The following is a 71,673-nucleotide window of genomic DNA, read 5'->3' on the forward strand; positions in this document are numbered from 1 at the left end:
TTTTCCTCTATTTTATTGCAGAAAAGTTCAGAACTTTGGTTCATATTTGTCTTGATTTTAATGCACTTAATTAGTCATAATCTTGCAGAAAATATGCTCCATAGTCTGTGCTTGGGTCAGTGCGATGTTCAAGGCAGACATGTTTGTGACAGGGGCATAATTTTTCTGTTGTTTTATGCGTGACAGATTTAGCGTACTACTAGCTTTCGTGGTAATGCTTCGCGTTAATTTCAGGTTTCGCCTCAGTAGCAACTCCTTTATTATTAAGTGGTCGGACGATAACCATAAGAGCCTTGCAGGTAAATCGTTTCCTCCACCTTTCCTTCTTTTACAGGCTCCTTGCTTGTCTTTTAGATCTTGAACAATTTCTAGGGCTTAAATTTACGTTTTACGCTTAATTGCTCCGGAGTTATATAGGTATTGACATTTCTGACGATGGGCATAGACCTTTAGATTGTGGGTTAATACATCACTTATTGATGGTGTTATTAGAATTGTTTGTATTATGCCACTGATTTAATCATTGCTTTCAAGCCTTTGTTTATGGCATTACTTAGTGTTTGTGTTAATATTTGGGGTTTTACGGAGCTTGTAGTTATTCATCTACAACCCTTAGAAGTGGTCGTGGCGCTATTAGCTAGATTCACTAAAGGTTCTCGTGATATCCGCATGCAGCGCCCCTGATGCGACACATGCATTAGCAACTTTACGGATCATATTTTGCTGCTAAAAAATGTTTATCCCTCTGTACAGGGTTTCTCGGCTACTTGCATTAAATTTTACTTTGTATCCCGCTCCCTCTTATTCTCCTCGGCGTTATCACCGTGCCCACGTGAATTAATGCACTAATTTACTATTGATTGTCGCAATCGCAGTCCCTCGCTCCTTGTCGTTGTCGGTCTTCTATATTAGTACAACCCCTACCTTATTTTGTTTTGTTTCGCTTTTATTGATTAATTGCTATGAAACTGATATCATCTCAACTATTTCAATTGAATTGCGGTTTTGGTTTCTATTGAAATGAAACTGATCAATTTGTGATTTAGGGTTTCTACGAAAATTTGGACCATTGTGTCTTAAGTTCGAATTTTAGGTTCAAAGGAAACTGATATTATAACTAAAGAAGTATGAAAGCGTCAATGGGATAGCTATATTGTGTGAAACACTAGTGAAACTCCATATGAATCATTCCAGGTTGGAAATGTTAGGGAGTACAAATTTAATAGTCTTGTATATGATTTTGGTGGGTCTTGAGATACCTGATTCATCATTACCTTACCACTTGTAATAATTTTCGGCAGATATAAGTTCCTGTGTTCGTGGTCTCTTAAGTCAAAATGGCATTCATCTATCATAATTTGTATATGAAGAATTGCAGGTATGTATCCATAAGTGTGTTTAATTTCCCCTAATTTAACGACTTTGCCTAGTATTGTAGTTATATGTTTGGATCCGTTTCACACTATCTTTGTGTAAAACCACCTTACACGAGGCTAATCACACTATTTTGTCGTAATTTTTTTTTAACTGATACATAACTCTATGTCTATTACAGAAACCTCAAACCATATCTCATTGTTGGAGTTCTTATAATATTGATGAATACTTAGATGGTGTTCACTGCTATTATAATCTTAATGTTCCTAGAAATGTTCTTAAGCACCAATCATGAGTGTATTGATTTATAGAAAGTGTCAATTGTTTTTATAATCTAGCTCATTTGATGTTGTCATGATAATTATGTTTACCATGGGATTATCTTACACAATATCAACTTTTGTTTAGTCATCTATTGTTTCTGATGCTCAACCCTCAACTAATGAGATAATTAGCCTTCTTTACCCTTCTTGGCCTTAATAATATTGTGTTTTATAATCTGAGTTTTCAAGAACCATTTTGTTCCTACCAATTCCCTTCTTGTCCAAGATGAAGATTTGTGACTCCTATTGATAAGATTACATAGGCCATACATATATGTAAGCAACCTGCTAATATAAGTATCCAAGTTAAGTGAGAAAACGCATATGCTGTTATACAAAAGCCAAGAGTTGTTTGTTATGGTCATTCTGAATTTATGGCACTCGATTAGCTCTTCTATTTCAAACTCTTCTATTTTAATGGTATTCGTGCGTTTCATTAGTGTAACATGTTAGGTTATTGTATACGTGTATTTTACTTAAGTGATTGAGAATTGCATACTATTTTGTATTTTCTTGTTGGATTCTTACTACTGTTTTTTCCTCTCATGTGATTTACGGTAGATGAATTATGATTATAACAAGTAAGAGTATTATATTGTCGGATTTATCAAGTATTGGGTAAGACGGACTTGCTTTTCTCTCCTCATAGCCTTTTGATGTTCTTTATATGTTCGTGATGTGTTTGATTCAAGTTGTTAGCTTGATTGTTGTTGGAGGCCGAGGTGATGTATGACACAATGCGTTTTTACTCTCTCGCTCTCCCACCTCCATCTTTACCACATCAATTCTACAGGTATGCATTTTTTCTCATTTACGAATTGGATGTTTTTTCTTTGTTATTTGAATATATTCACATAAATAAGATATAATTTAAAATTTGTTGTTTTGCGGTGTCATCTATAACAGATTCATAGGTTTAAAGTCACGGAATGCAAGTGAAGAGAAGAGTAAAGATTCGTAATTGTCATGTACGCAAAGTTGGGGGGGCGCGAACCAATGTTAACTTATTTTTTTAACATATTTGAGATGTATTTTTGAACTACTATTACGCGATGTAACAAACATACTTATTTTGTGAACTAATTTCTAATAAAGATATGATTTATCAAGTTATGGTTGTATCTACTTTATTTGCATTATTTAATTTTAACTTTCGCAAAGCCAAAAAAAAATGACCTGAAAATAAGGTTCACCCATTGTAGTTGGAGAATTGTTGCATTACATCTTGGAAGTGTTGCAAATCCTTCTTTTACAATAGAAAGACTGTGTTGCTTCTGCACGTTTAAAGTGTTGCTTCTTAGCATAAAAATGTTGCTTCTTATTCTTAAAAGTGTTGCATTAGCTCCTGAAAAAAAGTGTTGCATAAGAAAATTAGGTGCAACACTTTCAAAAAGTGTTGCTTTTGATAAGAAAGTGGTGCTCAAAGTGTTGCATTGGGCTATTGCAACGAGACTTTAAGCAGCACTCTTAAAAGTGTTGCCTAGGAGCATGTGCATCGGTGGGATTCTAGTTCCCCAAATGCTACCTCTCTCCTATTATGGGGAGCCCCATGAATGCTTCTAGTGTCCCAACTATTGGGGCTGCCCACTATATAGGGTAGGTTCCCAAAGGCAAAAGCCATGCATATGAACAAACAATTACGTATTTTAATCATCGAATATTGTAGTCGAAATTTTTTTGTGGGCCATGAAAAGGTAGAAAAATGACTTTGGGGAACCCCATTGATGTAGGGTGTAATTGTGAAATGGGAAGGGTATATTAAATAGTTAGTGGAAAATGATGTGGAAAAGAGAGAGAAGATTTGGGGCACCCCATGAGTGCACATGCTCTAAACCCTATGGCAACATTATTAACACATTTTGCAACACATTGATGATGTTGCAAGAGATTCATTTTGTAGTAGTGCCAATTAAATCATTGTGCATGCAGAACAACATAGTAAAGCGTGCAGAACGATCCTTTTTGAACCACTCATCATGTGCTTTCAAGTTTTCATTATACTTAGCCAAATCCTCAGTTTTCTCAGTTTCTTGAGGCTTAGCCACAGTAGTTGTCAAGGTTTCAAGTACCTCGCGTTCATTAAGAAGATACTGAATCTTCCTACGCCAGATATCATAGTTCGTACCAGAGTAAACAACAATAGAAGGACCTAAATTATTGAGTTTTGAAGGTTCAAGGACCTCAAATTTTTTTAGGAAGCTTTAAGGACCTAAAATAGATGTCCGTTAAAAACTCCGTTAAAACCTAAAACATCACTCACTCACTCACATATAACAATATGCCACGTGGAACCTGCCAGAAAAAATGTACGGAGTATATGACTATATGAGCCCAAAATTCCCTATTTTTTTTTCTTCCTCTTGAGTCTTTGTCTGCCCTCATGTTCATCTCCAACCTTTCACACTCAGATTTTCACACTTAATCTCTCACCACTTTCTATATAATCTTATCTATATAAATTCAGAAGACAATACTCATTGTACAGCACGCCACGTCATAAATGCATTTTTTTTTCTTTTTTTTTTTTTTTTAAATTCAGGTTATGGTGGGACCCATGAGTGTGCAACGTATTTAATTATTAAGATATTCGTCTTTTCAAACATGCGATAAATTCCGTCTCGCAACAAATTATATAAAATCATCTTATAATTTATGGAATACTTCTTCGAATTAATATTATGATAAAATTTTATACATTCCGTGTAAAGAAAATGCATAACATTTACGCAGAATTAATTACAAATGCGAGTAAATGTGATTAAATTACATAATTTTTAAAACAAAATTACACAATAAAATTACATAATTTCAGGAAGGAATTACAGTTATATACGGGATCGAACATACAACGGAAATGAATTACAAAAATAAATTACATGTATTTTTGTTAATATTATTGTACCACAAAATCATAACATAATTTTTTAAAAGTACAAGGTACAAATTTTTTTTTCAAAAAACAATAATAACGGCATATGTACTTGGAATATAAACCTCGGCATCTGAACTATCAGCCGCGCACACCGAAATTGGTAGGTGACATTGTGACAATGATAGGTACAATAGAAATGCAAAAACAAATATAGATAAAAAAACATTAATTTTGGCCCAAATACATACCCGTGCAATTTTGCACGGGTTTAAAACTAGTTTCAAGCTTGTAATTCAAGAAATGTGTTAGTATAATAGTATTACTGCGTAGTTATTAAGATATCATCTTTAGAAATTGAGCTTTGACTGAAAAATGGATGGCTACTTTTTTGTTCCTTAAAAAAAGTTATTTTCCTCTTTGTAAAATAAATATAAAAAAAATATCATTAGCGTTATGTAGGACTGAGTAAAATAAACCGATGCGAATTTTTTTTATCAAAATACGATCCGAAATCGGAACTAAAAAATTCGAATATCTGGATACCGATATAGTTTTTCCCGGTTATATTGAATTGGGTGTGCATTGGAAAATTTAAAACCCGAATATTTCAAATTTTAAAAAAATTAAATAAATAAACTAGGCAAAGTCAATGTAAGGACGCCTATAATAAATAACCGTAAATATTTTAACACTTTAAAATCCGGATACTTAAACGTCAGAAGTTTAAAACTGAATATCTGATCCAGTTTTGCTCAGCCCTTGTCGCTATGCTTTTGTGTCCATTAAATAATTTACAAATTCTCATTTAAAACGTATATCGTCTTAAGTTTAAGACGGATTAAGTAGTTAAAATAAAACAAAAGCAGAATGCATAGCATAAGGTGACTTACGGTAAATAATTTACATAGTGATATTATATATACTTTGCCCGTTTTAATATTAAGACGGAAATATCCGTTTAAGAGTGACTTACGGTAAATAATGTACATTCATTGTTCAACTACCTCTAAGCATGAAAAAAATGGCTCGGATCATACGTAGATCTATTTTATGTCGATTCCTTTTCAATAAGTGTTGTTAATGATCTTTTGAGATTACATTAAAAAATTGTTCTACATTCATTGTTCAAAAGGAAAAAAAAGGCAAACAACGTCTTCTTTAGTCATGTATCTCAAATGAATGCAACTTAAAATGTGACACGTAAAAGAGTGTGCAATGGGAAATATTAGCTAAATGGGTTAATGAATTAACTTATTTGTCATGACTTTTGAGTGCTATGCATTATGCAATTTAACGCAGAGAAAGAAGCAAGCAGGACAATACCATATCAATCCTCACTCCTCAGTTACATTTAACGGAAAAGATAACCTTAGGGACTTATTCCTATCCTTTAGAATGCTAGGTCCTTAAAGCCATATGTTGTCATTATTGAGGTCCTTAGTGTGTGGTTAACTCGTTGATACCATCTAGCTTTTCAGTCGTGGACAAGTCACCAACCATATTTTTAGCCATCTTAAAGTATATATTAACAAATGGACATTAGGCACGTTTGAAAAAATTAAATTACCCCAAGATTTTTATTATTAATGTCATATGTTCGAAAATTTCGCTATGCTAGTAATCATCACAAAAAGACATAAACAATAAAACTCTATAAACTTAATTTTTTCTTTATGATATTATTACAAAACTAATTCGTATAAATAAAAATAAGCTAAACAAATTAGCATTATATATGATGTCACTTAGACATTAATTTAGTTCATAAGAGCTGTGTAAAACATAGTTACACAATCTATCTATTATAAAATTTAGCAAAAACTTATCCTGCAAAAAAATTATAACAGAACTTATACAAAACACATTTGTACTTTTAAGTCAACTATATATTGTATAACATATCTAATTGGAATATATGTCAAATCGATATACTCAATTCAATTGCATAAAAGAAAATTCCAACTGTTGTACCAATGGACAAAGAAGTCCTACAGAGTAGTACTCCCTCTGTCCCAGTCATTTGTTGTCCTTTTCCATATTGGGGTGTCTCAGTCATTTGTTGTCCTTTCTATTTTAAGAATGAACTTGAAGAGTAATTTGATCATTCTCATTCAATTTGTTCTACTTGTCATTTAATTATTGGTCATCTCCTCTTTCCTTGGTCTTTGTGCCAAAACGAAAAGACAACAATTGACCGGGACGGAGGGAGTATACAATAAGTAAGATAAAAGGACAAAAAAAAACACATGCTTATGAGAAACTTTGCAGAGAAAATTTTTGGTATTATAAAAGAAAGGACACCACATATTTTACTCATAAAACCCCACCAACCCTTCTTCTTATTAAAACAAACAAAAAAATCCTTCCCTGTAAAAACAAGAAGAACAAAAACAGGGAACACAGTTAACAACATGCATAATGTATGATTGTATGTGTTGGAATGATAATTCGTAACAATGGAAACCAGACAGAAACTATAAAGAAACAAGAGACAGAAAAGGACTTATCGAAAAGGAAATGCAGCGCCGTGGTATGGAGGCCACTGACTTGAAAACTATATCGACATGACCGTGGTGGTAATCGTCTCTCGCCGGTAGTTCCCCAAGATTAACACTGCGACACCCGTACACAACCACTCGTGTATGAGAGCCTTGGAACAGACAGAAACGAACCCAGAAAAACTCAGAAGCAGTAAAAAATCATATTTGAGAGAGATAGAAGAGATGTGTGAATTGTGTGTTGAAGTGATGAGAGAACAACTCTATTTATAGTCGAAAATAGAGCTGTTACAGGCAAAAAAACGGAGGAAATAAAGGAGACAATAATTCTCCTTAATGACAGTCAAACGGGATTAATGGAGAATAAATCTCCTTAATCACAGAGATTTTGTTTGACTAAGATCCGTTACTGGACTCCAAATACACACACAAGCCAAGCCCAAAAAGAAAGATAAAAGGGGGCCTTTGGCCCGCACCGCAGGTGCTCTACCCGAGCCCGAGCCCGAGCTCGAGCCGGGCCAGGCCGGCCCGCGCGCGCGCGTGTGTGTTTGGACCCAAACCCACAGGCCCAACAATCACCACAAAAGCCTCCTTGGTCCAATCTCTTACCCAACATTGGACCAAAGGCAATATAAACACAAGACAAACTCTTCTCCTCACCGATGTGGGAGAGAGTATGAACCAAAAAAACAAAAACTTGGTTTTTCTTGGCATCACACTAACAATCCCCCACTGATGATAAGAAAAAGCTAAAGAGAAGTTTCTGGGCAAGGAAGGACTGGATACTTAAACGTTCAATGTCTTTCGACTTGAATTGACGTATTAGTGAAATGAGGCAACAACTTACTTTCAACAAGAGAATATCTTCCGATTTGAATTCCTTGTCGGTCTTCGGTCATTGATTCCCCCACAACACATATCATACCTTCAAAGACTGTTTTGTTCCGCGATTTCAAGTGCAACGCTTTTAAAGCCATGCGTTTACCCTGGTTTAGGTGAGTGCTCTAGTGAGAATTTTATATTCTCACATAGATGGTGGCTGAACCATCACACCCCCAAAGGTAGCTCAAGTGCTTCTCAGTAGCACTTCTCATAAGAGCTATTAAGGACAAAGTTCAACCTCATATAAAAACACAATCCATCAAGTGCGTCTCAAAGCACCACCAAAATTGGCTATGGATATCAAATGCCATAGGAATGAGCTATAGAGTCCATCAAGTGTATCACACTCAAACTTGATTTAAGGACTTAAGCCCCATTCCTCTCGACATGTCAAGGACTACTCTCCTTGTTAACCCCTTAGTAAAGGGATCGGCAAGATTACGTTCGGACTTCACATAGTCCAAAGCAATTACTCCATTTTTCAGAAGTTGTTTTACCACACCGTGCCTGATTCGAATATGTTGTCTCTTACCATTATAGACATTATTCTTAGCAACACCGATAGTGCTTTACTATCGAGTAGGGAGACGGTGCAACCTGTCCCCCCCCCCCCCCCACATGGGCACGTCCGCTAGTAAGTTCCTCAACCAATCGCTTCTTGACCGCCAACTCAAGAGCAACGAACTCGATTCCATGGTAGAGCTAGCTATACAAGTCCTGTTTTGCGAGACTTCCACGATATAGCTCCTCCACCCAAGGTGAACACATAACCACTAGTGGAATGAATTTCATCATTACCTGCAACCCAATTTGCATCACAATATCCTTCTAACACAACAGGAAATTTACCATAATGCAAACATAAATCAACTGTTCCTTTCAGGTATTTAAGTAAACGACGAAGTGCATTCCAATGCTCAAGATCTTTGGGGTTATGTGTATATCGACTCGTCTACTAACAAAGATAAGCAATGTCGGTCGAGTACAGTTCATGAGGAACATCACACTTCCTATAATTCTAGCATATTCTTCTTGTGAGACACTATCACCCAAGTTCTTACACAAAGATATACTAGCATCATAAGGAGTTCTAGCAGGTGTAACATCAAAACTGTTAAACTTCTTCAACACTTTTTCAACATAATGTGATTGACTAAGGGATATACCACTTGGGGTTTTCACAACTCTAACTCCAAGGATAACATCAGCTTCTCCTAAGTCTTTCATCTCAAACCGTGATGACAAAAATTGTTTGGTTTATTTACAACGAGATAAATTATTACCAAGAATTAACATGTCATCAACATATAAGCATATAATCACACAATCTGATCCAAAAATTTTAGAATAGACACACGAATCAGAATTGTTAGTTATATAGCCATCGTCAGTCAAAGTGTTGTGAAATTTCTCATACCATTGTTTAGGTGCTTGTTTAAGACCATATAGTGATTTTCTCAGTTTACACACCTTACTCTCTTGACCCTTTACCACAAACCCCTCAGGTTGCAACATATAGATCTCTTCATTTAGGTCACCATTCAAAAAAGCAGTTTTTACATCCATCTGATGTACTACAAGGTCATGAATAGCAGCCAAAGCAACAAGAGTTCTAATGGTGGAAATTTTAGTCACAGGTGAGTAGGTATCAAAATAGTCAATATCTTTCTTTTGTGTAAACCCCCTCACCACAAGTCTGGCCTTGAACCTTTCTATTGTTCCATCAGGTCTCATTTTCTTTTTAAAGATCCATTTGCTACTAATGGGTTTACTACCTTTAGGCAAATCAGTTAACTCCCAAGTCTGATTAGAAACAATAGAATCTAGTTCATTTTTAAAAGCTTCTTTCCAAAAAACAACATCTATAGATCTCATAGCCTCATCATATGTTTTTGGATCATCTTCTATTAAAAAGCGAAACAAGCTCATCAAAAGCACAAATATCACTGCGATTTCGGATAAGTGAAGTCGATAGCATCGATTACGATGAAATCACTCCCGTAGCTCTTTTCATTCTGGGCCTTTTGCTCCTTCTTGGTTCAACTGCATGATCCACAGAAGTACTAGTACTCGCATGCATAGAACGTCGTAGGGTTAACAGCACAGTAGAAACAACAGGGCATCGGGTAGTGATAATTGTTTTCTTCTTCAAAGGAAATACCGCTCAAAAACTCAAAGCATCTCTAGCCTCGAGATATAGACTGTCACTTAAAGACATGAACCTATAAGCAGAACTGTTTTGAGCATAACCAATGAAAACACAGTCATAAGTCTTAGGTCCAATGGTTGGCCTCTTAAAGCTAGGTAAGCCTACTTTAGCCAAACACCCCCACACTTTAAGGTAACTTAAGTTTGGAGCATAACCTTTCCACATCTCATAGGGTGTCTTGTCTAGTTTATTATGAGGTACCCTGTTAAGAATATGACAAGTTGAAAGCACTGCTTCCCCCCACATATCGTCTGAAAGACCAGAACTTAAAAGCATAGCATTCATCATTTCTTTCAAAGTTCTATTTTTACGTTCAGCTACTCCATTCGATTGAGGTAAGTATGGTGGGCTCTTTTCATGTATTAAACCATTTTTCTCACAAAAATCTACTAAATAACCAGAGCCATACTCTCCTCCTCGATCGGACCTGACTCTTTTAATCTTCCTATCAAGCTGATTTTCTACCTCAGTTTTGAACTTTATAAACATGTCCTCAGCTTCACTTTTATTTCTAAGCAAATATACTTTGGTATATCTATAAAAATCATCAATAAAAGTGACATAATAATGTTTACCACCTCTGCTCATAGTGTTTTTGAAGTCAGTTAGGTCGGTGTGAATTAACTCAAGAAGACTCGTTTGTCTAGTTGTAACAGGTCTACTAGGTTTCTTAGCAAATTTGGCCTCGACACAACTAGGACACTTCTCATGAGTTTCTGAAGATAACGAAGGAATAAGCGACATAGATTTGAGCTTTTTAATCGAATCAACATTCACATGACCTAATCTACCATGCCAAACATCAATAGACTCAAAGAATATAAGCGAAGTAGAAGTATTATTATTAATGATAGGAGAATCAACATTCAAAATAAATAAACCCCCACAGAGATAACCCTTGCCCACAAAATCCCCATTGCGCGACATTACAACCTTGTCAGCCTCAAAAACAAGTTTCACTTTTGACTTTGTTTAGCAAGGCACCGGACACGAGGTTTCGACGCAAAGTAGGAACATACAAAACATTATTTAAAGCAAGAGTTTTCCCTGAGGTTAGTTTGAGAAAGATCTTGCCTTTGCTTGGGTGATAACAAGAAGAAGAGTTACCCATGTAGACACATTCACCATCAAGCAACATCTTCAAATTCAAAGAAAGAGATCCTTGTTAGCACAAAGATGCCTTGAAGCCCCCGTATCCGTAATCCAATCACTAGCATTTGCAACCAGATTAGCCTCAACCACTACAAAGAACAATAATATCATCCTTTTCAAAGAACATTAGCTTCAAAGAAGACAACTTTCTTTTGAGGACACCGATAAGCTTTGTGACTGTTTTCCCACAAACATAGCAAACCGATTTGGTTTCGGATCTTTGAGGCGAGTTTGGTGAATTTCCCTTGACCGACTTTCTTGGCATTCGACCCTTGGATTGACCGACCCGGTTTTAGCCTTTCCCTTACCCTTGAACCTATCTTCTTTTGAAGACCCACCAGTTTCAACGAGATTGGCTTTGTGATAGTAAGAGACAATTGACCGACTTATCTTTCGGATGATTAGCTTCTTCGATCCTCATGTGGCCTACTAGCTCTTGAAGGGACAAATCTTTTTTCTTATGTTTCAAATGGTTCCTATACTCATTCCAGGAAGGGGGAAATTTTTCTAGCAAAACATTAGCCAAGAAAATTTCATCTAGTTTCATTCCCTCATTAGTGACATCAGCACACAAGTTCTCATAAACATGAACTTGCTCCATAATTGGTTTGTCATCTACCATTTGAAACCCAAGCCACTGCCCGACAACATATTTTTTCTTACCCGCATCGTCAGCCCCATATTTTTTCTCTAACAATTCCCATATAGTCTTAGCAGATTTATGGACCGAGAATAAATCAAAGAGGGTATTCGACATATGAGTAAGGAGATGGAACTTAGCAGTTTTGTTATCCTTATCATGTTTCTTAATAGTCTCCTCATTCGACTTAACAGCATTAGACGAAGGTGGGGTAGATTCTACACTAGTAGCGGTAACAGCGGCAGGAGGGTCAGAAAATAAAACATAGTCGATTTCTAATTGTTCAAAATACATAAGCAGTTTCTGAGACCATCTTTTGTAGTTCATACCGTGTAAGGGTTCCAATTTCGACAATTCAGACAGGATTTTGTTTGAGACGACAGCCATTGTTACGACAGAAATAATATAGTTTTCAAATTGTCGGAATGATAATTCGTAACAATGGAAACCAGACAGAAACTATAAAGAAACAAGAGACAGAAAAGGACTTATCGAAAAGGAAATGCAGCGCCGTGGTATGGAGGCCACTGACTTGAAAACTATATCGGCACGACCGTGGTGGTAATCGTCTCTCGCCGGTAGTTCCCCAAGGTTAACACTGCGACACCCGTACACAACCACTCGTGTATGAGAGCCTTGGAACAGACAGAAACGAACCCAGAAAAACTCAGAAGCAGTAGAAAACCATATTTGAGAGAGATAGAAGAGATGTGTGAATTGTGTGTTGAAGTGATGAGAGAACAACTCTATTTATAGTCGAAAATAGAGCTGTTACAGGCAAAAAAACGGAGGAAATAAAGGAGACAATAATTCTCCTTAATGACAGTCAAACGGGATTAATGGAAAATAAATCTCCTTAATCACAGAGATTTTGTTTGACTAAGATCCGTTACTGGACTCCAAATACACACACAAGCCAAGCCCAAAAAGAAAGATAAAAAGGGGCCTTTGGCCCGCGGTACTCTACCCAAACCCGAGCCCGAGCCGCGCCGTGCTGCCGCGCGCGCGTGTTTGGACCCAAACCCACAGGCCCAACAATCACCACAAAAGCCTCCTTGGTCCAATCTCTTACCCAACATTGGACCAAAGGCAATATAAACACAAGACAAACTCTTCTCCTCACCGATGTGGGAGAGAGTATGAACCAAAAAAACAAAAACTTGGTTTTTCTTGGCATCACACTAACAGTATGCATAACAACCTTTGCACGCAACATTTGCTTCGAGGAGGAGAGTGTGTTAAGTAACGTAATATTAGGAGTCAGTTTGCTTAATTAGAGGCTTAATTGTAGTTGTAATTTAGCATAAATACCCATGCAAAGTTATGATGATTACTTCACTGCAAATACAATTCTAAAACTTCATTCTCTTATTGTTTATATGGTATCGAGCTAATTTTTTCGATCCTTGGCTTTTCATCTTTTTTTCCTTCTTTTCCTCAATCATGGCAAACAATGCCGAACCAAACACCACCATCATCTTTGTTAACCTCTCCCAATGCAAAACCTTAACATCAACCAACTATGCCCAATGGTCTTTCCAGATTCGATCGTTTCTCGAAGGACTCGATCTTTACCAATTCCTGGATGGAACCCACCCTTGTCCAGCTGCTACTGTCACTGCTAACGGCCAAACCTTAACCTCAACCAACTATGCCCAATGCTTCTGGCATTGTCGTTTTTGAAGTATGTATACCATCCTTTGCAATGGCTAGCTGTTACTGCTGTTGTAGTTGGTGTTCGGCCTATTTTAACAAGGGGAGTAGTTGCACTTCGTAATTTCACTCTTGATGTTAACATTCTTATGATCATAGCAGGTAAATAATAATAGTGATATATATGGTGGCTATCATGAACAATAGCTCCTCTAGTTGTGTTTGACCTGTTAAACATTTTCTTTCAGTGATATGTACAATAATTATGAGGGATTATACAGAGGCCGGCACTATCGTTTTCCTTTTCACAATTGCAGAATGGCTTGAATCGAGGGCCAGTCATAAGGTTTTCAGTCTCTCTCATACACTTGTCAGTTCATTAGGCTTTCTTGTAGGATTTATCGGAGGGTTAGGGAATATAAACTCGGGACTATTTGAGTATCTAACAATTCAGTTTCTAGTGTTTAGGTTATTACTTCTGACTTCAGTCCTCACTCGAGCTCTAGTATAACCAACTCCTGCTCAATAGTTGTTGGGAAGCGGTTTTTGTTTTGTGCATTACACATGATCGACTGATCTCTAGCCTAAATTTCAGCTATTAAAACATGATATAAAATAAGTCTCTGTACCAAGACCTGCCAAAGGGATTGAGTTTGGGTTGCCTAACGACCTGTTTGGTCAAAGTGGGGAAGTGATTTTGGATTTAGGCTAAATAAAGGCACATTCATTACATAATCTAAACTCTTATTTTTGGCTGCAGGCAACAGCAGTGATGTCATCACTTTTGAGCATGGCACCACAGAAAGCCACTATAGCAGAAACAGGAGAAGTAGTAAACGTAGAAGATGTTAAGTTGAATACCGTTGTAGCCGTCAAATCTGGTGATATGATACCCGTTGATGGGTTGGTTATGGATGGAACCTGTGAAGTAGATGAGAAGACATTAACCGGGGAATCCTATCCTGATCCCAAGCAAAAGGATTCTATTGTTTGGGCTGGAACTGTCAATGTAAATGGTATTTTTCTGCACTTTTCTCATCATCTCAAATTTTATCGTTTTATTTTCTGTTTTAAGGACTTTTTTTTTTATTATATATACAGGTTACATCAGTGTAAAGACGACTGCCCTTGCTGAAGATAGTGCAGTTGTGGAATTGCTATGGCATGCAGCTGTTGCATTGATCTCTCTTGGCGTCGTTCCTATCCTATTAAAAGCTCATAACCTAAGACATTGGTTTTACCTGGCATTGGTGGTTTTAGTTAGCGCATGGGCATGCGCTAACTAAAAAGTAGCCACTGGAGTTGAAAGGATCAGCCCACATGGGCATGCGCTAACTAAAACCACCAATGCCAGGTAAAACCAATGTCTTAGGTTATGAGCTTTTAATAGGATAGGAACGACGGCCACGCCAAGAGAGATCAATACAACAGCTGCAACCCATAGCAAAGAAAGAGGATGTCATGGAAATGATTTGAGACTATACAAAAGTACTTAAAGTTGGGGAAGATGTACTCAAAATTTGTTGAATATGGTCATGAAGAAGAAATGGCGATTTAAACAAAAAAAGAAAAACAATAAGGAGATGCAGCTATTAACCATATCTCTACAATATCAGCTTATGTGTCTTTCCCTTCCCAGCTTATATCCTGCTAAGCCTTATTGTTATATTTGTTCCAAAAGCTTTTGTTCCAAATTTATTTTATGAATGAAGTCTTGTAATCATCAAAACAATTCTCATCTTGGCAAAAGAGGGAAGTATTGAAATGGTCGAGTGGCATTTCTCTGGGATCTGCATCTCTCTCTGAATAAGTTTTACAGTTTGGTAATTTTTACTTTATTATGGAACATGGTCTCTATCCGTAGATGTGTTTGAAGGCGTAGTTCTGACTTCTTAGTGTTACTTGGTCAAGTGATTTACTTCCATATTCGTGTGATTTGTGATTCTTTACTCTGTACATTTCATGTAATTTCTGATGGAACTTGTGTCCCCCTAAAAAACTTGATAAATGTTTACTGGATAATTGGGTTTTCTATGGTTTTATTTTCATAGAAGTTCTCCGGCGAACTTTTCTAATTCTGATATGGGTGAGCATCCGCAAAGGTGGGATTTTACCTCCCCATTTGCCTTCTCTCTCTTCAAACGGGCCTCCTCATTGTTGCACCAAGCTCCCGAAATGTTGGGGTTGCTCTACTTTTGGAGGAGGTTCCCCAAAGAAAAAGTAAGGCAAATTGGTGTGCCTTTTGGAGAGGTTCACATAGTTTGTATGTAAATTTATGTTGTTAGGGAACCTCATTATTGCAAAGATGTAGTTATGAAATGGGGACGATAGATGAAAAAGTTTGTGGAAAATGAGGTGGACAAATGAGAAAAGAAGATATAAAATATGGGGTGGCACCTCACCTTTGCGGATGCTGATGCCTGTTTACTGTGATTATCACAACTACAGACTGTTTAGGCAATTATTTTTTCATGGTGTTTGTAGATATGTAGGATGAAATGGGCATGACTTATATGATGTGATTCACTGGTTTAATGACTATATACAGTCATATTCCTCAATCTGCTATCTCTTCGAAATTTCAGGTACAAAAAGGCAGTTCGGTGGTTTGAGAAAACATTGTTAATCATCCCAACATCTATTAACGAATTATGGGAATCCACCGTGGTTAACCTCGCGCATGCTTACAGAAAATTAAGGTATCCCCTCGTCTTAGTCATTTTATTTGTGATGCAGGAGACTTGGTTCTTAGCTTCCAGACTTGGTGTGCTTATTCTGCTTCTTGATGGTGTAAACTGTAAGTCTGTAAAGAGATACTTGGCTTCAGTGCTTAGTTCTGCTTCCGTGTTTCAGGATGTATGGTGAGGCTATCAAACAATATGAAAAAGCACTTACACTTTCAACCAAGAGTCTAAGCACTTATTCAGGCCTTGCATACACTTATCACCTGCAGGTAACCGTGTTTTTAGTATTTCATTTTTGCAAGTGTCTAGGATTCGTCTCCAGTTTGGACTTAGTCATGGTTAATCTTCCACATACTTTATTCATTAGAAAGTGCTTCTTTTAAAAGTTTAAAACTGTAGATTAGGAGGAAATATTAGGGTTTACACTTTTTTTTGTTTGCTAAATTTATGGATAATTTAAAACGTGTTGGTTATTAGTATTACTAACTAATATGGGAATGAACTTGGGGAGAATTTCCTACTAACTAGACAAATCTCTTTTTTTTTTCCCCAATTCTTACGAATTCAAATCTGATGTGAATCAAAGTGGCTATTGGAAAGATTCAATTACTGTAGTAGTGGTGAATGTTGACAAATTAATTCTAAAAAAATTCTACGAGACTATTTTGCATGTGAGGCATAGTCACCTGTCACTCACCTCTTGAACTTTGTATGATGCAGGGAGATTGCAACGCCGCGATCACAAATTATCACAAGGTAGAATTTCGTGGATTTCTTTTTCATTATGATATCATTGTCTTGTTAATTTTGTTCCTATTAATCGATCTAATAAAGAAAGTTAAATTGTTTCAAACAGGCATTATGGCTAAAGCCTGATGATCAGTTCTGCACAGAGATGTTAACTCTGGCACTTGCCGAGGAGAGCCATCGTGATCCCGATTCCATACCTGGATTGTTAGCTTAATCTGAAATTCACATTCCCCTAGAGTACATTAGTTGTTCAAAACAGCTATTTTTTCGATAGAATTATTATCTACTCATTTACAACTGTATCATTATTGGCTTCGACCAAAAAAAACTGTATCATTATTGGCTTATTGCAATGTTAATATTTGTTAGTATGTCTTCTTCGTAGTAATTCCACTTCAATCTGAGTTTTGATTAGTTATTGCAATGGATTTATTTTAGGCTGTTTCTGACTTGCTTTAGTTCGCGAAAGTAGTCCAGATCACAGATTTTTTCTGCCTGTAATATGCTTGCATTAAGCCTTTTTTCACAACAAAAAAAACACGGAAACCTTGCCAGAGTGAGTCGTCACCAATGTACACACTAAAGGTGAAAGACTGAACAAGTGTTGAAGAAACCAAACACCCATAGTTTGTTTATTAAGGAATTATGGAATAGTACAGTTTACACACAATGAGTACATGAAAAAATCCGAATATAATTTCAGGCTATCGAAAGAATACGCAGGTAATTCCGAAAAAATTGCAGAAATTTCCAGCTAACATCCAGATAAACACTAAAGCACAGCAACTCTTAGTCTCTTACACATCTTCCCCTCTAGGCTACTAAACCTTGGAAAATCTCATCTGTTGAAACTCAACCGGGACGCCAGGATACGTGCATCGTCTTGGCTACAACTTTCAAACCTCTGCAGAATGAAATACCACAAATATAATGCAGAAAAAACTGACTTATTAAAAATGCAGACATGGTAACTTCAAAAACCATGATAACTCAATCAAGAGTCGGTGTCGTGAACAGTAATTAAAACCCTACTTTCAAACACAAAATCTCATTATAGACGACATATATCCGTCTATAATTAAAAATGGGCCAAATACAATACCACATTCCTAATAGGACAAACAACAAGTGGGGTGGTGGGGGCTAAAAATGTCACCACTTTCAAGCTATTTGACCCGTCTTTAGCTATAGACGGATATATCGGTCTATAGCAAGACTAGCTGACTTTCAAAATACATTTAAGTAGTTAATTAATCAAAATACTAGCTAGCTGATGAATACATTGGAAATTCATCAGTAGTGGTAAGCTAGCTAGTGTTATTCCAATGTAAAGATTCCTCCCATCAATTATTCCAAAAACACCTTCCCCCGGGAAATTATGAAACACCAGTACAATAGTTAGTTCAATCTAACATCATCAGCTAGCTAGTGTTACGAAGCTCATCAGTGTGGATTCGCCTCTAGTTATAGTCCCAGTCTTATCAAATCCGATCGTTTTTATCTTTGCCAGAGTTTCGAGATGATCGCCTCCTTTAATCAACAGTCCCGAGGTAGCTGCTCTTGAAAGTGCACAAAAAGTAGCCACTGGAGTTGAAAGGATCAGCCCACATGGGCATGCGCTAACTAAAACCACCAATGCCAGGTAACAAGAGACTTACTCAATAATTAAAGTGTCATTTTCTCATTTATAAAACTAGTATTAATATCCAAGCCCATGTAAAAACAGTTTTAATATCTCGGAATTTCTAATTCCCATGTAATTTATGTCAATAAAATAACTTTTTTGATGAAATTCCTAGGTTATTAAATCTAGGCCTGAAATTTGATCTATCTTAGAATAACATATGGCTAAGGCCTAAGGTTGCGTATATCCGATAACTCACTGTATATGGCAGCTGCTAGCCACTCATTGATGATTTTAACCCATGTACTTGCCCATCCGACATCAATACTCCACCTATTTGACACACAAAGAATTGCAGTTAAAGAAGGTAAATGGTTGGGAAACGTAAGGAGCCGAATAGAGCTATCAAAAGAATGCCTTACTTTCTGGTAGAGCTGTTGAGGTTCCAATTAATGAATAACATTGCAAAATACATAGCACCCAACGAAAATACCAGGTGGAAGAAGCCATAGTTGTAAGGAATATCATCCTCTTCTTGTACTATATCTTTGCGGAACTGCATAAAAATGGCGGTCATAGAAAGTTAGCATATAGTGCACATTAAATGACAACAGAAGGAAAGTTCAATCTTTTTGAGTCTCATTGTTCAGAAGAAAGGAATGTATGATTCACCTGAAAAGACTCAGAATCGATCCCTGTTGAAAAAGTAGCCATCACAATTGCGCAAAGTCCAAAGAAGAAACTCTGAAAAAAATCGCTGAAATGTTAATACACAAAGCTAACAGAAATCTCACGACATTAGTACAGGAATAACCCAACGAGTTTAAAACTATGAAGTGTGTCTTCTGCAGTTCAAATAACCTGAATATAGTGAAAATCTATCAGTTTCACTGACGGTAGAGAGGCTGAAGAAATCTAATCCATTTAGTTTTCTCGTAAAAAAATGGTAGAGAAGCTGAAGAAATCTTACAATTATAGTAATCCAATCATAATGTCCGTTCATTTCCTTCTGCGGACTGCATTTATCCTCAGCTGGCTCACTGAAAACAATACTCGGATTTTTCAGTCTCTAGCAATCAGTTTTTATCACCAAAACGTTTGTCTCAGAGATAAATGCAAACTTTCTCCGAAACAGCCTCGCCTATCCGTGTTTTCTAAACACACGGGCAAAGCTACGTACATCTAACCCCCTAACTTGCTTTAGGCAAGAGCTCTTGAGAAACTAGGGTAATATTGTAGTTGTATAAATGCTGACCTCCCAATCAACAAAAGAAAAAAACCAGAAGCATTCTCCGACTTTATTCAGTTAAGCTTATCATAGTAACAATGCTGCCAAAATTCACATTTTCTATATATACTATTCAATGGTAGAATTAACGTAAAGCATCTTACCTTCGGATGGCAGACCAAGAAAGGAAGACGACATAAGAGGCCATGAGACCAGAAGATAAAAGACCTCTGTTCACCTGTTTCAATGATATATGCATGTTTCAAGAAATTATGAGTTCATTCCGGGTCAAAAGTACCTTGAAATAGAAATATGTAATTTCACAACATTTGTGGTATGGAAACAATACCTTTGAATCTAACGATACAAGCATCATTACAAGAAGCAAAACTCCTGTCCAGACAATGAAAAATATATTGAGGGTGCAGGAGGATCTCGGGACATACAGGATGTACAACATCCCGACTCCACACACAGACGCTGCATAGAGCACTGTCGACATTAATAATCCAAGGGAGCAGCTGCATCAACGAATTGCCATTAGTATCCACAAATTATTTGATATTTTGTGAAAACCTAAATTTTTTGGACCTATAATGGAAGTATGTAGTTATGAGCTTATTTTGTTCAACTATGGAAATCGACATGACAGTTAAATGTGAAAACGGATGTTTCTCAAGAAAAACCGATGTTTCTTGTACTCTACGGAGATTTAGAGGTGATACATTTGAGCTTATGAACTGGTGCCTCAAAGAAAAAAAAAACAACACTACTTAATAATTAGGGAACTTCAAGAAGATACACCTTTGCTTAGTTTTCTCATCCGGCATCCAGTACTTGTTCCACCACGCTATAAACTCAATCACGCTAATAAGTTGGAGAGCAAGAAAAACCCTGCAACATGATTAACCATTCTGAATTGTGCGGCCCATGAAACAAAATTACGAAGTAATATAAGATGAATAACTTAAAGTTAAATTTTACTTCCTCAAAACCGATGCATGTAAAAGAACTTTCCGTACAATAAAAGGTAAGATCACTATTTCATAATTAAGATGGATATAAGAATCAGAAAATTACCCTGCACCTATACGAGCAAATTCACCTGGAAACATATGGTAAGGTCACTATTAATATGATATAATCACCTAGGGATGCACGCAGCCCATTAAAACGAGAAAAATTGTGTGTTAAATTTGTCATAAGCATTGTTAAATATCTTCTACAGGAAACAATCTAGACTTACCATATAAATGAATGAATTCGGAAGGGATGAAGAAGGAAGATGTCATGGCTATAACTAAAAGGACAACTTTTACCGGCCACCATCCAGATTGCCAAGCATTGCGAATGTCATGTAGCTTGCTTGTTCTGACTGTTGTCAGAAACATTAAGAAGAAAAACATCTGAAGTATCTGTCAAGGGTACTAACAAAGACGCGGCTTTAAACCATGTTACAGCGTCATGAACAAATGGCCATAAACATTTAAAACAGCTTTGAGTACAGTATATTTATACAGTGCAGCTTTAAAAAAGGATATGAAGCATCCAAAGCTGATCCGGAGAACACCAATTGTTTGAATGCAGTCACGACCACTTTCTCCACAAGCTCTGAGAACTGCATGGAAACAAGTATCAGCCTATTCCTAAACAATAAATTTTCTTGTCGATTACTTAGAAAACTTCTCTAATGCACTAAAGGACACGGTTCAGCAAAACAACAACAAAGGGGGAAAAAGAAGGATGCTCAATCGTGAAAACAAAGAAAAGGGCAAAAACGAGATTCAAACAACATCGTGGTCTGGGAGCCGGTCCACCGGCCGCCGGTCATGGCGCCGGCTGGGAACCTCCTGGAAATTTGGTGAATATTTGATTGTTCTCCCAGCCGGTGGGGGTGTCGACGGTCGGTGACCCGGCTGGGAATGCAATTTGCTTGTTGCGAGTTGGGGGCCGGTTGGCCGGCAGACGGGTGGCCGGCTGGGGATGCATTTGTGATGCATCAAAAATCTGTTTTGGTGTTTGGTGGTTGTCGAAGCAGGTCTTGATTGTTGCTGCTGTGACGACGGGTTGAGCAGCTGGAGATGGTGACGGAGGTGATTGTGGATGATGTGCGGACAAGTAGCGCGAATTGGTGATGATGGAGACGAGCTGTACTCAGATGGTGGCAGACCGGAGCTGGTGGTTGTTGATGACGGTGTGGGTCGAATTGGTGAATTGTAATAGAATCCAATATATCATCATCATCCTCAAAACGGCAACATCAAGCCGTTGCCCAGAAAATCCGATCGAGAGCTCTTAATCAAACCGTTGCACAGAATATGGTGAATCATTCCCATGATTCACTCTTCCTTATTTAGCACAATCAATTATATTCTATCCTAATTTACTCTACATTTACCTTGTATAAATTAGCTATGTTTCTATCATTTGCAAACACAATTATCAATATCAATATCAATATTAATATACTCCAATGTTTATACGATCCCCAATTTCTATATGGTATCAGGTTAGGTTTTCTTAACAAAACTGCCTCTTTCATCTTCTTCTTTGATACAAATTCGATCTACACAAATTTGATCTATCAAAATGACCGGTGAAATTGTTAACACCGATTCAACTCCCAATCAAACGTACTCGGTAATTCAATTTGAAAATCCGAGTCAAAACATTACCCAAATCCTCTTCAATGGTTCCAATTATGATGAATGGTCCCGATCTTTTCTATTGGCTCTTCTGGCCAAAGGAAAAGACGGCTATCTTGACGGTTCAAAAAAAACCCGAAAGCGCGCCACCTTTAAACAATGGCGTTCCACCAACGCTCTTGTTACGGCCTGGATTTCGCCCATCAATCCGGTCCGTAATCAGATTTCGTCTCGCCCCGAAGCAAAATTACTTTGGCAGGACATCAAGAATCGTTTCTGTCAAGGAAACGATCCCAGAATTTATCAACTTCAAGCGGATCTTGTGGCATGTCGTCAAGGTCCTACCGAATCTCTGATGGCATACTATGGCCGTATGATCAAGCTCTGGGACGATTTAGTGACTCTTGATCCTCTTCCTCAATGCTCTTGTGATCCTTGTGGTTGCGATTGGGTCACCCTCATGGATGCCAGGCGCGAAAAAAAGCGGACAAGGGATTTTCTGATCGGGTTGGATGCTAAATTCGACAATATTCGATCACAAATTCTTGGTATTTCTCCTTTACCTGAACTTAATTTAATTTATAATCGTCTTTTACAAGACGAAAGCTTGCATTCTATGTCTGTATTATCTGCTACTCCTGCGCCTGACATCATGGCTCATGTCGTGCATTCTTCACATCCTGCTCATCGTTTCTCCAATGGAGGCCGCGAATCTCGAGGTAATAAAAGCACTACTGACACAACTCGACCTTACTGTATTGCTTGCAAACGCCCCGGTCATCTTTATAAAATTTGTTATCGCGTCACTGGTAATTTCCCCGAATGGTGGGGAGACCGTCCTCGTGATCGTATTTATGTTAATGACTCCGATCCAAACAATATTATTGTGACTCATGAGGGGCGAAACCGACCCCCACAAGACCGTTCTAAACAGGGGACTCCTAGAGCACACATGGTAGCTGGTGCATCCGTCACTGCCGGACACGGCTCCAGTTCCGCTTCTACCCCATCTTTGGACAAAATAGATCTGAATTCTATGAATCAAACCCAACTGGCCGAACTGTCCCAGAAATTGCAGGCTCTTCAAGCTAGCTCCGCTTAACCCGTCCATGGTAATGTATCTAACCCTTCTTTACCAACTTGGATTATTGATACGGGAGCTTCACGTCATATGTCATGTTTTCTGTCACACTTTTCGAATTTACGTACCATTCGACCGCTTTCCCTTGGGCTGCCTAATGGCGATATTGCTTATGCTACTAAATGTGGCGATATTAAACTTTCAAACCGTCTTATTTTAAAAGACGTTTTATATGCAGAAAATTTGACTTGTCATCTTATATCCGTCTCCAATTTATTGCTAGATAAATCACTTACGATACAATTTTCGCACCAATTTTGTTTAATACAGGACCGTTTGACGAAGATGTTGATTGGTGCGGGTGAGCAACGTGAGGGATTATACTATTTGACGGGTGTAGGAAATGACACGGTCCAAGCTTGTGCCGTGGGGTCAATAAGCTCGTCCGAACTTTGACACCGAAGGTTGGGTCACCCCTCCTCCCAAGTGTCTCGTTTTTTACCTTTTATTAATAAACATTCAAACAATTATTTTAATTCCCGTTCTTGTGACATTTGCTTACGCGCCAAACAAACGCGCGAACGATTTACTTTAAGTTCTAATAATGCTACATCTATTTTCGATCTTATCCATTGTGATTTATGGGGAAAATACTCGCCTAATGGCTCGTGTGGTTCTCAATTTTTTCTTACCATTGTTGACGATTTTTCTAGATCAACATGGGTTTATCTTTTACGTCATAAAAATGATACACAACAAACCTTATTAAATTTTTTTGCAATGATTGAACGACAATTTAATAAGAAAATTAAAATTTTGCGTAGCGACAATGGAGGAGAATTTACGTCTTTAACTAATTTTTTTAATACCCATGGTATCTTGTTTCAAACCTCTAATGTTGGCACACCCCAATTGATAAAATGGTCGGGTAGAACGAAAACATCGTCATATTTTAAATGTCGCCCGTGCCCTTTTATTTCAAGCTAGCTTACCCATTTTTTTCTGGGGCGAATGTGTGATGAGTGCAGTTCATCTCATTAATCGCACTCCCACTCCCCTTCTTCAAGGAAAAATACCCTACGAAATGCTCTTTAATAAACCTCCTCCTATGGAGAACATTCGAGTCTTCGGGTGCCTCTGCTACGCCAAAACTTTAAATCGTAACAAAGACAAATTTGCCCCGCGTAGTCAAAAATGTGTTTTTATTGGATACCCTTTTGGTAAGAAAGGATGGCGTCTCTATAATTTAGACACCGGATCTTACTTTGATTCCCGAGATGACATTTTTCTCGAAAATGAATTTCCGTATAATAGCTTGGGCCTCCAAGAAGATGACCCCACTTCTTTTTTACGTGATACAATTACCCCAATTGAAGAAATTGTTTTAATTGGCCAACCATCCATAGACACGGCCCAATCCCCCTCTAATTCTCCTAAGGACACGGCCCAATCCCCCTCTAATTCTGCTAAGGACACAGCCCAATCCCCTAAACAGACTATTCAACAGTCCAATTCCACGGAATCAGACTCGGCCCACAACACCTCTCCAGATCCTAATACAACTCAGGCCCAGCCTCACCCTCAGTCTGAACAACAAAAGGTTGTGGGCTCAGTTAGTCAGTCCACCTCACAAGGACACACGGCCCAAAAGAAAAATAAGCTCAAAAAGGTTTCTCAAAAGGGTTCGGCCATTCCTGAACGCGTTCCAACACCGTCTCACAATGAGTTGGGCCGTGGCCAGCGCTTGAAAATCCCGAACTCCAATTTAAAAGACTTTGTCCGACCACCCGTCCATCCATCGACTCACTTGCTATCCGCATCATCATCATCACCAGGTACAAGATTTCCGATTTCGCATTTTATTAGCTATAATAAGTTTTCTCCTAATCATCAAGTTTTTTTGACGGCCGTGACCAACAATTATGAGCCTAGCTCTTTTAAACATGCCGTGCAGGTTCCCGAGTGGCAAGAAGCCATGAAACTTGAGCTCGACGCCCTTGAAAGGAATCAAACTTGGACAATTGAAGACCTTCCACCCAACAAAAAGGCAATTGGATCCAAATGGGTTTATAAAATCAAGTACAACGCCAATGGCACTATCGAACGCTACAAAGCCCGATTAGTTGTCATGGGCAATCGCCAAGTCGAGGGAGTCGACTACAACGAAACTTTTGCCCCCACGGTGAAACTGGTAACTGTCCGAACACTTCTTGCCATAGCCGCAGCAAAGAGTTGGACACTCCATCAAATGGATGTTCACAATGCGTTCCTTCACGGTGATCTTCACGAAGAAGTTTACATGAAACCACCACCCGGTTCCCATAACATAGAGGACGGGAAAGTATGCAAACTTCAAAAGTCCCTTTATGGACTCCGCCAAGCGCCAAGATGCTGGTATGCCAAACTCGCTTCCGCCTTATTTAAATACGGTTTTAAACAAAATCCGTATGATCATTCCCTCTTCTCATATACACACAAGGACACCAAAATTCACATTCTTGTGTACGTTGACGATTTGGTTATTTGCGGGAATATGGACACAAAAATTGCCGAGTTTAAACATTATTTAACCACGTGCTTTCACATGAAGGATCTCGGGACCCTTAAATATTTTCTTGGGTTAGAAATTGCACGCAATAAAACCGGTATTTTTGTCTCACAAAGGAAATACGCTCTTGATATCTTAACCGAAGCCGGCCTTCTCGGTGCAAAACCCGCAAATATACCAATGGAGCCGAATCACCAACTTGCCTTATCAAAAACACCGCTCCTACATGATCCTCAGCCTTATCGACGACTTGTTGGCCGGTTAGTTTACCTCTCCATCACTCGGCCCGAATTAATATACTCGGTTCACATCTTGGCTCAATTTATGAATGCACCCCGAAAAGAACACTGGGATACCGCCCTCCAAGTGGTCCGATATTTGAAGAAATCCCCAGGACAGGGTATACTCCTTCGATCCGTAAGCAATCTCAGCTTACAAGCTTATTGCGACTCAGATTATGACAGTTGCCCCGTAAGTCGCCGGTCCGTCTCAGCATATATTGTCTACCTTGGGTCCTCGCCTATATCCTGGAAAACAAAGAAACAAAATATAGTTTTTCGTTCATCATCCGAAGCCGAATATCGAGCCATGGCCCAAGCTACATGCGAACTCAAATGGTTAAAGGGTCTTCTCGAGTCTCTCGGCATCAAACAGGCCGCCCCCATACCATTGCACTGCGACAATCAATCGGCAATCCACATTGCACAAAATCCCGTCTTCCACGAACGAACCAAACATATTGAGATCGATTGTCACTTTATCCGTGATGAAATCCTCAAAAAGGTTATCGCTACCCCTTATGTTCACACGAGACGTCAGCTCGCCGATATTTTTACCGAAGCTCTTGGACGTCCCTCATTTGACGAGTTGCTCTCCAAGTTGGGCGTCTCAAACTTACACGCTCCAACTTGAGGGAGGGTAATAGAATCCAATATATCATCATCATCCTCAAAACGGCAACATCAAGCCGTTGCCCAGAAAATCCGATCGAGAGCTCTCAATCAAACCGTTGCACAGAATATGGTGAATCATTCCCATGATTCACTCTTCCTTATTTAGCACAATCAATTATATTCTATCCTAATTTACTCTACATTTACCTTGTATAAATTAGCTATGTTTCTATCATTTGCAAACACAATTATCAATATCAATATTAATATACTCCAATGTTTATACGATCCCCAATTTCTATAAATTGAACTCGGATTAATGGTGGTGATTGGGTTTATGGTGGTGTAAGGCTGCTGATTTGGGGTCGTGGTTGTGGAGGTTGAACGAAGGGACAGCGGAAGGAAAACGGAGGGTGAGATTGAAGATGATGAAGCTGTTAATGGTGAAGAAAATGGTTGAGTTGGTGCAGTTGGTTAAGTGAAGAAGGTCAACTTTGACCATTGAGATTTGTTGACTTCCTCTAACTTGATTTATATCAACCCGTCTTAATTCCGTCTCATTTCACTCTCCCTTGAATCTCCGTTCTATTATAATGCCTCACCTACAAATTATAAACAATAAAATAATATTAATACTAATGTTATTGAAAACCCGAGTAATTATTAAATATAACTAATATGACTAATAATTATAAATTAGTAAATTAATAGAAATGCGAGTATTATAATAAAAATACGATTAAATATTAAATATGACTAAGACACCTAATTATTGTAAACTAGTTAATAAGTGAGCTTTTTAACCGTATAAGCACACAAAATCGAGTTGAAATAAGATATAAATGCGGGGTAAAAAGTGACTAAAATACTATTTATCATTGGGCTCACCACAATTTAATGGTTGGGCTCACCTTGTCACATGTATTGGATTTGTGTGCTTTCCGTAAATTTTCACATAACATAAATTATTCATTATCGCTTGTTATATTTTATTTAACCGGCATGTTAAATTATGAAGTGGAATGTTTATTAATATAATACATGTATTAAATATTTATTATATATAGTTACCTGTACGGAGTCGTATTCTAGATAATGTCTAGTATTGTTCAGTTGTGAGAGTCTTGGTCCTACCGGATACTAGAGGTGAGCTATAGGCCCTCTAGTTGCGGTATGATCGTCGGGATTGATGTTCATATCCATACTTATGGTGAGATGCAAGCCATAAGTATGAATGTGACATTAGTAATCCCGTCCCAGATACTTGTATGTTGTGCCTCGGACATGTTTTAAAGGTAACCTCCGAGTCGGGCACTTGTTTGTAGTATTTGGACATGTTTTAAAGGTAACCGCTGAGCCAGATACTTTATATGTTGTGTCTCGGACATGTTTTAAAGGTAACCTCTGAGTCGGACACTTGTTTGTAGTATCTGGACATGTTTTGAAGGTAACCGCTGAGCCAAATATTGTATGTGTTGTGCCTCGGCCATGTTTTAAAGGTAACCGCTAAGTCGGGCACTTGTTTGTAGTATTTGGACATGTTTTAAAGGTAACCGCTTAGCCCAAGGTACATAAGGATTTGTGTCTCGGACATGCTTTAAAGGTAGCCTCTGAGCCGGATGCTTTGTTTTATGTGTGATGTTAGTAGTCCCATTTCGTGTATTGTATGTTATTTGGCTTTCAAAGTTCATGGCTAAGGTTTCCATTCACATGTTTTATGATGTTAATCTTGTGTATCCGTGACATATGATATTCTATCGTGTTTATAGTTGTATTACCATTTATGACGTTTTCGTTGGATTGTCTCATATGTATGTATCATATGTCTTATCTACGATTGACTACGCATGTTTTGAATGTTAGTCTCACGTCAGAGTGCTTGCATCAGATGGTTATATTTATGATGTTCTAAATATGTTCCTGTTTATCTGTGTTTCGACATTTTGTAGTTGGGAGAACCTTGAGTTACTCCCCGTTGACTGTGGCGTTCATATTTACATGAATGACAGGTTGTGAAGATGCTTACGTGGGGAAGACGTGTGGGCTAGCGAGAACTAAACCTTGGACTAATGGTCGGTTTATTAGAATTGTTTAGACTCACCATTTATCATTTTGTCATTCGAGGGATATATTTTCCTCATCTTTGACTATCACGTTTGTATAAACTTAACTCTTTTTCCGCATTCTTTATTTATGGTTTAGGTTTTAATGAACCCGCGATTTAAACTTTAAAAGTTTCAAAAATTTCCTAAAATTCCGCATTTTATTGTTGTATTTTTCTTACCGTTATTCCGGGGGTTCACATTGTATGTCGACATACTTAGATCGTTGGCTTGATAAATTACAAAATATATCATCCTCATCAATGCTAATAATAAGCTGAATTTTATGGCCAATACTTTGTTTAGTGTATATAATAACGACATATCTAAATTAATGACTGCTTTTTCTATAATAATTAGCAATTCTATATAGAGTAAAAATTGAAATAATCTATGTTCATCTCAAAATCAGATTAGAAATCGAAGAAATCATATATTTCTATAACGAGTAGAAATTGAAGTAATTTTATTTGGGAAGTGCTAGGGCGACACCGGGTGTTACTGAGTTTGAGTAACACCCTAATTAAAAATTAAAAAAATAATTGATATCAAACTAAGCATTTTGGTTTTACCGCCAAAATCACAAGGGTAAAAATGTCACAAAGTTTGAAATGAAAGGGGGAAATCCTTAATTCTCTGAACGATTTAGATTATCAAACCTCAATGCACATTAAACCATCAGCCATAAACTCATGATGATGAAAGAAAATACGGAGTATATGATTATGGTGATTATTAGTGGTAAACAATGAACTAATGCTTCAAAGATTGTACCGTAAGCCCGTAATATTTTGCATACCTAGCGGCTAACGATCTAGAGCGTGTTCGCTTAATTGGATGAACAAAAACCAAAACATTGACAACAAAACAATTTATGTTCATCCACATGATTGAAAAGATCGTACCCTGACTAATGAAGATTAATTAAATTGTAAACCAGAAATTAAATTAGAGATCATTTGATTTATTTGTTGCCTTTGAATTCTCCAAAACTAAATAATGGATTTCCAAAAATACCCTTTTTCAATGAAGTGATTTAAATCTGAAAAATATGAACAGAGTTGAAATTTGATGGAAAATTTACCAAAATGCCATGGATGTTACCGAAATTTAGTTACACCGGGTGTCGCTATCTCATTTTCCATTTTATTTTTATATTGATCTCAAACTCCATTAAATCTCTCTCTCTATATCCTAATCAAAATCAATATATTTTCATAGTTATTGAAAACACTATGACGACATATTTGACCACTTCTACGTCAATATCCCCTATCTATAAAAGCTGAAGCCAATAGATGATTCTCATTGGCTCCATGATTTCAGGAAAAAAATTCACCCACATTTAATCTACACACTTAATTTCCCTCTCTCCTCAGTTTTGTATTTAATTCCCCTCTCTCCTCATTTCAACATTGCATAATTAAATGTTTTCCTGTGATTATATACTGTGATTATATTATATTATACAAATTTCCATGATCACTTAATTTCCAGACTTTAACAAATGTTATTTAACCTCCAAAATAATCTGTACCAAATAAACAAAATGAACATTAATTACAGTCCAAAAAAATTACATACCCATAAAATAACAATTGCAGGCCAAAATAACATACCCAAAAAATTAAATTAAATTACCTAACCAAAAATACATACTCAAAAAATATAAATGACGGTCCAATATTACATACCCAAAAAAAGAATGTAAATTACAGTCCAATTACAATTAAATTAAAAATATAAAGGTGTCAATCTCTCGGGTTGGTGTAACAAAGCATTCAACACATGAACTAGGTAACGTTATAATTAATATTATAATTAATAATACAGAATAATTAACTTGAGTAAATAGGGCATATAAATTTGAAAATCCGTTTTATTTAATAATAAAGGTACTAATACAAGAAAATTAATGTAGTTAACTATAATATATAAGAAATTTGAGAAAATACACTTTCTAATCAAACAATAATAGCTAATCAAACTTTTAATTGATAAACAAACAAATAAGACATTGATCACAAAACCCAGAATTTAGATTGAAAAGCCAATCTTATTTATATTCGACCAAAACGATAAACATGAGTATTTAATCTTCTATATTATATATTGATGTTATACGAGATTTTCAAAAAAAAAAAAAAAAATCAGATAAAAATGATAAACAATGAAACATTTATCAAAATTTCAATCAACCACATTGTATGTTATGTGTTGAGATGAATGGATCAAATATTCATCAAAATGAGTACTTTTTGTGATCTTTTGGTCTTATATTCACTAGATCTAAGAGTAGTAGATCAAATGAATATAAAAACCCACCTAAATCTCTAAAAAAACCATTATTTTTTCAAAAATATACGAAAAACTAGAGTAAAACTTATCAAAATCTCATTCAACGAGATACAACATACAAATGGTATATCATCATCGAGATGACCTTTCAAATACTCATCAAAATTGGGTCAATTTTTGTTTTCTATTGATTTATATTCACTAGATCTAAGGGTTAAAGATCAAATGAATATAAAAACATATGTAGTAATGATCAAAAATATTACTTTTACAAAACAAATTAATGAAATACTCGAAAAAATACACCAAAAATAAGGAACCTAATTTGTTTTGAGATGAATACATATGTAATCCAACGAAAAATGACTACTTATTCTATGTAATCAAATAGATTAACACCATTAAATATAAATCACTTAATTTGCGATGATTAAAACGCAAAAGATACAAAAGACTCATCGATTTCAAAAGTTGAGTTATGATTTATGATTTATGAGGAAATTAACCAGAAGATGGTAAAAAGACGAAAAATGGTGAACAAAGACGGAAAATGGTGATCGGAAATGGTGAGTGTGACGGAGATTGGTGAGTATGACTGAGATCGGTGAGTATGAGAGTAGATTTAGTGAGAGCGGCGGTGAGGATGAGTGTAGCTTGAGAGTGATGAAAGTGTGAGACATGCAATAGAATTAGGTTTAGTAACTATGTTTATATACTATAGGTTTAGTTAGGTTTTATAGAATTGTTTGGGCTGTGTTTTGAGCCGTCTTTTTTATATTAATGGGTCATTCATTTGGGTCCATCGTGTATCTAATCCATTTGCAACAAAGCAAGATTCCAGATACAGTCATCGCGTCCCATTGTCCGATATTACCAACGGTAATTTTCCTTTATACCTTAATTGTATATTACTTTTTGTATTTAATAGCACAATTTAAGATAATATTGATTTAATTTTCATGTGTATATTTTTATTCAATATTATATAGTAATTTTCAATAATAAATGGTAATTTTCTAAGTAACTTTACCATATATGTTATTTCCGTATTTATTAGAAATGTCGTTACTTAACCCGTCGCAAGCTTGCATCGGATATGTCCGTCACAAATGAGAATCTGTGTTAATTAATAGCTTTAATTATATATTATACATTGACCTATTATTTTATGATGTTTTATTTGTAATTTTTGCGACCGATTTGCCCATCACAAATGGGAATTTGTGTTAGTTATATTATACATTGACCTATTATTTTATGATCTATTATTTGTAATTTTTGCGACGGATATACCCACCACAAATGAGAGTTTGTGTTAATTATATTATACATTGACCCAATATATTATGGTGTTTTATTTGTACTTTTTGGTAATTGATGAAAATTGGGCATAATCAATTACATGTGAAAGCGCAAGAGCGAAAAGTTAAACGCGTTCAACTAAAATACGTTCCACTAATATTAGAAATTCGTTACTTAAGTGAGCACATATCTTCAAATAAGATCGGTTTTAAGTCATGGTCAGCTTTATGTACCGATTTCTAGGGTCATAGGAAAACAAGGTTTTTTTTTGGCAAGGTTGAAAAATTTAATTTTGTAATTGTAATAAATGTACTTCTAATACCACAACTAATGCAGTTTATCATGAAGTTTCCAATATTTGTAATGTTAGCCTTTTTTTAACTATTCATATATTTGTGTTTGTTGAATCGTATTGTAGACAATTTTAATTTTAACGATTCTTTCTTTTTCATAGCAGTATTTACATATTTGATTATTTTCCAACCTTTGCATTAGTAGCATATACCAAGTGTAAATATCACCGTGCATTTTGTGCACGGGTGTAAAACTAGTTATCTTCTATTCCTTCATCAAGTCAATAGAGTTACTTTCGTTATTCATGCCGTACATATAGCTAAAACATTTCATGCACTAGCGTAAAATTTGTCACACGCTCTTTATCATTTGTTTTTAGTTGTAACAAACCCTATGTATTAGTATATATTAGGGTATTTTAAGAACATGACATAACATGACACCTTTTCACAATTGCAGAATGGCTTGAATCGAGGGCCAGTCATAAGGTTTTCAGTCTCTCTCATACACTTGTCAGTTCATTAGGCTTTCTTGTAGGATTTATCGGAGGGTTAGGGAATATAAACTCGGGACTATTTGAGTATCTAACAATTCAGTTTCTAGTGTTTAGGTTATTACTTCTGACTTCAGTCCTCACTCGAGCTCTAGTATAACCAACTCCTGCTCAATAGTTGTTGGGAAGCGGTTTTTGTTTTGTGCATTACACATGATCGACTGATCTCTAGCCTAAATTTCAGCTATTAAAACATGATATAAAATAAGTCTCTGTACCAAGACCTGCCAAAGGGATTGAGTTTGGGTTGCCTAACGACCTGTTTGGTCAAAGTGGGGAAGTGATTTTGGATTTAGGCTAAATAAAGGCACATTCATTACATAATCTAAACTCTTATTTTTGGCTGCAGGCAACAGCAGTGATGTCATCACTTTTGAGCATGGCACCACAGAAAGCCACTATAGCAGAAACAGGAGAAGTAGTAAACGTAGAAGATGTTAAGTTGAATACCGTTGTAGCCGTCAAATCTGGTGATATGATACCCGTTGATGGGTTGGTTATGGATGGAACCTGTGAAGTAGATGAGAAGACATTAACCGGGGAATCCTATCCTGATCCCAAGCAAAAGGATTCTATTGTTTGGGCTGGAACTGTCAATGTAAATGGTATTTTTCTGCACTTTTCTCATCATCTCAAATTTTATCGTTTTATTTTCTGTTTTAAGGACTTTTTTTTTTATTATATATACAGGTTACATCAGTGTAAAGACGACTGCCCTTGCTGAAGATAGTGCAGTTGTGGAATTGCTATGGCATGCAGCTGTTGCATTGATCTCTCTTGGCGTCGTTCCTATCCTATTAAAAGCTCATAACCTAAGACATTGGTTTTACCTGGCATTGGTGGTTTTAGTTAGCGCATGGGCATGCGCTAACTAAAAAGTAGCCACTGGAGTTGAAAGGATCAGCCCACATGGGCATGCGCTAACTAAAACCACCAATGCCAGGTAAAACCAATGTCTTAGGTTATGAGCTTTTAATAGGATAGGAACGACGGCCACGCCAAGAGAGATCAATACAACAGCTGCAACCCATAGCAAAGAAAGAGGATGTCATGGAAATGATTTGAGACTATACAAAAGTACTTAAAGTTGGGGAAGATGTACTCAAAATTTGTTGAATATGGTCATGAAGAAGAAATGGCGATTTAAACAAAAAAAGAAAAACAATAAGGAGATGCAGCTATTAACCATATCTCTACAATATCAGCTTATGTGTCTTTCCCTTCCCAGCTTATATCCTGCTAAGCCTTATTGTTATATTTGTTCCAAAAGCTTTTGTTCCAAATTTATTTTATGAATGAAGTCTTGTAATCATCAAAACAATTCTCATCTTGGCAAAAGAGGGAAGTATTGAAATGGTCGAGTGGCATTTCTCTGGGATCTGCATCTCTCTCTGAATAAGTTTTACAGTTTGGTAATTTTTACTTTATTATGGAACATGGTCTCTATCCGTAGATGTGTTTGAAGGCGTAGTTCTGACTTCTTAGTGTTACTTGGTCAAGTGATTTACTTCCATATTCGTGTGATTTGTGATTCTTTACTCTGTACATTTCATGTAATTTCTGATGGAACTTGTGTCCCCTAAAAACTTGATAAATGTTTACTGGATAATTGGGTTTTCTATGGTTTTATTTTCATAGAAGTTCTCCGGCGAACTTTTCTAATTCTGATATGGGTGAGCATCCGCAAAGGTGGGATTTTACCTCCCCATTTGCCTTCTCTCTCTTCAAACGGGCCTCCTCATTGTTGCACCAAGCTCCCGAAATGTTGGGGTTGCTCTACTTTTGGAGGAGGTTCCCCAAAGAAAAAGTAAGGCAAATTGGTGTGCCTTTTGGAGAGGTTCACATAGTTTGTATGTAAATTTATGTTGTTAGGGAACCTCATTATTGCAAAGATGTAGTTATGAAATGGGGACGATAGATGAAAAAGTTTGTGGAAAATGAGGTGGACAAATGAGAAAAGAAGATATAAAATATGGGGTGGCACCTCACCTTTGCGGATGCTGATGCCTGTTTACTGTGATTATCACAACTACAGACTGTTTAGGCAATTATTTTTTCATGGTGTTTGTAGATATGTAGGATGAAATGGGCATGACTTATATGATGTGATTCACTGGTTTAATGACTATATACAGTCATATTCCTCAATCTGCTATCTCTTCGAAATTTCAGGTACAAAAAGGCAGTTCGGTGGTTTGAGAAAACATTGTTAATCATCCCAACATCTATTAACGAATTATGGGAATCCACCGTGGTTAACCTCGCGCATGCTTACAGAAAATTAAGGTATCCCCTCGTCTTAGTCATTTTATTTGTGATGCAGGAGACTTGGTTCTTAGCTTCCAGACTTGGTGTGCTTATTCTGCTTCTTGATGGTGTAAACTGTAAGTCTGTAAAGAGATACTTGGCTTCAGTGCTTAGTTCTGCTTCCGTGTTTCAGGATGTATGGTGAGGCTATCAAACAATATGAAAAAGCACTTACACTTTCAACCAAGAGTCTAAGCACTTATTCAGGCCTTGCATACACTTATCACCTGCAGGTAACCGTGTTTTTAGTATTTCATTTTTGCAAGTGTCTAGGATTCGTCTCCAGTTTGGACTTAGTCATGGTTAATCTTCCACATACTTTATTCATTAGAAAGTGCTTCTTTTAAAAGTTTAAAACTGTAGATTAGGAGGAAATATTAGGGTTTACACTTTTTTTTGTTTGCTAAATTTATGGATAATTTAAAAGGTGTTGGTTATTAGTATTACTAACTAATATGGGAATGAACTTGGGGAGAATTTCCTACTAACTAGACAAATCTCTTTTTTTTTTCCCCAATTCTTACGAATTCAAATCTGATGTGAATCAAAGTGGCTATTGGAAAGATTCAATTACTGTAGTAGTGGTGAATGTTGACAAATTAATTCTAAAAAAATTCTACGAGACTATTTTGCATGTGAGGCATAGTCACCTGTCACTCACCTCTTGAACTTTGTATGATGCAGGGAGATTGCAACGCCGCGATCACAAATTATCACAAGGTAGAATTTCGTGGATTTCTTTTTCATTATGATATCATTGTCTTGTTAATTTTGTTCCTATTAATCGATCTAATAAAGAAAGTTAAATTGTTTCAAACAGGCATTATGGCTAAAGCCTGATGATCAGTTCTGCACAGAGATGTTAACTCTGGCACTTGCCGAGGAGAGCCATCGTGATCCCGATTCCATACCTGGATTGTTAGCTTAATCTGAAATTCACATTCCCCTAGAGTACATTAGTTGTTCAAAACAGCTATTTTTTCGATAGAATTATTATCTACTCATTTACAACTGTATCATTATTGGCTTCGACCAAAAAAAACTGTATCATTATTGGCTTATTGCAATGTTAATATTTGTTAGTATGTCTTCTTCGTAGTAATTCCACTTCAATCTGAGTTTTGATTAGTTATTGCAATGGATTTATTTTAGGCTGTTTCTGACTTGCTTTAGTTCGCGAAAGTAGTCCAGATCACAGATTTTTTCTGCCTGTAATATGCTTGCATTAAGCCTTTTTTCACAACAAAAAAAACACGGAAACCTTGCCAGAGTGAGTCGTCACCAATGTACACACTAAAGGTGAAAGACTGAACAAGTGTTGAAGAAACCAAACACCCATAGTTTGTTTATTAAGGAATTATGGAATAGTACAGTTTACACACAATGAGTACATGAAAAAATCCGAATATAATTTCAGGCTATCGAAAGAATACGCAGGTAATTCCGAAAAAATTGCAGAAATTTCCAGCTAACATCCAGATAAACACTAAAGCACAGCAACTCTTAGTCTCTTACACATCTTCCCCTCTAGGCTACTAAACCTTGGAAAATCTCATCTGTTGAAACTCAACCGGGACGCCAGGATACGTGCATCGTCTTGGCTACAACTTTCAAACCTCTGCAGAATGAAATACCACAAATATAATGCAGAAAAAACTGACTTATTAAAAATGCAGACATGGTAACTTCAAAAACCATGATAACTCAATCAAGAGTCGGTGTCGTGAACAGTAATTAAAACCCTACTTTCAAACACAAAATCTCATTATAGACGACATATATCCGTCTATAATTAAAAATGGGCCAAATACAATACCACATTCCTAATAGGACAAACAACAAGTGGGGTGGTGGGGGCTAAAAATGTCACCACTTTCAAGCTATTTGACCCGTCTTTAGCTATAGACGGATATATCGGTCTATAGCAAGACTAGCTGACTTTCAAAATACATTTAAGTAGTTAATTAATCAAATGAACAAACCCAACAAATATTAAGATATGTAAACAAGACAATCATGAGTTGGTGTCGTGTCGTGGCCGATAATTAACATCTTAAGTGATTTATCAAATGATTGAATGAACAAACACAACAAATAAGATACTTTTCCCGTCTCAATCATTTATTTCCCCTTTTTTTTTCCGTTGTGGGAGGTGATTTAATCAAAGGTAAACAAAGGATAGAGACGAATGGAGTATGTAAACAAGAGAAGACTCAGAGTAAAACCTATTCTCGGAAGATTATCATCAATCTACTACCAACTCAAAACTTGAGGGCAGCCGTAAGTCCGGCCTGCTATTTTAGTCGACATCGACTCGTGAGAGCGATCGTTAAATTTAGCACAAGGATTCTAACCAAATCTAAATGTTGTTGTACAATATGGAGTTTTTGCTAATATTCTTGTGCCCAATATTAGGGCTTTGTTCTTTTAGACCCAATTCGATTCAGTTCAGTTCATGTAGTTTGAGTCCATAAGAAAGGGGACTAAGGCCCCATACTTTTTTTGCTGAATTTTTCTGAACTAAGTGGGTGTTTGGTTAGAGAAAAGAAAAGGGAAAAGAAATTAGAAAGGGTAAGAGGGGGAAAGATAAAGGATTACCTAAAACTTAACTAATTGTTTGGTTACATCAAAAAAATGAAATGTGGTGGGTTGTGGTTTGTTTTGGTGTACATGTGGTGGTTTAGGTGGGATGGTGATGGTGAAGGTGGTGGTGGCATCATGGTGGTTATGGAGGTGGTGTTGCGGTGGTGGTTTATGTGGGGTGGTGGTGGCGTCGTGGTGGTAGTAGGGTGGCTATGGTGGTGGTGATGGCGTCATGGTGGTTGTGGTGGTGGTGTTGTGGTGATTTATGCCTAAAATCAAGCAATTAAAGGATGCTTTCTCATTGTAAATATAGGAAGATTTTATTATATATTTTCTTGTGTAAAAAGGCTCCTATTAGTAGCCTTATTTAATCTACTCCCTTCCCTATATATAGTGTAACATACTGTCAATATTCATCATCAATACAATTCTCTCAAACACAACTCTTATATGGTATCTAGGAGCTCTTATCGATCCTCCAAAAATCACCTTCACCCTCGTCATCAACCGTTCAAACGCTCCACCAAACCCACCACCAGACCAACCATCACCATGACTAATCCCGACACCACTGTTTCCAACCCCCATGAAACCAACGCACTACTCACCTCCTTGAATCTCAACCATTGCGTCAAACTTACCCCCCTAAACTACACATCCTGGCATTTTCAACTAACCCACATCTTGTTCGCTTACAGTTTACTAGGCTTCCTCGATGGCACCAATCCGTCACCCTGATCACCAACCCTTGTGGATGATGACAAAACCGAGAAGCCTAACCCTGCTTACTTCATATGGCTGAAAGAAGATGGCTTGATATTGGGTGCTTTAATGGGCACCTTATCATCGGCTGTTCAAGCCCTAATTGTCCGAGCAACCACCTCCAAAGAGGCTTCGGACATATTAGCGCGCACCTACGCAAACCCATCGCGTGCCCACATATTACAAATTAAAGATCGTCTTGATTCGATTATTAAAACCAGATCAATCCATTACCGACTGCATGAATGCCATTAAAGCTTGTATCGATCAACTTGCTTTAATGGGCAAGATACTCGACCCAGCGGACATCGTATCCAAGGTCCTCAAAGGCCTCGACTACAAGCTTTATAAGTCCGTCATGATGGACACGGTTCGTGCTCGTGACAACCCTATCACGTTCGAAACACTTCACGAAAAGTTGCTTCAACATGAACTCCTCCTTAAACAATAACCCGACACTGACATCTTTCAACCAACTGCAAACTCTGCCTATCGTCACCAAAATCAATACCGTAACAACACAAAAACCTCTCATACCCCTGCCTACAATCAGCAAAACAACCGTCAACAACCATACACCAATCCTAACCCCCGTCCATTTAAGGGTCGCTGCCAATGGTGTAGACAAGTCGGTCATGTTATAGCCGATTGTCCATTATTCCGGAAGATTTTCCCAAACATCATCTTTCCCGAACCCCCAACCCGCCAGCACCAACCACCACCTCACGCCCACATTGTCACCTACGGTAACACCAATCCCAACCCCAATTACCTCCTTGACAGTGGGGCCTCACACCATATAACTCATGACCTTGATACAGTTTCCTTCCATTCGCCTTATCTTGGCTCCGATGACCTCATTATTGGAGACGGATCCACACTCGATATTGCTAATATAGGTTCTTTCACACTACCTTTCTATTCTCTTAAAATGAATAATGTTTTACATGTGCCAAAAATCTCTCGTAATATTTTGTCGATCTCACAATTATGTAAAGACAATAATGCTTACGTAATTTTCTCACCCTTTTCTTTTGTTATTAAGGCAATATCGACGGGAGCAATACTCCAGGGCCAAGCTAGGAATGGAATTTACGAGTTGAGTCCGGCGCAACCAACCGTCCACTACACCCAGAAAGGCACAACTTCGATTTCATGACATCGTAGATTAGGCCATCCGACCTTTGATGTTTATGAAAATTATTAATAAAGGTTTACCATTTAAAACTTCTAATTTCTCTTTTTGTGAATCATGTCATATTAGCAAAAGCAAGAAATTATCATTCGTAACATCGTCATTCAAAACCACTCCACCGCTAGATTTAATTTACTCCGACCTATGGACTAGCCCAGTTCTTTCTCGAGAAAAATATAATATTACGTTATCTTCGTAGACCACTTTAGCAAATATACATGGCTCTTTCCACTAAAACAAAAATCCAAAACTACACAAGTATTTATTCGGTTTAAAGCATTTGTAGAAAAACTTTTCCAAAAACCAATTCGCCAATTTTTCTCGGACAATGGAGGCGAATTCCAAAAATTAAACCCAACATTACTCGACAATGATATAAGCCATTTCACCTCTCCGCCTCATACCCCAGAACATAACAGGTACGCAGAATGAAGACACCGTCACATTGTTGAAACGGGTCTTGCACTTCTATCTCACGCAAGTCTTCCCACCACCTTATGGCCATTTGCTTTTAGTCGGCAACTTATCTTATAAATCGTCTTCCTACTACTACGCTACATGGACATACCCCACACTCAAAAATGCATAATTCCCAACTCGATTATGCAAAGTTACATAATTTTGGGTGTCTTTGCTATCCATGGTTAAGGCCATATACAAAGCACAAACTCGAATACCGTTCTGTTCCTTGCATTTTTGTTGGATATTCATCCACACAAAGTGCCTTCCACTGTCTTGATCCCAAAACCAATCGTCTATACACTTCACGTCATGTCAATTTTATCGAAAATGAATTCCCGTACTCTAGCCTTCTGTAGACACCTCGTTTCTGCACCCCTCGCAAACCACCCGGTGATGATTGGGCCGCATGCTTGATACGCGGAACGATTAGTGACAGTTCGTAAGATTATCGTCAAGTGATTGCTCAAAAATTAATGTCAACCTCTTAGTTGTCATCTACGTGCCGATACGGTCGTTTTGTGATAATTAGAGTACATTCGGAGTCCGGGTCAAAAACCGTCTCCATTTTCTCGATAATTTGTTAAAATCCCGAGTCAGAATGTTCTGGAATATTCCGGATATTTCTATTCCATATTTCTCAAATTTTATCTTTTGGCAAATAATATCCCGTAATATTCAAAAGATAATCGAATTAAATCCATCCTACCATAACTTAAACACGGAAATCTTTCTTAAACAGGAGGAAACCTCCTGGGAATAGACGCAGCAGGTGCTGCGCCTCTTCCAAGAGACGCAGTGGCTGCTGCGCCTCTTCCCAGGCCCTTCTTTGCATGATTTACGTATCTTTTTTATATCTTTCCGAGATTCACTTCCAAAGAGTCTCCGAAACCCTATTTCTTCACGTGATTAGTATAAATAGGAGCCTTTGTTCCTCATATTTCTCACGCGAGTGTCCGCCCTTCTCTTCTCCCTTTGCATTCTAGACTTCGTTCTTACTAATTGGCGCCTACGTGCTTGAACCTTCGACCACGTAAGCTCGGATCTTTCCGGGTACCAGCCTCTCCGTTGCATGACCGACCAATTTGACCACTACACAATAATCAATCTAATTAATCAATTTGTTAAATCGTTTTCCTCTTACGAGGGCACTCTCTTTGCATTCGCGTCGAGCATCACTAATCGATCTTCTTAGTTCTTCTCGTTCCGTCAACATGTAAGTCTGAGGGTGTATAATTCTCTTTTGTTTATTGTATTTATTTTATTGTAATCACCGTTGTAAGATTTATGTCGAAAGCACCTCATTAAAACCGATTTCTAAAACCGTCTTCAAAACCTGTTTCGCGGATTTCTAGTAGACAGACAGTCGAGAAAAGACGCAGCAACTGCTGCGCCTCTTCAAAGGAGCGCAGCATCGCCGCGCCTCTTTGTGAGGGCATGCAGTTCGCTTCTTTTCTTCTTCCTCCGTCCTCTGCAATTCGTATCAAATTTATTTGTTTTGTTTGTTCGTCTGTTAATTCTCCGTCATAAAATCATAATAATTAGCATGTATATTGTATCATATATTTCATCATCCATTCACATGTTTAATTCATCTAATCTGACTTAAATCCCAAGTAATTCATATTTGCGGGTTTTCGCCATTAAGTTCAATTCGAGTTTTAGGGATTCAATTCGTTCGTATTGGGTTTCTGGGATTCATTGTTGATATATTTTTTATCATGTTCATTGTTAATCCGCCATCAATTCGTCATGTTTAGTTAATTATTCGCTTGTTTAGTCATTCATTAACATCGACCCTTCACATAAATAATCCGTCTTATTCCGTCTTAATCGTGTTTTGCTATTTTATGACCTCAATCATATGTAAATAATCTGTAAGTCACTTTCATCCGACTAAGTAATCTAAATCAATCCATTAAATTCACCAATAAACGTTAACAATTGCAGTTTTGGCTTCACAGCCAGAGTTCGTCCTTGGAACAGACGCAAAGAATCGCCGCGCCTCTTCCAAAGGGCGCGATTGCTCTTTGCGCTGTTCCGGGACGACACGTCCCCGAACTCCTTTTCGCCTTGACCTAGTTTAATTAGTTTACGTATTAACCTACTATTATCCGTATTATCACTTTCTGTTCCGTTCGTTAATTTGTTCCTTTTTTATTCTTTTATTTCTTTTTCTCAAATCATCCGTTTTAAAGGTATTTTCGACATAGATCGCCTATTCCAATGTAATTATTGTAATTTCCCTTTATTGTAATTTATCGTTATTGTATCGCTTTTATTATTTGTATGCTCCCACATGTAAATCTACATTAAATCCTACTTCGACCCCAATTGTTTGCCTAATTAATTGTCCACCGACTTAGTTAAATCTTCACATGCTAGGATTAATCTATTGGATGTTGCATTGCATGCATATAGCCGACGATATATCAAGTACGAATAAACTCCCTAATCATTAGTAGAGGCCGCTATCGAGGCGGGCGGGATTAGGTGTTCGATCAAAAGAGCTTCCTAATACGTACCCTCACCCCTTACCCGGATCTCCGTGAGCACCCGTGTTCATTGGCATCCACGAGAGTCATTCTAGACATAGAATGCTAAGGGTAACGATTGCTTAGTGTTCATGTCACTACTTTGTGTCTTGACATGACACGAGGTATTCGAACGGTTCCAATTTTCCATAAAAATTGGTGGCGACTCCTTACAAAATGCAAACGCTTGTTGTTTTCGAGCCCCTTCACTCACCAAGCGCCCCGTGGGCGGCCCGTCTGTCCACGTTTGGCGACTCATTTGGGAATACACTTACGTGTAGCTAGGGTGAAACTTGAACAAGGTTAGGGAATAAGTTTGTACAAGACAATTGTCGGTTTTCATAACTCGGTCTTCCTAGACCGTTTAATTCGGCCTTCCTAGGCCCAACCCAACCTATTCGACCAATCGTCCCGTCTAAACGGTCCTAATTCCTATTTGGGCCTAAAGATGGATAGCGATTGACGTCATCCATACCATGATGCTTACTCTTGTTTGTATCAAGGGCCTTCACTACTTGAGGAAATGGACTAGGAATCGGCCTTACTCTTGTTTGGCACGAGCCTCTCCACGGACTTCGGGTTTGATGGTTCGGTATGGCAACCCACCCTTTAAACCAAAACCCTTCTAAAAGCACAAAGATCCCGTTATAATGCTTGTATAAATGTGTAAAACTCTACATGATCACCATTTCTAAACAAAACTATGACGAATTTTCAAAAAATCAAAACCCGTTTTCAATCAAGAATTTCGAAAATAGGGCCTTCAATTAGCGCAAAAATCCAGTCAAAACTCTGTCCGTTTGTCGTGTCAAAATTCGGGCCATAAGCCCATTTCAAAGCCTCACTTCGAGTCCACTCCTACAACTACACTACAGTTGGCTAGGACCCACATTTTCAAAGACCTTGTCTTTCTTCAAAACTCACTCAACACAAGTGGCACACACCCACTTCACGAGTCAAAATTTTCCTCTTTTAGCAAATGTGATAGAATGGTCGATCGTGTTTTGATTCGTCGCCGGTCTCTTATCCAGTTTCCAAGATGCCTGGGTCAAGTGATGATACGAACCTCCAGCAAATTCAAGAGAATAGTAATCAAATCCTAGCTGCTACGGCCCAAATGCAAATTACCGTAACCAAACCTATGACCGCCTCGAGCTCATCGAAGGCCGCATCTTTGATGTAGAGGGAAGGCTACCTCCCCCTAAAGGTGAAGAACTAGGTTTTTCCGATGACGAGTCCAAAGATGAGAATCCTCTCATGGGGACAATGCAGTGAGAAAAGACTCCAATACCTAGAGGAGCAATTGATGTACCTTAAGGGGGATGACATTTACCGGGAGAACAATCGTAAGTATGAAGCCGTCAATTCCAAATTGCCCACTAACTTTAGCATGACGGATATCCCTAAGTTCAAGGGACATGAGAACCCTTTGAACCATATCCGTGCCTTCAAGGATTACATGTCTATCAAAGGCATCAAACCCGAGATGTTCTTAAGGATCTTTCCTTCATCTCTCGACACCATCCCAAAGCAATGGTTCTACACTTTAGATCACAAAAAGGTCGCTACTTGGGAGGACGCCGCGATCGAGTTCTCAAAACAATACGCGGATAATGCCGAGATCCAAGTCAACATGCGCACTCTAGAGGTTCTTACCCAAAACGACAAAGAAGGATTCACCGACTTCCTAAGTAGGTGGAGGAAGACTAGTACTCAACTAGTAGAGCGTCCAGATGAGGCCACTCTTGTGGAGAAGTTCGTGGACAATCTCAAGCCCATATATGCCAGCCATTTAAGATATCAAAACATCAAGACTTTCAAAGACTTAACCGTATTAGGGACACGGATTGAAGATGACATCCGCAAAGGACTCTTGTCCAAAACGGTGGGTCGAGGATATCAAGGGTCCACAAGTCGTTCATACGGCTCTACTAGCAAGACCGACGAAGTTAACCTTCTCGAACCATCCAAGAAAACTAGCCCACCAAGGAAGTTCACAAACCTTGGGGATACATACTCCAATGCTCTAAAAAGGCTAGTGAAGCAAGGCAAACTCCAACCCATTGGACCTACTCCCGAGCCCGAAAGGAAGTCCAAATTCTGGGACGAAAATTCCTACTGTGAATACCATAGGGGTAAGGGGCACGACACCGAAAGATGCTATAAGTTGAAACACGTGCTTCAAGATATGATCGAAGATGGTCGACTTCCAATTCCACCAGGAGGTAAGCCTAATAACACTCAGAATCCTCTTGGAGTTCTAGTGATTACAAGTGACGAATCTACCTTAGATTGCTCACATCTCATTTCTCCCACCGAAAATGAAATTCACGCAATTGAGAAAGAAAGACTCTACTCTACCATCTCCCCTACCATCTCCGACTTCATCGCCTGGGCAAGGAGTGTAGATAGACAAGTGTGGGAATTAGAAAGCATGGTAATGATCTTACGCGATCCCAATGCAACACCTAAAGAACGCGTACCATTGATCTTCTCTCAAAATGCTACTATGCAAGAAGTCATCACCGTGGTCGATAAGCTAGTTGATCAAATCATACAACTAGAAAGTGACATCATGAAGATGAAAGAACTAGCCACAATTAATGGGGTTTGGGCCGATGACGATGAAGACGAATACCTCATTGAAAACTCTTTGGTAAAAGAGGTAGTCCAAAATGGCGAAGACCAAGATGTGGATCACCTAACTCGCTCGGGCCGTCCATACCAGAGTACTACTCAAAACAGTCCAACCAATGTCATCACGCCAAATGACAACGAAGACGACCCCACTGATCATTTGCTCAAGCAATTACAAAAAACCAAGGCTGATCTTTCGGTCTGGCAATTAGTGGCAAGCTCATTTCCACACCGCCAAGCTTTACTGCAAGCTTTGGCCAAATTGAATGTGGCACATAACTCTACTCCTGAAGATGTAGTCAACTTGGTCTTCCAAGAATCCCCGAAACTAAGTAACCCTGTTACTTTCTCGGACGAAGATTTGCCACCTTTTGGCGCTAGTCACAACCTCGCTCTATACATCATCGTCATCCTGTCTAAAGAAAAATGTGCCAATGACCTTGGTAGATGATGGCTCCGCAGTCAACGTCATACCTCTCAAAACGGCATATAAACTGGGCATGAAAGAGTCGGATTGGACCCCTACAAGTCAAGGTGTACGCGCATATGACGGTACGCGACGAAAAGTGGTAGGACTTGCTAACCTAACCATAGCAACAGGACCAATCGAACGAAAGGTCAACTTCCAAATAGTGGACATCGAAGCTTCATTCAACATACTTCTGGGAAGGCCTTGGATTCATGCTTCCAAAGCAGTAACATCCACCCTTCACCAAAAGATCAAGATCCCACTCAATGGCAAAGTTGTGACAATCACTTCGTCGCCTATCAAGGCAATAATCGAAAAACAATCAAGCAATCAAGTCCTTGCAGATCCCATATACGAACTTGGGGGCTTCCAAAGTGTAAGTGTCATAGAAAGCGAGTTGGCACCTTTGTACTACAATCCCTACTCCAACTTGGTGGTCAACCACATTCTCAAAAACCAGGGATACTTCCCTGGAATGCCTTTGAACCCAGTTCGGGAAAACACCTTCGCGCCATACAAGAAAGGCAACTCATCGAGAATACCACTTGGACTAGGGTACAAACCCACAACGGAAGAAGTTCTCGAAATGCTCGCCCAAGTCCAAAACCGCAAGTATGTAGGAGTCCAAATGAGGCCATATCTCCCTACCCTCAATGGATACTTCGTTCAAGAAGGAAGTTCGGAACTCTTTCATGGATTTCCCAAACCTTGGCATTACCTCGAGAAGAAGTTAGCCGGAATCGAGATCTTTCACGATTGCTACTTCATCCCTCCAGAAACGGTTCCTACCGTTAAAACCCGTCAAGCACCTTGCTTAGACGAACAAGCGTTAGCCTCTGTTTGGAGAGGATCGATTTGTTAGGGCCGCGCAGATGAGATCATTACTACGATACTTCAAGACGATCGCTTCAACCCCACCGCTTTAATCACGTAAATCGACACCAAGCAAAGCAGAAAGGGTGGAGAAAATCAATCAAATGGACCAACAATCAAGGAAGACTCTTCAAGCTCACCACTGGAGAAGGAGAGATGTTCAAAGAAGAACCAGAAGACGACGAATTCGAATCAGAGTCGGAGTCGGAGTCAGAGTCAGAGTCTAGAGAAGTAATTAGAGAGTCTACTCCCCGTCGTCATCCCCACTCCCCTCGTTTCTCCTAGCTTATTTTCGAGTAGTCACGGTAGTTCGGGAAATGCCCCACCATCGTCCCTTTGCCGCCACTATCCTTGGATCGGTTGGCTTCTTTGTTTCAACTTTACTCAAATCTTAATATGAATAAATCGGGTTCTGCTTACTCTTTGTGTTATCTTGAGTGCAATTCTGTTTATGATGATACCGAGGATGACCAAAACCCAGACTTGACCGAAATACCTCCCTACGTAGCCAAAGAAATACTACAAGAAAGGGAAGGGGGACCTGTAATTGAGGACACCGAACCCATCAACGTGGGGACTGAACTAGAACCCAAAGAACTTAGGATAGGGACTACCTTGAGCTCAACCGAAAGAACCGATTTCATAGACCTCCTAAATGAATTCAAAGACGTTTTCGCTTGGTCCTACAAAGACATGCCAGGGATCGACGGGGATATCGCTGAACATAGGATTCCGATTAAGCCGGGTTTCAAACCCGTGAAATGAAGCTTGACGAATGAGAACAGAGTGGGCTCAAGATTAAGGAAGAAGTTGACAAACAATTCAAAGCCGGGTTCATCAAAGTTTCGAGTATTCGACTGGGTAGCTAACATAGTACCCGTACCCAAAAAGGATGGGAGAATCCGAGTTTGTGTTGACTTTAGAGATTTGAACAAAGCAAGCCCGAAAGATGACTTTCCTCTACCTCACATCGACATATTGGTAGACAATACTGCAGACCATGCACTACTATCCTTCATGGATGGATATGCGGGTTACAACCAAATCAAAATGGCCATGGAAGACATGCATAAGACCGCGTTCGTCACCCAATGGGGAACCTATTGCTATACAGTAATGCCGTTCGGATTGATCAACGCCGGAGCTACATACCAACGCACCGCAACTACACTCCTACATGACATGATGCATAAAGAAGTCGAGGTATACGTAGACGACATGATTGTCAAATCCAAGGAAAGAGAGGGACATATCGCGAACCTTCGCAAGTTCTTCGCAAGGCTACGGAAGTACAATATGAGACTCAACCCTCAAAAGTGCACATTCGGGGTGACATCCGGCAAACTCCTAGGGTACGTCGTTAGCCAACGAGGTATAGAAATAGATCCCTCAAAAATCAAAGCTCTGATTGAAATGCCACAACCTCAAACAGAAAAAGAAGTCAGAGGATTCCTGGGAAAAGTGCAATACATAAGTCGATTCATATCGAAACTCACGATGATTTGCGAGCCTATCTTCAAGAAACTCAAGAAAACGGACCACACCATGTGGGACGACGACTGTCAAAAGGCATTCGACAGAATCAAGGAGATATTGGCTAAACCACCAGTGCTCATGCCACCACAACGAGATCAACCTCTTGGTTTATATCTCACAAGAATCGAAAGCGCCATGGGTGCCATGCTAGCTCAAATCGTAGGAAGCGAAGAAAGAGCTATTTACTATCTAAGTAAGAAGTTCTTGGAATACGAGTGCAAATACTCACAACTCGAAAAGACATGCCTCGCTCTTGTGTGGGCAACAAAAAAGCTACGTCATTACATGCTTAGCTACTCTGTCAAGATATTCTCCAAAATGGATCCAGTCAAATACCTCTTCGAGAAACCCGTTCTCAACGGACGTCTGGCAAGATGGACCATGATGCTCTCCGAATTTGACCTCAAATACGTGCCACTAAAAGTAATAAAGGGTCGCATTGTCGCCGAATTCTTCGCAGAAAATCCCATCAACGACGCACAAGCCATAGATACTTGGTCATTTCCCGACGAGGACATACTTCAAACAGATGTAGACTCCTGGGACCTATACTTTGATGGAGCATCAAACCTAAGAGGATTTGGGATAGGAGTGTTGCTCATTTCTCCTGAAGGTGAGCATACACCGATCGCTGTCAAACTCGACTTCGAGGTGACAAACAACGCCGCAGAGTATGAGGCTTGTTTAATTGGACTACAAGCGGCAGTAAGCTTAGGCATCAAAAACCTCCGAGTGCATGGAGATTCGTCACTAATCATCAACCAAGTCACGGGATCCTGGAAAATCCGAAGTGAGAGCCTAGCACCCTATCAGGCTAGGATAGACCAAGTCGCTCAATTCTTTGATCACGTAACCTACTTACACCTACCTCGAGAAGAAAATCAATTTGCAGACGCTCTTGCGAAACTTGCATCTTTGATAAACATGCCAGATTACATGATGGAAATGCCTTTGTGTATCGAACGACGGTCGGAGCCGGCTTATGTCCATCAAATTACCAATGAAGAAGAAATCGCGCAGGAACCCTGGTTCCAAGCAATCCTAAACTTCAAGCTTAACGGTACCTATCCGCCAGATATGGACAAGAGGGGACAACGAGCTATACGCCTACTAGCTTCACAATACGTCCTCATGCAAGGAGAGTTATACAAAAGAACACCTCTTGGTGTAGTCCTGCGTTGCCTTGATCATTCACAGGCACGAAAGGTGATGGAAGAAGTCCACGATGGAGAATGCGGTCCTCACATGAGTGGACCTATGATGGCAAAGAAAATCACACGTCTAGGGTACTATTGGACCACAATGGAATCCGATTGCATCAAATATGTGAGGCTTCGCCACAATTGCCAAATCTTCGGGAATGTACAACATGTCCCTCCTTCGTTGCTCTATACGATGACATCTCCTTGGCCATTCTCCGCGTGGGGAATCGACATAATTGGGAAAATAACCTTGGCAGAGAACAGGAGGTCACTTTGTTTCATCCTAGTAGCAATTGACTACTTCACTAAGTGGGTAGAAGCGGCTTCCTACACCGCTCTTACGGCCAAAAATGTGGCCAAATTCATACAAAATAACATCATCTGCCGATATGGTTGCCCACATGAGATCATCAGCGATAATGGGTCCCACTTCCAAGCCGAAACCGAGCAATTGCTAGCCAAGTACAAGATCAAGCATCATCACTCATCGCCTTATAGACCACAGACTAACGGCGCGGTAGAAGCGGCTAACAAGAATGTCGTCACAATCCTCAAGAAAATGACTGACAATTACAGAGATTGGCCAAGCAAAATACCCTTCGCTTTGTGGGGGTATCGAACATCCGTCAGGACGCCCACTGGGGCTACTCCTTTCTATTTGACTTACGGCATGGAGGCCGTACAACCAGTCGAGCTAGAAATACCATCCTTGCGTATTCTACTCGAAAGTCAAATCCCCGAAGCCGATTGGAAGAGGGATAGGTATGAAGAACTCATCCTCCTGGATGAACGTCGGCTACGTGCCTTACATAATGTCCAAACGTATCAAGCACGTATCAAACGAGCTTTCAACAAAAGGGTTAAGCCAAGAAACATCAAAGAAGGAGATTTAGTTCTCAAATCGGTTAGAGCTCTCTTACCTGTCGACCCGAGAGGGAAATTCAAACCTAATTGGGCCGGGCCATATCTAGTCAAATCCATACTCCCAGGGGGTGCGGTTAGAATCACAGACCTGGATGGAAATGAGTTTTCAAACCCCACAAATCTCGACCAACTGAAACGATACTATGCCTAGGATAGAACAGAAACGCGCCTCGCGTAAACCCACGTGTCGCTCTTGCGGCACTAAATAAACGGCCCCTGGCCTATTTGAATGTCACTATGCTCTTGCATCTTGGCAAACTTGTCATCCTCATATCATCAAACAAACTAAATTCGCACCTCCCGAGTAAGCAAAAGCTCATGCTTATTTTCTATGTTCATTACAAGCTCTTGCTCCGAACAATTATTCTTTTACATTTACTCGAACTACGCGCAAGGGTTTGATTTCGCTTTTTTTAAGTGAATACGTAGGCAATCCTTCACGGGATTCAACCCACCATTTTATTTAAAATGTAAATAGAAGGACATTTGCATTGCATTTGAAATTCGACAAGAATAATTAAAGAAAATAACCACGGTTTCATAACCATTCAACTTTTTATTTCATTCAATTTCTAGTAATAATAATACGGCAAATAATAAAAAAAATAGATAGGCTAGGATTCTAAAAATCCCCCCTTTTATTACAACAATAATAATAATAATCAAATAATAAATAAAGACTTGGGCTATTCCTCCATCTTTCCCTTGCCCTTGTCGTTCTTGTCATATTTCTTGTCGCGACCTCGAGCCGGGCGCTCTTGCACCACTTCAGACCTAATCACCAACGGTCTTTCTCGAGGCCTGACCCTTCCGTTCTTGCCAACCACCACCTCTGCGGGGAGTAGTCTTCGATTTCTTGAAGGATGAATGACAAAGCCGGCTTCTTCTTCTCCTTCGGTCAGATGCTTCTCTTTCTCTTTCTCTCCTTCGCGCACCTTGTAATCAACGGGCTCACGCTTCCTCAGTCTTTCACGCTCTTCCGAAGTTGCGGCCTTCCTCCACCTCAGATAAGAATCCGACACCCACAAGGCATTGGAGGAGAAGTTCAAGAACCACATGTTTCTTTGGGCCCACTTCATAGCCCACTCTCTTCGGCTCTCGGTAGTCAACGCCATAGCAGTCTGCGGGACGGTGTCAAGCCTAGGGATCATCTGCTTCAACCCGACTTGCCTCATCAATCTCTCAGGGAAGATGCACACCATAAACTCCAATCCAGGGATGCGCACGGACCTAGTGGGATCTAAAGAAGACACTCCAAAGTGTGGACTTGAGGTGCCACCATGGTACAACCCACCGATCAAAGGGCCGTCATCGACCTTGACTTGTTCTTCCGAATGTCGCAGGACCGGGTGAAGTCCACCATGTACGGACCCTCGTCCTCATCGAAATCATACGGGCATGATAGGAAAGTGCATGAGCAGGGGGCTCGAGCAATCGGAGCCGTTCCATAAGCCAAACCTACAAAAACAGGTATTAGACACCCAAAAAAAAAAAAAAAAAAAAAAAAAAAAAAAAAAAAAAAAAAAAAAAAAAAAAAAAAAAAAAAAAAGTGTCTTTTACCTGTAAGATGACGGGACTCCCCAAGAATGGAAAATCGCGATTGGATTTCCTATTATCCAAACCCAAGATGATCTCCCCTAAGCATAGACAAGCTGGGCTCCTGCGCAGCTCCATTTGCTCAACAAGACCCAATAGACGAGGATCACCTCTCAAATCTTCATCAACATGTCCCTGGAAGACATAAACATGAAGCAAACAGAAGCCAAATGCTCTCCTCCTAGCAACATAAGAGACAGTAGGGTCGGCCCTATTGATGAATCGGTCTATAAAATCTAGCATCCTCACGCCTTTCGGGGTAACAAGACGATCTACCTCGAGCCTAGTAAGTCCAAGCAAGTCTCTAAACTTGCTCTTATACCCTTGTGAAGTGGAGGGGATGGCGGGTAAATGTTGTGGTCCCACCCACCAATGGCGCAATTTCCTCCGGAAAAGGACAAATATCACCTCCTGGAAAGGCGAATACATGATAATTTGGATCCCAATAATCAAGGCAAGCGTCTAAGAACGGTTTCACTACCTTGATAAGTTTCAAACTCAATAAAGATCCAAGATTATAAGCACCCATGTCGTGCTTTTCCGTGTTCGAAAACTCATTAGTCCATTCCTTCAAGCGAATCTCCAAAGTATTCATAATGATAATTTTCTCTTGAAAATTTATTTTAGGAGTTTTAGGAGAAGCGACGAAGAAAAGACGGAAGAATTATATGATTCAAAGCTTCGGCAGCGCTTCTATTTATACTAATTTTCTTTGTTTCCAAAATCCGTCGAACAAACCCCTCGGGAACAAGGCGCGCACCTGCCTTTGCGCCTCTTCAAAGGGACGCACTCATGCGCGCCTCTTCCCAGGCTCACTCCTGTGATTTCGCGTTTGGATCTTTCCTAATTCTATAACGCGCGTGATTTCCTATTCCTATGGGATTTTATTTTGGTAAACTACGGACGTTTACCATGTTTTGAAATTCCGCGGGCACGCATTTCGAGGCAACGTTGACATTCTCGCCATTTTATCACAATTGTGTATTTAATTGTCCATTTAATTCTTTTTTATTATTCAAACATTTATATACTTATTTCATTTTCTTAATTTCTTTTTCTACATTTTCTAAACTTATAAATTTCTTTTTTTTCCTTTTCTTTCTGGGGTAACCCTCCCTACCGTCCGGTCATTTCCGGTCATTTTTAAAAGCAAAATTTTTGCATTTTTGCGTTCCTTTTGAGTCTCATTGTGCGCTAATTAAAGGCCTTATGTGTATATAAAATGTATGAATCACGTGATTTTTTCTATGTAAATTTCGGCGGCATAACGGCATAAACCGTTATCTACCAGAACCTGTTCAAGAACTAACCTGCAGGTACAAACAAACAACCCAACATCAAAGGCACTCAGGCCATCATGTATACAACAAAAAGCAAATGTACGAGCAAACTGGGGGCTTGCGCCCCGAACAAAGTACAAATGTACAAGTAAACTGGGGGCTTCGCCCCAAACAAGTCAAGAAGACCAAGTAAACTGGGGGCCTGCGCCCCAAACCGAGTCCAAAAAAAAAAAAATGTTTCAAAATCAGATGTACAAGTCTACAAGACTGACACAAGCTACTGCTGGGCACCCTCTAAATCGGCAACCCTCGCCATAAGAGCGGCGATCTCGGCATCCCGAAACTCGAGCTCCCTCGACAAGCGAGCCGTCTCCTCCCGGGCCTGGGCCAACTCTCGTCCTGACTCGCTGTCACCCTGCAAACAGCAACGAATTGGCTCATGTCAATCAACTCAAATTGGGAAACCCAAAAATCAAAAAAGGAAATCAAAAAATGGGTATAAAGGTTCATACCTGACGACCTCGACCGCCGACGAGTGCCTCAATGGCCGTAGCTCGTAGCCGGTTGGCCACCCTCCATAGTGCCACGAATCGGGATGGCGCGACCTGCATTTCAAAAGGAAACTCTCAACAAATTAAAATAAATTCAATCAAACGTGTTCTTACGCGAAAACCATGCAAAATGGGAGCTCACCCTCCGAATCGGATCTTTGCCGCGATCATCTAGGCCAAGATCCGTCACGGCTACGTCAAAATCACGCGGCTCGGAGATCGTCGTCCTCCCGAGCGTCGGTGTACTCGAGGGTCTCGGGGTACTCACGGGGGCTCGATGCCCGCCGCCTCAACCTCCGAAAAGACGAAAAGCTCTCATCAATCGACGATCCGTCGTCGCAAGTCTCGAAAATCAAATCAACAAGAAAATAAACGATACTCACCACTACCGGCCAATAGGCCAACCTCCCGTAAAGGAACGCCGAGTAATCCTCCTCAGGAAGAAGAAGGTCGTCGCCATCGGCACCGGCCAGGTCCGCCTCCCTCTCGGCCGGAGGGCTCCCGAACATCGTCCTCGGAGGATCGACGGGAACCGTCAACGCACCCCGAAAGCACTGACGAGCTAACCGCCGCCGGATACCATACGGGACCCATCGACGTCCACAACGGCCGACTCGAACTCCTAGGCCGAAGGGTCTCAAAGAACAAAGGGAGGCGCTCCAGCGTACTCCGCCCAAGGTCCGGGCACCCCTTTGTAACAATGTGAAGGCCAAGGTCATTCCTAGGATCAATTGAAAACAAAGTATGAGAAGATGTGAATACATACAAACGGGATACTCACGTTTGCTCGGTGAAGGGCGTTCACATCCCGCCGAGAGACGTTGTGAGAAGAACGCTTGCTCTTCGTCCAAGCACATGACCCAATCCCTCACCACGGGATAGGCCCTCTCCAACGGCTCCGTCCTCTTGGGCGCGAGGCTCGGAAAGTAGGAGTACACCCACGCCTGTAAAACGGAATGGTCAGTGACGATCTTTGATAAAGAAAGGAATTTATTTTGCTATCAAAGGGAAGGTTCATACCTCCAACAAAAGCCTGTGTCCGACAAAGCACCAGGAGAAGTCCCCTTCTCCATCAACTCTCAGGCGAACCATGGCCCTCATGAAGCGGATGAGGACCGCAAAACCATGATGACCCGGCCCCAACGCCCTAGGGAGCTCGGGTCGCAAGAAAGGGAAGAAGCCGTCGTGACCTCTCACCCTTGTCTCCGAGGTAAATCGAAGACAAGAACCACCAAAGCCACGGACGAGCCCTCTGCTCCATTTGTACAAGGAGGAGGAGCCGTCTCCCTCCCATCGATCACCACCGATACCGGGGTCTTCCCCGCAAAGTAATCTCGAACATAGGTACTAGGTACCAAACCGGCACGCAACCGCCTTCGGCGACGGGTTCCGACCAATCAACCTCCTCGCCTCGGCCGAGTCCGCCCTCATGCCCGACCTCCGGCCACACCATCTCCTCGATCCCGCACGGCGGACCGGAAATCATGCCGTAATCCTCCAAGGTGACCCCACCTCACCAAAAGGCGGGTGAAACGTGGAAGTCGAGTCCCAAAATCGATCCAAGAAAGCGCGGACCAGGCTAAGGTTGGCCCGCAACTTCCTCTTCACAATATCCCTCCAGACCTGAACCAGAGGACCGAACGCTCCACGCTCGATCATGGCCCTCTCCTCCTCCGACAGCCGCTCGTAGTGCTCCATCGCCGTCGTATACCCCGAGAACGACCGGATATTCCCGGCCTCCTATTATGATTCGAAATAAAGCTATCTTTAGTTTTGAAGTAAATTTGAAAGAAATTTGAAAAAAAAAAAGAAAGAGGATAAGTAATGAGTTAGGGAATTCCTATTTACCAAGCTCTTCACCGTCCCTGTAGGACGGGTGACCCTCCGCAGCCCACACAAGGTGCTGCTCTCCCAGTCTCGGCCACGCGGAGCTCCTCTCGGTGACGACCCCTCGTCCGAGGTGGGCCCGTCGCGGAATCTCCTCCTCCTCGGCGACCTCCTCCTCGGGAACCTCGTCTGCAGCAGCCCATCACCGCGTCGGTGAAAGCCTCGCTCCAAAGCCTCCTCAACCGCACTAGCGTCTACCTCCATGGGAGTCCTCCCGGAAGTAGAAGCAGCATCACCTGCAACATTAAAGCAAGTTTAGGCCGCGTCACGTGACGACAAGCCCTTGTTAAGCAGTTTTCGAGCCTCCGGAGCCCTGGAAGCTATCCTTCCTGGCCATCCTTGGCCATGTTCTCACCAATTCAATCGCTCATGTGACAAATTGGGTCAAGTCAAGTCAAAGTCAAAGTCTAGTTCCGAGTTCGAGTCGAAAATTCGGCAGCATTTCGCTATAATGACGATTATGCCCTAAAAGGTGTCCTGCAAAAGCCGTCACCAACCAAAATTCCGAGATGACAGGAAGTTTACCCATCACCCAAGGGTCCCAAATATCAAATTTCATCACAAATGGGCAATCCTAAGGCCGTTTTCGAAGCCATTTTCGATCTAGTCATTTGTGAAACTTAGTCTCAAAATTCGCTCAAGGGCTCGAAACTCGATGAAAATTCAAAGTAAATACATGGTTATGTTCCTAACATTGCCTACTACTCATTTCTAGCATCTATTTGGCAAGACAAATCCATTTGGGGAAAAGCCCCAAATTTTCGATCAATTGGGTCGAAAACCCTACTTATTGGACTCAAAATTCAACGAATATGGAAGATTAATGCAAGATTAAAACACATACCTCGATTAGTCATATTTCAAGCAAGCTTTTGAATCCAACCTTGACGGAAATGGTGAAGATTTGAGAGAGAAATTGAAGGATTTGTGTTTCGAAATAATGAAATGAAACCCTTCTGATTTCGCGTTTTTACGCGGAATTCTTTGAATTGGGAACAGACGCAGCAGTCTGCGCCTCTTCCAAGAGACGCAGCTCTTCTGCGCCTCTTCCTTTGTTTCCCTCCGATGGATTTTCAAAAATCCGTTATGAGTTCGTTATTCGTGGGCCCATCTTTGGTGCGCCTCTTCCTCGATGACATTTTATCACTTTGGTCCGTTTCGACGATTTCCTTTCGTTCCGACCCGCATTTTATCCGTGCGACAAAGATATTTCGCGATATTGTCCGAGTTCGATTTATCCCGCACATGCAAAGATTTGCAGTATTGCTCAACCATTTTGTCTAGCGCGATAGTATTTTGCGATCTCGCTCGCTCGAGACTTTCTTTCGCGACGATTCAGATGTTCCTAGTCGTCAAATCATTTTACCCGGCGCAGTAGTATTTTGCAGTACTGCTCATTCAAGGTTTCCCATACGACGATCAAGATGTTCCTCGTCGTCGATATGTCCCCAACAAGAGTTCGCTTGAGACCGACGCAAGCAGATTCAACTTCCAAGTTTCGCCAGAATTCGCTCAAGAGGCGACGTAAGCGGATTTTCCCCAGCAGTTTCTACCGACGTCCTGCTGTTTTCAATATCTCTTATTCCCCGCGAAGCTCGATTAAGTCTCAGGTATGGTTTCTTCTTATGGCTGGCGAGCTTCCTTACGTAGTCTAATGGACTTTAAACGACCCTCCCCGATAGTCGACAGACTCTAAAATGTTCCGACAACGGGTCCTTGGTTCGGACCCCTCGAGCCGCCTCGCGTCGCCATAGTCGTCGAGGTTGTAATCTTCGATTGACTGATGGCTATACTTTGACTTTCGCCTTGTCCAAGCCTCGGTCAAAGTGGGGGCTCTGTAGACACCTCGTTTCGCACCCTCGCAAACCACCCGGTGATGATTGGGCCGCATGCTTGATACGCGGAACGATTAGTGACAGTTCGTAAGATTATCGTCAAGTGATTGCTCAAAAATTAATGTCAACCTCTTAGTTGTCATCTACGTGCCGATACGGTCGTTTTGACAGTAATTAGAGTACATTCGGAGTCCGGGTCAAAAACCGTCTCCATTTTTCGATAGTTGTTAAAATCCGAGTCGAATGTTCTGGAATATTCCGGATATTTCTATTCCATATTTCTCAAATTTTATCTTTTGGCAAATAATATCCCGTAATATTCAAAAGATAATCGAATTAAATCCATCCTACCATAACTTAAACACGGAAATCTTTCTTAAACAGGAGGAAACCTCCTGGGAATAGACGCAGCAGTGTCTTGCGCCTCTTCCAAGAGACGCAGTGGCTGCTGCGCCTCTTCCCAGGCCCTTCTTTGCATGATTTACGTATCTTTTTTATATCTTTCCGAGATTCACTTCCAAAGAGTCTCCGAAACCCTATTTCTTCACGTGATTAGTATAAATAGGAGCCTTTGTTCCTCATATTTCTCACGCGAGTGTCCGCCCTTCTCTTCTCCCTTTGCATTCTAGACTTCGTTCTTACTAATTGGCGCCTACGTGCTTGAACCTTCGACCACGTAAGCTCGGATCTTTCCGGTACCACCTCTCCGTTGCATGACCGACCAATTTGACCACTACACAATAATCAATCTAATTAATCAATTTGTTAAATCGTTTTCCTCTTACGAGGGCACTCTCTTTGCATTCGCGTCGAGCATCACTAATCGATCTTCTTAGTTCTTCTCGTTCCGTCAACATGTAAGTCTGAGGGTGTATAATTCTCTTTTGTTTATTGTATTTATTTTATTGTAATCACCGTTGTAAGATTTATGTCGAAAGCACCTCATTAAAACCGATTTCTAAAACCGTCTTCAAAACCTGTTTCGCGGATTTCTAGTAGACAGACAGTCGAGAAAAGACGCAGCAACTGCTGCGCCTCTTCAAAGGAGCGCAGCATCTGCCGCGCCTCTTTGTGAGGCCGCGCAGATTCTCGCTTCTTTTCTTCTTCCTCCGTCCTCTGCACTGCAATTCGTATCAAATTTATTTGTTTTGTTTGTTAAATGTTAATTCTCCGTCATAAAATCATAATAATTAGCATGTATATTGTATCATATATTTCATCATCCATTCACATGTTTAATTCATCTAATCTGACTTAAATCCCAAGTAATTCATATTTGCGGGTTTTCGCCATTAAGTTCAATTCGAGTTTTAGGGATTCAATTCGTTCGTATTGGGTTTCTGGGATTCATTGTTGATATATTTTTTATCATGTTCATTGTTAATCCGCCATCAATTCGTCATGTTTAGTTAATTATTCGCTTGTTTAGTCATTCATTAACATCGACCCTTCACATAAATAATCCGTCTTATTCCGTCTTAATCGTGTTTTGCTATTTTATGACCTCAATCATATGTAAATAATCTGTAAGTCACTTTCATCCGACTAAGTAATCTAAATCAATCCATTAAATTCACCAATAAACGTTAACAATTTAGTTTTGGCTTCACAACAGAGTTCGTCCTTGGAACAGACGCAAAGAATCGCTGCGCCTCTTCCAAAGGGCGCGCGATTACTCTGCTGCTTTGTTCGGGACGACTTCTGTCCCTGAACTCCTTTTCTGCCTTGACCTAGTTTAATTAGTTTACGTATTAACCTACTATTATCCGTATTATCACTTTCTGTTCCGTTCGTTAATTTGTTCCTTTTTTATTCTTTTATTTCTTTTTCTCAAATCATCCGTTTTAAAGGTATTTTCGACATAGATCGCCTATTCCAATGTAATTATTGTAATTTCCCTTTATTGTAATTTATCGTTATTGTATCGCTTTTATTATTTGTATGCTCCCACATGTAAATCTACATTAAATCCTACTTCGACCCCAATTGTTTGCCTAATTAATTGTCCACCGACTTAGTTAAATCTTCACATGCTAGGATTAATCTATTGGATGTTGCATTGCATGCATATAGCCGACGATATATCAAGTACGAATAAACTCCCTAATCATTAGTAGAGGCCGCTATCGAGGCGGGCGGGATTAGGTGTTCGATCAAAAGAGCTTCCTAATACGTACCCTCACCCCTTACTCCAGATCTCCGTGAGCACCCGTGTTCATTGGCATCCACGAGAGTCATTCTAGACATAGAATGCTAAGGGTAACGATTGCTTAGTGTTCATGTCACTACTTTGTGTCTTGACATGACACGAGGTATTCGAACGGTTCCAATTTTCCATAAAAATTGGTGGCGACTCCTTACAAAATGCAAACGCTTGTTGTTTTCGAGCCCCTTCACTCACCAAGCGCCCCCGTGGGCGGCCCGCTGTCCACACCTTCTCACAACAAAACCTTCTCCCGCTACTAACACTAACCCTGATGATTGGTGTCATCTCGTCCTCCCTATATTACCATCCACCATGCCTAACACCACCACGTATATCAGCCCACGTATACACACCTCTCGCCACCCTATCACCCAAGTTTATACATGGCGCCAACAACCTGACCCAAGCCTCTCCACCTCGCTGCCTTCGTCCTCATATTACTCGCCCAACACCCCCCACACAATCAGTCCCTCCACTAACCCACACCCATCGACCTCTTCCTCTACACCCCCTGATTCCCCTCCACCTACACGAACTTATAAGCAACCACTTCTCCCACAAAATCACACTGTTGTGATCCGTCTCGATAACAACATATGAAAACCAAACCCCAAATATGCAAACCTTGCACATGCTTCCGCTACTAGCCACTCACTACCAAATACGGTAAAACAAGCTCTCATTTCACCTCAATGGAGAACCGCTATGCATGACGAATTTCAAGTCCTTGTCCGTAATCAGACTTGGACCCTCGTTCCCAAACAACCATCTCAAAGCATAATAGGATGTAAATGGGTCTATCAGATTAAGTATAACCCCGATGGCTCACTCAAACAACATAAAGCACGACTCGTTGCTAAAGGTTTTCACCAACGTCCAGGAATCGATTACACCGAAACCTTCAGCCCGATTGTAAAACCAACAACAGTTCGTTTAATACTTTCACTCGTTGTTATGAACTCCTGGTCATTACGTCAGCTAGATGTAAACAACGTGTTTCTACAAGGAACCTTAAATGACAATGTCTATATGGTCCAACCCTAAGGTTTTGTCGATGCCTCCCAACCCGGCTATGTCTGCAAATTAAACAAAGTTATTTACGGTCTAAAGCAAGCTCCTCGAGCTTGGTACACTGAGCTCAAAACCTATCTGGTCACGTACCTACGGTTTTAAACAATCACTCTCCGACCCCTTCTTATTTATTCTCAAAACCAATATCACATGTATTTATATGCTCGTATATGTTAACGATATCATTATTACTGGTCCAAACCAACATCACCTACAACAATTTGTCACACGCCTATCAAACCGTTTTTTACTCAAAGACCTTGGACCGCTATCATATTTTTTAGGAATCGAAGTCACATCTAATGCACTTGGACTCCATCTTAATCAATCTAAGTACATACATGACTTGCTCGTTAAATACAAAATGTCTGAAGCTAAACCAAATACAATAACACCTATGGCTACTGACACACCTCTTGTTCGTGAAGATAATAAACCTATCCAAGCAATCAGACTATCGAGCACTACTATGGAGCTTACAATATCACTCCCTCACTCGACCTGACATTGCCTTCATTGTCAACCGATTAGCCCAATTTCTACAACACCCTACCTCTACGCACTGGTTATCCGATCAATATATCACAAATAACTACGGAGTATATCAGAGTGCAAAATGTTATTGCTCCAATTCTCTTAGTAATCGAAATACTTTCTATTAAACGCAAAATAAGAGCCATCTACGATGTGCCGAACGACAGTCATAGCTCATAATCATGCAACGATACGTCGATACATGCCGATCCCATGATTTAACATGTGCCAATGTATTAATAACGTTATTATTTGGTATTACTAAGAAAGAAAGGCCAGACAATAGATTCAATTTGAAATCATCTTTAAAAATCAGTTAACTTAACTAGTAAAGTTTTATGACATGAGTTCGAACTCATGACCAATTCACCATTTTAAAGTAAGCAATAATTTCTTTTAGTTCAATAAACAAATTTTATCATCATTATCATCATCTTCCAAAAAGCATAACTTGTAAATTACTCGTATAATCTATTTTTTGGGAAGAAGTCCTTGATATTGCATCCCTCGAATAACAGCTAATCAGCTATGTTACTCGGACTCTTCAATATTACGTCGTGTATCCAAGTCGGACACTCAACACTCGTATGTAGGTAAGACACTCGAAACCTTCATTTTAAACCAAAAACATAGATATTTTTGATAAAATAGACAAATCCGACACTTAAACACACACTCGTATCGTATTACTACTAACCAAGAGCAACATTAAGCAGTTTGTCTATCGGGTTCGTCCCTCTATTATACATTTAGGGTTATTTAATATAAATACTCCAAACTATTAGTGGGCTTCTAAAATTACTTTAAATTACATTAATCTTAAAATAAACTCTACTATTGATACTCTCTTCTTATAATACTACACTTGGATATTTTGTGACTTGATATCTCAGGTCAAAACTACGTAACAAGCTTTTATTAAAAAAAATAAAAAATTAATAATGATAATATAAACACACCCCATATTAATAATTAATAATCTAATTACATTCATCTACCTGACTATCTCAAATGGCAGCCGTCCTTCTCACCACCGTCAACCCGTCATCTCCACCATCTAATTTCAGGACCACCGCCGGCAACCTTCGACCCAAACCATACCAACAACTCTCAACATCTTGCAACCATCGCCAACCGAAACATTCCCTCCGTTCACAGTCACCACCGCTACCTCTTGCTTAGCCCCGACAACACAAACACTATAAATGACATAATGGGTAGCTAATTTATGACTAGCAGCAAGTGAAGGACAAACTGAAGTAACAGCCATACATAAACATTAATAGGAGTAGGAGTGAAATTGTTGTTATCAACATTCCAATAATGCCCAAAGTTATTTTGCGACCTAAAATTGAAATTAGAGAAGTCATAATGGGTAGCTAATTTATGACTAGCACGTCTAACTAAGAGATGGAATTCACTTGACACCAATATTGCCTTCATTTACTAGCTTGTGTGTTTTCAAATTACCCAAATTACCCAACTCACATATTCAAATATGAACCCAGAAACGTAACCTAAGTAATATTTGTAACTTATTCTTGCACCATTGTAGAATGTGTTAATGCGTTTGATTGAGTAAGTGCGGTTGTCGTCTTGTGAAGCTCGTTGGGTATGGTTATTGTCGTCTTGTGAAGTTCGTGCGAGGATGAGGTTTAGAGTTGATACGAATTTAAAATGCGGAAGCGATATTGACGAATTAGACCTATAATTCATCAATGGAGAACGAACTCAAGACCTATTGAGATCGAACAAAGTTAATATTCAAAGACGCGTTTGAATAAATAACGGAAAAATGCTAAGCAGGCAAGTTGTGTTTTTGATTATGATTTCTGAATGAATTCATTAGCAAACAAATGATGGCTATAAGTAGCCTATCAAAACAGCCGTTTTGGCCTTACATAATCCCCTAATGAATGGTAATAAACTTAGCTAATTAAGGACTCTAATAATAGCTAATTAAAGCCTAAATAAATTGGCATAAACTAGAACTAAATCCTCTATTTACTAAAAGAATAGGTGAAAATAGGAATTTTCCCGCTTAAATCACTACCAATTACAAATTGGGCCTTAATATTAAATAGGTTTGGTTATTCTCAAATATTGGGCTTAAATTTTTGTTTATTCTATACAAAAATGTTGGCCTACTTTATACTCCCTCATATTCTAAATAACTGTCCCATTTGCCATTTCCATCTATTCACATAACTGTCCAATTTGCCATATTTGGACATGGTTTTTTACTTTACTACCCTTAGCTCTTTTCTTTATTTACCACCCCAACCATCCATAACCCATCATATTCAATAGTTTTCATTATTTAACTCATATATTCTTACCCCTATATAATAATTTTCATTATTTTAACTATATTCCTTAATTTTCGTGTCATTGTCCAAATGGAACACTTATTCGGAATAGGAGGGAGTAATTCTTATTTCTCAATATTTGTAGAGAAATATATTATACTTAAATATATTTTAGACTACCATATATTTTACGTATACTATATTCTATGATATATGTCTTATTGTAAGATTATTACTATATATTTTACTTATATTATTATGATCACATTTTAACCATAAATATATTTTAATTATTATATTAAAAAAATTTCTTCATCACAATTATCTTCATCTCTTATTTGAAAAATACATCGTCGAAATATTAATTAATGTAATTTTATAAAATACGAAATCTTCCTAAAATACAACACCAAAAACACAATATTTATTAACATAACTACAAATCCAGGCAACTACAACGCCCCTTTAACAACGATTATTCACGAAAATCACAATAGACGTTGTAGAATGTATGGCGCGAATTTTACTAAAATCAATCACAACGGGTATGGTTATAAAAACCGTTGTTATTCGTTTTAAAACCGGGTCACACATGCACAACCGTTGTTAATAATTTGGCGCAAAATTGGCGCAAAGTTAGTGAAAAGTAATCACAACGGTTATTTTTGAAACCCGTTGTTAAAACTTATTTAACAACGGGTGTTTTTTACAACCGTTGTTAAAACATATTTCACAACGGTTGTTGTTTAATAACCGTTGTCAATACCTTCCATACTATAAACCACACAAACACAAGTCCTGTGACCACAAAACACAAACCTTAATACAAAACCCAAAGCAGACCAAACACAAACACAAAACACACACTTTCTCATCGTCTCTTTCTCTCTTTCTCATCGTCGCTTTATCTTCTCGCCGTCACTGTTGATTTCATCGTCTCTTTACGTACGTTCTGTAATTATCAGGTTTGTTTCATCGTCATTATTTTATTTTTCTAATTATTTCATTTCCATGTATGTGCTTTTATCGACCATTAGGTTCCGTTCAGCATCTGCAAATTATTTCATTTTCATGTATGTGTTTCTAATTATTTCATTTCCATCTTCTTTGGCGTCCTTCAGTATGGATCGAGCATAGTAAGAGTCTTAAGGATGATATCATTCATTTTGTTGGAGTTTGGAGTTTGTTTTGAAAGATTAAGGAGAGGGTTAATTTATTTGGAGTTTGTTTTAGCAGTTAGGGTTTCGAGAATATATTGAGATAATGGAAATGCATGTTAGTTGAGATTGATGCGATCCCGCTAAGTGTTCACAAATTAAGATGTGGTCGTTGGTCACGGTCGAATCAAAACACAATTTATAGCTCCACAAGCAACTCTACAATTAGTAAAGAGGCAAGTAAAGGTCGGATCCCAAGGGACGGGAGTTGAAATGAGAATTCTATTGTAACTAGTGGTGTCTAAGGGGTGTCACAAATTGGGTTGATGTAGAAGGTTACTAAACTAAAATAGCAATGAAAATAAAACAAGCAAGATGAATTAAAGGGGTGTAAACAATTGATTAAAGGCACTAGGGTGTCATGGGATCATAGGGGAATCATGGGATATGATCATACAAACATGTTCTCAAATTATAAGCAAGCAATTATTGGGATCTTTTGCTAAACTAACCATTCTAACAAAACTATTTATCAAATTAGCTATTTTTTAAAGCTATTTTCTAAACTAACCATGGCTGCCAATTAAATGTGTTTCCTCTTCATCTACCTCCACAAATCCACACTCAGCAACCTCGTATGACACTCTCGTGAGTCATTACTCATGACACTCATTAAATTGATGCCCGCTCGTACTATATTAGTCTGTTAACGTATAATCGACTGGTAACCTTTAAACGCCAATCAATATCGCCAGAATACGGAATATTTGATAATTTTTGTTGTCAGGAATTACCAGCCAACCTCGGTTATAGGCTAGAAGTTTTAAACTTTCGCAATCCTAATTTTTGAGAGTGGGATGCCGATTGTAAATGAGTATATTTCGGTTGGTAAATATACCTTTCTAGTTTCTAACCATTTTACCTTTCTTACCACACGTTTATCAGTACATGTGGTTTACTACTACTTCCGAGTTCCGAGTGAAATCTATATACCGCACAACACAAATCCAAAGCTATAGCCAAATTTATTCATATTTTTTTTTCTTTTGATCGCTATTCATTAGACACAACTAAATAGAAAAAGGAATCCAAAAATTTGAAGTTAATTTTTTGTGTAGGAATAGAAAGAGTAATATACTGAAGATGTATATATAGGATTAATGGGTCTGGGTAACAATAGGTTGCAGGGAACTTTTCATTTATTTTGCTTTAAAATAGGATATTGTTATTTTTGTAAATAGTTTTACAATATGGTTAGTTTGGTAATTAATTTTGACAAAATGGTTATTTTGACAAAAGACCCCAATTATTGTTGTGATGGATTGAGTTGGGTTATATCTTACAATCCTAGGAAAGTTTGGGTCCCGGAGCCGAATCGATTAGATTGTACAACACTTACAAGTCGACTTAATCTTCCCTACTCAACAACATGCATGGTCTAATGAGACTCGAGTTGGGTTATGTCTTACAAGTCTCATTGAAAAGATAGGAGATGATAATAAATGCAAGGATTCATAGGCTTAGCATTTCATCAAATATAACATGTGCATGAGTTGAGATCAAAACAAGCAAGCAAATAAAACATGAAAGCATATTAATTTAAGCATGAATCATTCCCCATGTTGGTTTCCCCTAATCACCCATTAACCCTAGCTAAGAGACTACTCACTCATTATCATGTTGAACATGCTAGCAAGGTTGTCAATCATACTAACAAAGTGAAACATGATGAACAAATAAAAGTAATTAACAATAATTAAAAAGGGATTAAGAGATTATACCTACTAATGATTCCAATAATAAAGCAAGAATAATAGAAGTACTTGATGTTTGATTGAGAGGTTGTCAATCTCCCAATAATAACCCAAATAATCTTAAATTACCCAAAATAAAGAATGAACAAAAGAGAGATTGAAGAACTAAAACTTGGATTAAAACTTGATTAATACTTGATTACAATATTAAAGAGAGATTTGATTGATATTAACTACACTAATTATTGATAAGAAGAACATGCTCCTCTAATTAGACTAATGGGGTATTTATAGTGAAAATTAGGGAGGATGCATTAGGGTTAACTAAGGGCTAAACTAGTAATTACACTTTTTAAGTTGAGTAAGGAGACTCCGGTATTTTCTGAGAGAAGGGCTTCTTTCTTCGTAGCTTGGAGAAGACAATCTGTGCTGTACTAGAATCCGGGCGGAATAGGATCGGGACGGGCGGATTCTGGCGTTTGAATCCGAGCGGATTTGGTTGAATCCGGGCGGATTGTGGCAAAGCCGCTCGGATTGTGCTGCTGTGGGACGGACAGATTGGTGACAATCCGCTCGGATTGTCAGTCAGCAACATTTCTTCTTCTTTTCTTCCCTTTTCTTCATAAATTCCTTGGGGATTTCCTCGGGGACTCAAGGATCTTTTCTCAACATTGCTCTTCTACTATAATATGTACAAAGGCCTTCTAATCTTGTCTCTCCTTGATGCTTGGTCATTGAATTCGATCAATTTAGTCTCGTTTTGCCATGAAAATGCAAGATTCTTACTCCTTTCCTACCAAGGGATCAAAATCTCAAAGAATATGCAAAACAAAGAACTAAAGATAAGAAATGACCCAAATAGGCACTAAAAAGCATGGGAACAAGGCTAATTCGGGGGCTAAATATGCGCCAATTATGGTCACATCAGAGATAATGCAATGTATTTATACTAAGCAATGTGTGGGTTGAGTTGTTTTTTAATTAATATATATGTTAGGAAGTTGTGCCATAATCAGTATCATCATATCTCTCAATCTTTGCTTCAAATCTTATTCTGGATGAGTGATGGCGGTAATAATGGATCTTGATGATGGTGATCTATGGAGTTGAAAAAATGGAAGCAAATCAAACAAGCATAACTCAACACTTTCAAAATGATCATTTCATTTAATTTTAAACCAAATACATTACAAAGCAATTATCGAAATCAAAAGATGTATAATAAGCGGAACAACCCGGTTAAGCGTAAAAAGCGCTTCTCAACCTGCCACCAATCACGCCACTCTGGTATACCGCTAACTTCCGGGTCATTGGCTTTATATTTTGCAATAACAGATTGAATATATGCAAGGACACGACTTGCATGTGGAGATAAGGTTGGAAGAGTACAACTCAACATATCTCGGGTCGTGACCAAGTTGCGAGTAACAGGCCGACGAGGGTATGAAGATGATGATGATGATGATGAGGCTTTGTTGACAAGTCGGACTGCTTCACGCCTCTTAATCCAATAATTCCGTTGATGTTCAAGGGATGCTTTGATTAATGGGTGTTGATCGGCGGGAAGCCGGGCGAGAACCTTCCCATCATCTTCAATCGTTTGTGTAAGCCATTCTTCGTTGTTGATAAAATTAGGGTTCATTGCCATGTTGTTTCAATTAATGAATGTTAGTAAAGGATGCTTTAATATTTATAGCTAGTCACATTTATTAGTTTTTTCAAAACCGTTGGTAATTAATTTAAGGGATATTCTGCATGCATCGGAATTCTAACGGGCCGTAATTATACATGCATCTAGTAATATTTAATTTAATTTTTTTTATTTTTTAAGAACAAACAACAACGGTTATTTAAAAACAACCCGTTGTCGTTAGCTATAACAACGGTTTTGTATATTCAAACCCGTTGTTATAACTTTCCCCCCAAAATTGAGTCACACTTTCCACAACGGGTTTTTATACTTAAAACCGTTGTTAATATTTTTCACAACGGTTTCCTTAAGAAAACCAACCGTTGTTAAAACCTTTTACAACGGACGCTTTAACAACGTCCGCTTTTTTATATAACAACGGTTTTTGACCGTTGTTATAGCCTGTATCTGTAGTAGTGTAAAATTAGTCAATGTAATGATATTTTGATTTTCGTATGTAAAATTGTATTCAAGTTTTCACTTTTCTATCTTAATAGTTAATAGAACACATCAATATTGTAAACTTTAACCGTAAATTTAAAGCATAATTATTAATAATGCTAATTTCTCAATATATTACAATCTAAAAATACCGTGCGAATGCACGGGATCTAATCTAATAGGATAATAAATCCCATCTTATTAACTTGAATAAAAATGAATAAAATGACTCGTAAGTCTAACTAGCAAGAGCCCATCGACTTTAATCGTATCATCCTCTCCCCCTTGGAAAGGAATTGTCCTCAATTCATGTAATCGAACTCCTCCAGGATCAAATATGAACACTCCATGCACACAAACAAAAAGCATACCAAACACCATTTTGTGCCTTCCACTCCTCCTCCCTCCATGCACAAGTCTTGATAGCTTACTATAAATCTCATCCTTGAACAAATAATGCAAACAAGATAACCTTCATAGTTGCAGTATCCTTTTCTATTTCAAAATCAACCAAATAAGAATCAGATTGATCTTGAAATTTAATAGACCCAATTGTGCTCTTGTAGACCTTGGGATTTAGATCGAACTCAAACCCACAACTAAACGAATCACACGTGCTTTGAAACCAGAAATCACTGCTTCCCCATCACCATACTCGTCAAAGATATGAGGTAATCTTAGATCAAACTCAACATTTTGTTCATAGATGCCTTCAAACGAGAATACAAGTAACATTTTTTTTCCGGATGAATAGTACCCCGTGAACAGTATTTTTTTTTTGGTAACACCTTGAATAAAACTGACTAGAATCGTGCTCCTGAGATGCAAAACCGATTAACCCTCGAACTACCTGTTCAAGTTTAACCTTTGAACTCCAATCGCAATCGAAAATTCAACTAAAAAGTTGGCTTTGACACGCCCAAGACCGTCTCGATTATGGAAAATCAAGAGCCGAAACTCTGATACCACTTATGATACGAATTTAAAATCCGGAAGCGATATTTGACGAATTAGACCTATAATTCATCAATGGAGAACGAACTCACGACCTATTGAGATCGAACAAAGTTAATATTCAAAGACGCGTTTGAATAAATAACGGAAAAATGCTAAACAAGCAAGTTGTGTTTTTTATTATGATTTCTGAATGAATTCATTAGCAAACAAATGATGGCTATAAGTAGCCTATCAAAACAGCCGTTTTGGCCTTACATGATCCCCTAATGAATGGTAATAAACTTAGCCGATTAAGGACTATAATAATAGCTAATTAAAGCCTAAATAAATTGCCATAAACTTGAACTAAATAGGATAATAAATCCCATCTTATTAACTTGAATAAAAATGAATAAAATGACTCATAACTAGCAAGAGCCCATCGACTTTACTGGTTAGGGCTAGCCGTCGACGGTCGGAAAATGAATAAAATGACTCACCGCCGGATGTATACATGGTTACTGGTTAGGGCTAGCCGTCGACGGTCGGAAAATGAGGAGGGGAGCTCCATTTTCAGTGGGGTTGGGTTAATATAGGTGGGTAGTATTAATGAGTTTTATTATCAGAATGTTAATTAATAGAAATAAGATTTTAAATTGTTATGACCTGTTTATCCCTGTTTATGAGGTAGTAGGTCATCCTAGTCTACTTTAAGAATAGGGTAGTTAAAGTTGAGTTTATTTTGAGTTAAAATGTAATCAAAATATCTATCTATATTAATAAAGGAAGCTTTTTTCGAGCGATTATAGAGTATCCAACTTTTACGAACTTCTTCAAAACCAAATAATAGATAAAGATAAAAATAAAATTAGAATTACAGTTAGCCTAAAAGATCAAATTATCCACCAAATGCAGTAAAAAGTACCTAATCTCTTACTCCAACTAGAGTTCTACTATAATTAATTCATAGAAATTATATTTTATAAGTAAATTAAAAATTTAATTTAGAGAATTTAAAAATCATACGTACAACACTAAGCCAACAAGTAATTTGAGTTGTTTACGTATTAGAATTCCGTGAAGATAACAACACTAAGCTAACATGATTATTGTTCATATATATACACTTTACTGTCTCCCAGTTTAGAAAATTATGCATTCTTATTCCTGCCTTTTTACTATTCGTTTTCTTTTATTGTAATTTTCTCGGTTGTCTAATTTGCTACCAATTAATTTTATTTTTGCGATATTTTGCACAATCGACATAATGTTTCCAATTGAACAACATACACGGAGGAAATTGCAGAAGGTTGAACTCTAATTGATGAATATGACGT

General features: G+C 38.9%; 6 protein-coding genes, 1 long non-coding RNA gene and 1 other non-coding gene across 10 annotated transcripts in view; 4 read left to right on the forward strand and 4 right to left on the reverse strand.

Moving 5' to 3' along the window:
• Positions 1-684, forward strand: part of LOC141634894 (uncharacterized) — a 1,862-nt gene extending 1,178 nt beyond the window's left edge. Inside the window, exons 2-3 of the mRNA XM_074446689.1 lie at positions 235-299; positions 493-684. Coding sequence (XP_074302790.1) covers positions 235-299; positions 493-684 — 257 coding nt within the window. The remainder of the gene's footprint in view (positions 1-234; positions 300-492) is intronic.
• Positions 685-10,116: 9,432 nt separating this feature from the next.
• Positions 10,117-12,340, reverse strand: LOC141634910 (uncharacterized). The gene is made up of 4 exons (XM_074446690.1): positions 11,696-12,340; positions 11,181-11,299; positions 10,530-10,948; positions 10,117-10,412 (listed from the first exon to the last, which is right to left on the reverse strand). The coding sequence occupies exons 1-4, from the start codon at positions 12,338-12,340 to the stop codon at positions 10,117-10,119; spliced, it is 1,479 nt and encodes a 492-aa protein (XP_074302791.1).
• Positions 12,341-13,293: 953 nt separating this feature from the next.
• Positions 13,294-17,411, forward strand: LOC141642354 (putative inactive cadmium/zinc-transporting ATPase HMA3). Of its 2 annotated transcripts, XM_074451138.1 has the most exons (8): positions 13,294-13,768; positions 13,855-13,952; positions 14,367-14,622; positions 14,708-15,429; positions 16,192-16,305; positions 16,460-16,559; positions 17,011-17,046; positions 17,147-17,411. In XM_074451138.1, exons 1-4 carry the CDS (start codon positions 13,612-13,614, stop codon positions 14,890-14,892), a joined length of 696 nt encoding a protein of 231 aa, XP_074307239.1. In that variant the 5' UTR covers positions 13,294-13,611; the 3' UTR covers positions 14,893-15,429; positions 16,192-16,305; positions 16,460-16,559; positions 17,011-17,046; positions 17,147-17,411. The 2 variants fall into 2 exon arrangements, with proteins under 2 accessions (XP_074307239.1, XP_074307238.1); XM_074451137.1 differs by having other exon boundaries at positions 14,708-16,305.
• A 233-nt stretch (positions 17,412-17,644) lies between these two features.
• LOC141642355 (uncharacterized) lies at positions 17,645-21,514 on the reverse strand. Of its 2 annotated transcripts, XM_074451139.1 has the most exons (11): positions 21,432-21,514; positions 21,139-21,296; positions 20,973-20,997; positions 20,697-20,786; positions 20,242-20,413; positions 20,057-20,130; positions 19,635-19,704; positions 19,337-19,408; positions 19,087-19,220; positions 18,924-18,997; positions 17,645-17,944 (listed from the first exon to the last, which is right to left on the reverse strand). In XM_074451139.1, coding segments are annotated over exons 1-11 (879 nt in total). In that variant the 5' UTR covers positions 21,434-21,514; the 3' UTR covers positions 17,645-17,936. The 2 variants fall into 2 exon arrangements, with proteins under 2 accessions (XP_074307240.1, XP_074307241.1); XM_074451140.1 differs by lacking the exons at positions 20,973-20,997; positions 21,432-21,514 and having other exon boundaries at positions 21,139-21,316.
• An 11,967-nt stretch (positions 21,515-33,481) lies between these two features.
• LOC141642358 (putative inactive cadmium/zinc-transporting ATPase HMA3) lies at positions 33,482-34,564 on the forward strand. The gene is made up of 3 exons (XM_074451142.1): positions 33,482-33,543; positions 33,958-34,213; positions 34,299-34,564. Exons 2-3 carry the CDS (start codon positions 33,970-33,972, stop codon positions 34,481-34,483), a joined length of 429 nt encoding a protein of 142 aa, XP_074307243.1. The 5' UTR covers positions 33,482-33,543; positions 33,958-33,969; the 3' UTR covers positions 34,484-34,564.
• Positions 34,565-34,629: 65 nt separating this feature from the next.
• LOC141642359 (anaphase-promoting complex subunit 6-like) lies at positions 34,630-37,000 on the forward strand. Its single transcript, XM_074451143.1, has 5 exons — positions 34,630-35,020; positions 35,781-35,894; positions 36,049-36,148; positions 36,600-36,635; positions 36,736-37,000. The coding sequence occupies exons 3-5, from the start codon at positions 36,050-36,052 to the stop codon at positions 36,841-36,843; spliced, it is 243 nt and encodes an 80-aa protein (XP_074307244.1). The 5' UTR covers positions 34,630-35,020; positions 35,781-35,894; position 36,049; the 3' UTR covers positions 36,844-37,000.
• Positions 37,001-37,233: 233 nt separating this feature from the next.
• Positions 37,234-38,430, reverse strand: LOC141628536 (uncharacterized). Its single transcript, XR_012537146.1, has 2 exons — positions 38,141-38,430; positions 37,234-37,533 (listed from the first exon to the last, which is right to left on the reverse strand). It is a non-coding gene; the product is annotated as an uncharacterized LOC141628536 (long non-coding RNA).
• LOC141645286 (small nucleolar RNA snoR113) lies at positions 38,124-38,224 on the reverse strand. Its single transcript, XR_012544867.1, has one exon. It is a non-coding gene; the product is annotated as a small nucleolar RNA snoR113 (small nucleolar RNA).
• Positions 38,431-71,673: the final 33,243 nt, after the last annotated feature.

Source organism: Silene latifolia, chromosome 2 (assembly GCF_048544455.1).
Source record: "Silene latifolia isolate original U9 population chromosome 2, ASM4854445v1, whole genome shotgun sequence".
Taxonomy (NCBI): Eukaryota; Viridiplantae; Streptophyta; class Magnoliopsida; order Caryophyllales; family Caryophyllaceae; genus Silene; species Silene latifolia.

Excerpts from the sequence above, each read along its gene's own strand:
- LOC141642358 (XM_074451142.1), top strand. The coding sequence starts at position 33,970 with ATGTCATCACTTTTGAGCATGGCACCACAGAAAGCCACTATAGCAGAA. Across the intron at positions 34,214-34,298 it reads TGGAACTGTCAATGTAAATG|GTTACATCAGTGTAAAGACG; the intron begins GTATTTTTCTGC and ends TTATATATACAG.
- LOC141634910 (XM_074446690.1), bottom strand. The coding sequence starts at position 12,340 with ATGGCTGTCGTCTCAAACAAAATCCTGTCTGAATTGTCGAAATTGGAA. Across the intron at positions 11,300-11,695 it reads ATCATCCGAAAGATAAGTCG|ATGTTGCTTGATGGTGAATG; the intron begins GTCAATTGTCTC and ends TTGAATTTGAAG. Across the intron at positions 10,949-11,180 it reads CTTGCTTTAAATAATGTTTT|ATTAGGTCATGTGAATGTTG; the intron begins GTATGTTCCTAC and ends TTGGCATGGTAG.
- LOC141642359 (XM_074451143.1), top strand. The coding sequence starts at position 36,050 with ATGTATGGTGAGGCTATCAAACAATATGAAAAAGCACTTACACTTTCA. Across the intron at positions 36,149-36,599 it reads CATACACTTATCACCTGCAG|GGAGATTGCAACGCCGCGAT; the intron begins GTAACCGTGTTT and ends TGTATGATGCAG. Across the intron at positions 36,636-36,735 it reads CGATCACAAATTATCACAAG|GCATTATGGCTAAAGCCTGA; the intron begins GTAGAATTTCGT and ends TGTTTCAAACAG.
- LOC141642355 (XM_074451139.1), bottom strand. Across the intron at positions 19,705-20,056 it reads TCTTGGTCTGCCATCCGAAG|TGAGCCAGCTGAGGATAAAT; the intron begins GTAAGATGCTTT and ends TATTGTTTTCAG. Across the intron at positions 18,998-19,086 it reads CTCAACAGCTCTACCAGAAA|GTGGAGTATTGATGTCGGAT; the intron begins GTAAGGCATTCT and ends TGTGTCAAATAG.
- LOC141642354 (XM_074451137.1), top strand. The coding sequence starts at position 13,612 with ATGCTTCTGGCATTGTCGTTTTTGAAGTATGTATACCATCCTTTGCAA. Across the intron at positions 13,769-13,854 it reads CATTCTTATGATCATAGCAG|TGATATGTACAATAATTATG; the intron begins GTAAATAATAAT and ends ATTTTCTTTCAG. Across the intron at positions 14,623-14,707 it reads TGGAACTGTCAATGTAAATG|GTTACATCAGTGTAAAGACG; the intron begins GTATTTTTCTGC and ends TTATATATACAG.